The sequence below is a fragment of the Haliotis rubra genome, unplaced genomic scaffold (assembly GCF_003918875.1).
Source record: "Haliotis rubra isolate DU_JTF1 unplaced genomic scaffold, ASM391887v1 Scf1320, whole genome shotgun sequence".
Taxonomy (NCBI): domain Eukaryota; kingdom Metazoa; phylum Mollusca; class Gastropoda; order Lepetellida; family Haliotidae; genus Haliotis; species Haliotis rubra.
Genome location: NW_025765249.1, coordinates 1 through 52,500, shown reverse-complemented (window position 1 = coordinate 52,500; position 52,500 = coordinate 1). Strand labels below are relative to the sequence as shown.

The window sequence follows — 52,500 nt, the reverse complement described above, 5'->3', positions numbered from 1 at the left end:
ATCTTCAAGGAAAGGCCTGAGAAGGTCATCGCAGAAGGAGAGGTCACTGATGATGGTGGGTGATAATACCCTTCGGTCATAATCTGGTGTTATTCAACGTATTTCAGAGATTATTCTTGTCAGTAGGTGAGAATAACAAGAAAAATCATCAACTGAAAAGCTAGTCCAGAGTTTAGAGAGTGAGTTTAGTTTTACGCCGCTTTTAGCAATATTCCAGCAATATCACGGCGGGGGACACCAGAAATGGGATTCACACAATGCACCCATGTGGGGAATCAAACCCGGGTCTTCAGCGTGACGAGCGAACTCTTTAACCACTAGGCTACCCTACCGCCCCAAGAGTTTAGAAACTGATAATACGGGCATGTCCTTTCGTTTCTGTTGTTTCAGGAGTAGATGCAGGAGGAGTCATAACTCTGAGGTTCAGTGGGGACCGTATCGCCAGTATTGTGTATCATACTAAGACCCAGAGCAGCTCCAACTCACTGCTAATATGTGGAACCAAAGGTTGTATCAAAGTGAGATTTGTGTCTGCATCATTATTAGTGCTGTAACGATGCATCGAACTATCGATGGATTGCAATTGTTGAATCTCTGATAACAGCTAATCGATGGTAGAAATGAAAACCTATCAATGCATCTATAATATGTGTGACTATCGATAATTTATTAAATGACTTCCATTGATAAATGCACACTGCAATATACAGGAAGTACCAGATTCGTTCACTTGGTTTTGAGTTATCCGCCCCTGTTAACACAGCTTGCGACTCAGGGTCTGAAATGGTGAATAACAATGCTGGAACTAATCCAACTTGTTTTTATTTCATATGAATTATACATTCAGTTTTTAAATGACTTCAAATGAGACAATTCAAGCCTTGAAGGAGAGAAAAAAAAACTATCGCAATAGTATATTGCAACAGACTATTGCTATCGCAATAATTGTTTAATCGAGAGAGAGAGAGAGATTTATTATATTTATGTGTATAGAGAGAGTGGATAATCAATTGTCTAACTGTACTATTATTTACAGGTAGAGGACAAGTTCTGGTGCCCTACAAAGATGACAACGCCATCAGGGGGTGTTTGAGTTCCCAATTCCTGAATGTAAAGAAAAGATGAATTTCTCTAACAGTGAGGGATTTCAGTATGAGCAGAGATGTGTTAGAGAATGTCTCAAGAAAGGTTTGTTTGTGCCTTGTTTAGCACTACACCCAGCAATATACCAACTACAATGAATTTGTTGCTCCATTTTTTTCTTGAGTCATTTAATTTTGCACTCAGAATTATTTCTGTTATCTTAGGCCAGACTAATTTTATTTCTTGTTTTACGGATTTTTGTCCTCGGAAAACCTAAAGGCAGGTGGGAAAAACAATAAAAATAAAATCACCAGTCAAAGTAATATTCATTCTAAATACTCAAAGTATTTTACTTTTGGCAATTTATGAAGAAGTGTAGATGGGGCAAAAAACAATCTAAAAAAATTATTTTTGTAAGTTTACATTTTTGGCCAATAAAAACATTAGGGTTTTATTTTTTGAACGGGGAGAATAAATTTTTATATTTTTCCTTATCCTGACTCATGCTTAATTGCTTGTCTTCTTCTTCTTGAGAACTGTAGTGGAACACTTGAATCCCCTTTTAAAGCTCCCTTAAAAAAAGTGGATGTAAAACCACTCACCCCAGTTGCCTCCCTTGTGTCCCCATCTTTGGAAGATTGCTAAAAGCGAAAAGTTCACATGATCGGCCATGCTTGTTCAATCTCTCCCTTCTTCGAAACCATCTTTGGTGGGATCGGCCATGCTTGTTGTGAGTGGAGCGCCTGGGTCCCCTATACGGCATATATCCTTTGAATTTTAGGCTTTTATACTAAATTAGGCTGTATAAGGGCTTTATCAAGGATTTACCAACAGTATGGTTTGAAATTTATTCTAATTTTGTCCGTTTTTTTCACGTTGTTGACAACATTTCTCAACTTGTTTACATTTCATGAAAGCTTGCATTTCTTGCAGGTTTCGATTGTCGGCTGCTGATCCGCATTTACTATGTCCTAACTGCACTTCTATATGTTCTTCCAGCCTCCGCCGTAAACTTTGTCAGCATTTATCTCAAATTGAATTTTGTAATTATTTATATTCTGTTCATAGACGTGCCAAGGACAATTGAGACGTCAGTTACTAGTCGTGTCTCAACACCGTGGGTTGTTGTCTGTTGAGGTACATTATTCCAGTGTGCTGCCGGTGACGTCTGCAGAGCAGAGAATTGAGGGTTCCGGCCTTAGGAAAAGATCGTCTTCGACTCAAAAATCCTCATCGCAGTCTAAGAAGACCAGCACGCCGTCTGCTGCGAAGACTAAGCCGTCTTCAGAAGTCTACAGTCAAGTCGTCAGTGGGGGCAGCGAAGAAGTCGAGTTCCTTCGCCACAGATATCAACCCATTGGACGAAGCAGACGTTTATGATGAGCCGCCGATCCTCATCCGTGAAGTACCGGCGAGAAAGAAGACGAGGTTTCTTCTACACTGACGTCTGCAACTATATCAATGCAGTCAGACCTGCGGCCTATCTGCGCAGACTGCAACTACCAGAGAGGACAGGCAGTCCTTAGATGACACCTCAACATTGTCAGATGCGGCGTCATCTGTACAACAACAGCTGTTATCAGCGCAGACCTTCAACCCAGGCATCTTTATGCAGCAGTTTACCCAGCAGATGATGGACCTGATGGAACGTAGGTTCGCTCAGGAGAAGTCTGCAGAGAAGCAGACGAGTCTGAAAGGAGGACAAACATCGTCTACACCTCAGCGGGATGAAGGACGTAACCTGCGTTAAGAAAACGTTCGTGAAGGGAACGCCCAGGATGACAACAACGGCCGTGACGAATCTCGCGAAGGCATTTGCAGAAGGACCACTGGTGAAGACACTCTTGGAAACAACAACCGAGACAACACCTGCGATGGCATTCGCGAAAGAAACAACAATTATGAAAGAACTCCTGCTACAGACAATCACCAGAGGTCTACATTTACACCACGCAGAAGAGATTATACGCCTTCACGAAGGCATACAACTTACAGAGACAGGTCACCGTCGCACAGATCCTCGGCAAGATCTACATGGTCGTCACCACGCAGATACAGATCACCTAGTGCATCTCCAATTAGGCATACATGAGTGCCTGCGCGCAGGCTTACACATAGATCTCCACCTAGAGATCAGGACCAACAGCAACGACTTTCGGAACGAGACACATCGAAACCGGAAGATGATGGAGGAGTTATCTTCTCCGACACAGAGATCAAGTCATGGATGGCTAATGGTCTCGAGCTTGCAGCACCATCTAAAGAGAATAATGAAGCCTACACGTACATGATGTCTAACGCGGATTTTGACACGCTAACGCTGCCACCCATAGATCCGGTACTGGACGTCCCAGACAACCTCAGCTCAGCTTTAAGAAGGCAACGAAGTATCAGACTCAAAGCATTCCACCGTTTAATGCTAAGAGATTTTCACTACACAATATGGAACCATTCATGAAGGCCCCAGAAGTAGATGAAAACTATAAACTCATCAATGACGCTTGCATCAGGACTTATAAAGTGGAGGACAAGAAGCTGCGCAACTAGACACAACCACTAGACGTACCTTCTTCGGATTAGCCAGGTCAAGAGCCATCAACGAAACCCTAATTGCGAAGTTTGCAAACTCTACATCGGAAGAAGATCGGATGATCTACTCAGCCTTACTAACCCAAAGAAAGACCAACAGTTCATGTCAGAACATTTAGCGTCTACATCGGCGGGATGAACACTATAGACCGATCCAGTCCCGGCCGATAAGCCCCGCCCACTTCGTTTTGACGTTAGGGGACAACCACTGGCAAATCACAATGGCGTCACTGCCGGCGAAACGTTACGTGATTGCGAACGTTGTTGATGAATTCTGCTTGTGATACTTTGGTATCCGCCGTTTGTGAATGTTATTTAAAGAGGCAAGTTATACGTATGTGATTTTTGATATATTTTAGTTGGCAGATTACAACTGGCGAGTGAAAATGAGTTACATGCCCGATGAAAAAGCGTCTCGACTAGCTGCTGAGACTGTAGTAAGCGTAATTTCTTTCGAATCAATTAATCTATCTGGCAATTCACCTCCGTCACAGATATTAGCAGGGAAAGGATAACTGAATTTTGTTGTTTGGGTTTATAATTTTTAAAACTCGTGAACACAAACACATGTTCATGTTGCAGATCGTTTCGGTATCTATAAATAGATTATCAACACTGCGCGTGGCGCCTTTACTTATCCGTTGGCGTTGTTCAAATTTAGTTCAATAATCTGAAAACATGGGTTTCTATCTTTTAATGAATTAAGAGAATGGTAAATAAAAAGCAGAAAATATTTCCCGTCTACTACTTCATGCACCTTATTTGTCTGTACAATTAATGTAAACAAATCAATCACAGCATAACCTATTTGATCTTATTTGGAAATCTGGAAAAGGTAATTGGGCTTGTAAACAATATGTTTCCATGGATCTGCAGCAACTCTCAGTAAAGTGTCTCTCTTCAAAATCTGTACTCCATGATAAAATGACACTGAATATAAGGAAATCATTTTTTTTAATCATCATTTCCATTTAATTTTTCTATATGTACTTTCTTGTGGAATCCTAATTTACATACAAACTTCCACAATACTGGACTTCATGAACTACCAGCGTTTATGTACAGGTATGTCACAGCACCAGAACACAAAGAAGATCCAAGATACAGTCTGCACCTGTACACAAACTGACCCATCTTCCAGAAATAGGAAACATGTGATGCAAAACTTTGGAACAGAGAATCCACAGTTATTCGAACAATTAACTAGCATTGAAATAGAATGTTACACAAAATACAAATGTAGATCTATTGTTTTTTCATCAGATATGCCTAACTGTTAACTACTAGTGTAAATAAGGTGCAAAGAATATATCCTATGTTCAAAGCCTTCTGTCAATACAATTATTGCTTCTTAATTAAACAATGATAATCTTTGTTTTATTAGATCTGAGACCATATCCCTAGGGGACATAACACTGATTTTGATCTATTTCCTTTTCTGAGATACTTACTGGTGTCATAAAAATTGTAGTAAAGTTGATTCAAAATTTGGTAAAAGTCATAACAAAGGTTTAGGAAAACAGACATGAAAATGTCCTGAAGCGTTCACCTCCTACAAACCAGTGTGCAATTTAATATGAAGCTCATTTTGCAAATAACCATCAACAAACCTTGAACAATTTGTCCAAATCCACCATCTTAATAAACACTAGCTTTGGGTCAGTCTTCCAATAGTAGTAACCTCCTAAAAAACTTATGATTTATCAGAAGAATTACATCAAATATGGGTTAAATATATGTTTCAATCTTTATTCCGTTACATGAAAAGTCAACTGAGATTTTTGTAAGTTATTCTGTTCCAGGACTAGATAATGCCTGACCAGGGTCTGACCAAAACGTAGCCTTTGCTTTTTCAAATTTTCTGGATGTTGAAATAACTTTAATGAGTTATGATACTAGCAATCACTTTCAGAATTATCTTATTAGTAAATGTAGTATTTAAAAAAAAACATCTAAAAGCAGGAGCCAAGAAACTAAGTTAATACCAAGTGATTGTCCTGCCTTGATATGTACGGTGTTTGTTTGCCTAGTTCTGCCTTAAAATCTAAAAAATCTGATATGTCAATCAATTAAATAATTATTTATTATTGATTAGATTATTATTAATTTTATTACCCTTCCACGTTTACTAAAAAAGTAAGATTCTGAAAACATACCTTGATATCATTTCCAGTGAATTAATCAAAATTACAGTTGTAATATTACTCCTAAAATGTACCATTATATGTGAATAATTTATGTGGTAACAAAACTTCAAATAATGTTCTCATAATTAAGATATACACTTTATTTCACTCCGTCCAATACTCCAGAAAGTCACTATTCTTCTCACATAGTTTTCGTATTCGATCAACCTGGAGGAAGGTAATTCAGTTCAAAGTCCCCATGCAATTCTTTATAAAAAATCTGAAATATTTAAAGCATGGTTTTATAGGCACTCATATGAACTAATTTTGATACTTGGATATTGCATGATAGGCAACTGCTGACAATGACAATATTTCCGTTTGAATAAAAATTATTACTCCTCGAATATTTTGCTCTGTTAACAAGATACTGTAGGCCTTCAGATTGTGCTTATGAAACTTAAAACATCCAAAAATGTGTGACAAATTGAAGAATATCTAAGAGCGAAGGGGACAATATCCGCCACATTGTTCTTTCATGTAACATGTTTTGCTATTTCGGTTGACCCTAACCGAAATGAAGATTTGTTTACATTGTGTGACGGCTTTCTCGCCTGTCTCTTTTCAGCTTTGTGGCGTACCAACTCAATGCCTAGTAGTGACTAAAAACGTTAAGCAAAATCAATTTTGTAGTTACAAGAATTGTCCGTGTTTATAACACTTGCAAAGTCTTAAACTGCTATTTGTTGTCATCAATTGGTAATGATTTTGCACATGTGCAAAAGTGTGCAAATTCTCATCAGCAGGCAGACATAGGTTTCCTGAACGATGGTGCAGACATTTAACTGATCGTCAGGCCTATCGCGTTTCTTGATCCGCCTCCATTTTTGTTGTCTTGACCGTAATGGTTTTGTTAAGGTACACATCAAATCGCAGCAATATGTAATAAATATAGCGAGTGTAAATGGCATAATTTGAAGCACATCGCTTCGGATGCATCGTTTGACCCCGGAAATAAGTCTGACAAATCCACACAGCGCGCCCGGCCTGCTGATTGGCCAAAATTGACGCATGCGCCAGTTTTGATTGACAGACTGGATCGGTCTATTACGCAATTCCAGTACATCTAGAGACGACGAATTATGCATCATCACTGCACTTGTGGCGATTCTGACAACAGGCCCTTTTAACATATTATTGGAAGATTGAAGAAATAAACTTCAAGTCATGTTGCCAGAACCGGACATGTTGCTTCGCTGCCATTACGGACATGGCAAGGGTACCTACAACGTAGGATATGAGCAGATTTTTGGGAAGATGTTCATCTCACCGCAGAATCGCATTGTCGTCTCAAAGAATAGCTGGGTCTAGATACAAGCCATGGTATCTCAAGCACTACTCTCTCCGTTGCCACTACGAGAGTGGACGAGTCTGCTCGGTCTCCTCACGTCGGCGCAAGACACGCAGAGGCAGTCTGGATCCATTCGTCCTACCGAACGAACTGAAACCATACCTGTTATGGTGGACACAGAAGTCGAATGTCTGCGCAGGAACCTACTTAGTAGAGACGGGATCCAACACTCATCTCTACGCAGATGTGTCCCACCAAGGATGGGGAGCTCACTTAAATAACAAAGTGGCATCGGGAAAGTGGTCGAATCAGGAGCAAAAGCTACACATCAACATGCTAGAATTGAAAGCAGTTATAAACGCCTTACTACACTGGTCCAGCATACTAAGGAACGCTCAACTGATAATCCATACGGACAACTCCACAGTGGCGTTCTACATCAACAAACAAGGGTCAACAAGGTCAAGAAGCATGTTGGACCTCAGCTTTCAACTATTCAGCATAGTAGACAACTTGAACATCGACATAAAAGCGTCACACATTCCTGGAGCCAGAAATGTGATAGCAGATGCCCTATCCCGTCCTATGAATTCGTCACCGACGGAGTGGATGCTACACCCAGAGGCATTCAAGGACATCATTCGGACAATAGGATCCCCACTGGTAGATTTGTTCGCAACCAAGTTCAACAAACAACTACCAACATTCGTCTCTCCGGTCCCAGATCCTCAAGCATGGGCAACGGATGCCTTGAGCATATCGTGGGAAGGACTAAACGCGTAACGCGTTCCCTCCACCGGCACTAATACCAAAGGTATTACAGAAAATCAAAATGACGAACAAGTTACAACTGATTTTGGTCGCGCCTTACTGGCCAGCGAGAGAGTGGTTCCCCAACCTCATACAAGATATAGGAAATCCAATCCTACAACTTCCAAAGTGGCCAAATCTACTGATTCATCCACACACCAAGCAAGCACACAGAAACCCAACTATGTTTCAACTACATGCATAGAGTGTATCACGACGTGCTTGAGGAAAAGAGGATATTCCACCAGAGCGGCCAAAGCAGTTACTTTAGCCTTACGCAGATCAACCCGTAACTTGTATGATGACAAGTGGCAAAGTTTTGAGAAATACGCTCGGAATAAAGGCTTCACTGCAATAGAAGCAACACATCCTCAAGTGGCGGAATACCTTTGTCATCTTAGACAGACAAAACGATGGAAGGGATCTACACTCTCTACATACCTAGCGGCCTTGAGCTCAGTTATCACGATGAAGACGGGTATAAAACTGACAAAAGTACCAGAGATACTGGCTGGCACTACTACGCTCATTCAAGTTGGAAGACCAACAAAGTAAATTCAAGACGCCTGCTTGGGATCTCAACGTGGTTCTAGAACATCTTACCAGTGAAGATTACGAACCACTAGAAAGGACATCATATGCGAAATTAACTCATAAAACACTGTTCCTCGTAGCCTTAGCTACAGCGGCAAGGATATCGATGTCAGAATTTCATGCTCTAGACTTCGAACGAACAAGATTTAACACGCATCGTGACACAGTGCATCTGGGACTAAGATGGGATTTTATAGCTGCCCGGTCAACCAGACAGACAATTCCATATCCCAGCACTTTCGTCGATATTAGGACCACAGGATACGCAAGGTTGATCCTTATGTCCAGTCAGAGCATTGAAAATATATCTACAGAGGTCTAAATTGAGGAGACGAAAATTCAAGCGCGCCTTTTCATCCCTCTATCTACGGAGACACCTACAGAAGTCTCACGTACAACCATATCAATATGGATGAGAGCCGTCATATTGAGAGCCTATAAAGCAGCAGGACTTGATCCTCCATGAGCCTCCAATCCTCACGAAGTCAGAGCACTGGCATCCACGCTAGCTCTGCACGGAAACTGCTCCATATCAACAATAACGGAGGGTTGCTACTGGAGGTCGGAGACGGTGTTTGCCAACCACTACCTCTCCGACATACACCAGTTTGGGCCGCTTGTTGTAGCACAACAATTGACGGTACCTCAAAGGCGCTGAGATAAATCTCACCCTTTTGTCACGTGACTTGTAAAAGCCAACACTCAACAGAGTACGGTTTTAGAGTCCATGCGCACGTCTAGGACAGGCTAGCATGAGTGATAGACCCGGTACTTGTAAGGACTTACTTGTACACGAAGCAGGGTCACTTCTCCACTTGATGCATGCATCAAGAGATGGAGTCGTATAAAATCCACACAAAATGTCAGGAGAAGATTTCCAGGATAAATCTGACAAGCTGTGGTCCCCCCACATTCATCAGAGGAAGCTGGAAGAAAGGACAAATGCCATTAGAAGTTCCCAAGGGGGTATAAGGACGTAAATCAGCAGAGAATCCAGAGTGGCTTGACCCACCACCGTTTCCGTCGGATTCTACAAGCAATTAAGCATGAGTCAGGATAATGAAAAATATGTAATTTTCTGACTAAAATTGATATTTTATACTTATCCTGACTCATGAGTTTAGCCCTCCCAACCTCCCCTCATGGCACTCTGGATTTCCCTGCAAATCCAAGTGTCAGGGCTCGAAATAACGGAGAGAGTGAACAAGCATGGCCGATCATGTGACCTTTTCGCCAAAGGTGGTTTCAAGGGAGGCAACTGGGGTGAGTGATTTTACGTCCACGTTTTTGAAGGGAGCTTCAAAAGGGGATTCAAGTGTTCCACTACAATTCGCAAGAAGAAGAAGACAAGCAATTAAGCATGAGTCAGGATAAGTATAAAATATCAATTTTAGTCAGAAAATTACATTTTTTTTCTCATTCTTGAAAAATATGACAGGCAGATCCGTAAAACCATAAATAAAATTTGTCTAGCCTTATAATGGTTTGTAAATGATCATTATAATTAGGATTAGACAATCAAGTGGTTGATGTCATTAGCGTCTATCCACCCATTTTGAATAACGCAATAGCATGGACCAGTCGCCCCTTACAACAAGCAAGGTCACCTCGTGTGTGTCTGGGGCGGTGGGGTAGCCAAGTGGTTAAAGCGTTGGCTCGTCACGCCGAAGACCCGGGTTCGAATACCCACATGGGTACAATGTGTGAAGCCCATGTCTGGTGTCCCCCACCGTGATGTTGCTGGAATATTGCTAAAAGCGGCGTAAAACCAAACTCAGTCAGTCGTCTGTGTCTGTTTTTTGTTTAACACAACAAGTTTCCAGCCATATGACAGGGATCTGCAACTAATTATGACTGAACCAGACAATCGAGTGGTTGACATCAAGTGTATCAGTCAGTTGGGATACGATGACTTGCATAAAACAATCTGCGAGTCTAGCCACCTGATTTCATAAGTCACCTCTTAAGATAATATTTGCTCAATCCGGTCAATTCTAACCCAGATCTTCACGGATACAAACATAAATTAACATGACATGTTATCAAAGTCAACCACGGGTTGATTTTGGAGACTGGTTCTGACTTGTAGAAGGTAGGGGTGGTGGGGTAGCCTTGTGGTTACAGTGTTCGCTCATCACATCGAAGACCCGGGTTCGATTCCCCACATGGGTAAAATGTGTGAAGCCCATTTCTGGTGTCCTCTGCCGTGATATTGCTGGAGTATTGCTAAAAGCAGCGTAAAACTTAACTCACTCACTTGTAGAAAGTATGTGACATGCAGTGCTGTATTTTTGTGCAGTCAGTGCAGACTGAAATAAACATGACATGATGGTGTGGCCTGGCCGAATGTGTGTCAATGTACCCAGACAATGTCACTGTTCTAGTGCTGATGACAGTATTATGTCATGTACAAAAAGAGGCTTAATGTAAATTGTGAACAGTGCTCTTAGAGAAGAGTAACAAGGGAGATAATCCATGCTTGTGTTTCAGGTGAGCTTGAATGTCCACTGATGAACCATGCAAGTTCTGAGAACATCATCTACATCATAGAGACAGCGCTTCAGCAGATGGGAGTACAGTATTGTACTTAAGCATATGAGAGTACAGTATAGTGCTTAAGCATATGAGAGTACAGTATAGTGCTTAAGCAGAGGGGAGTTCAGTTTGGTGCTTAAGCATATGAGAGTACATTATAGTGCTTAAGCAGATGGGTTTACAGTATGGTGCTTAAGCATGTGAGAGTACAGTATAGTGCTTCAGCAGATGGGAGTACAGTATGGCGCTTAAGCAGAGGGGAGTACATTGTTGTGCTTAAGCAGATATGTGTACAGTATAGACTTAAGCAGGGGGGAGTACAGTATAGTGCTTAAGCAGAGGGGAGTACAGTATAGAGCTTAAGCAGAGGGGAGTACAGTTTGGTGCATAAGTAGAGGGGAGTACAGTTTTGTTCAACCAATAACTTTATGATTATTTAATGGATTGTTTTTAGGTTTGGATAATGGCTTCTTTGCTTAAAGTAAAGGTGCAGCGCAAACTTTGATTCAGTTTTGTCAAGAATAATCATTATTAAAAGTTGTACTAATTAGTGGTGTTCCGATGATCTAAAAAAAAATCGAAAATTGATCGAAAGAAGGATTAAAAATGATTATCGATTGTAATAAAAATATTTTTTTTTGATTAATTGGAATTTTGTTGTTTTTGTATAACACCCTTGAATAAAGTATACTTACCATTTAATTTGATGAATATTCACGAACAAACATGCGCTCAACAGCGTAAAGCTATGCGCATTGTAAAATTGTAACCACTTTTATTGTTTAATTACAAATCCAGTGACTTACTTGCATTTCATTGCATGACAGTATTAGTAATAAAAAACACATTAATTAGAAAAAACCTGGGGAAAAAACCTTAAGATTGATGATTACATTAAAAATGTATATATTTCAATTATAGTCAATAATCGTTCACCACAAGTCCTCCAATAATCGATAGTGGATTTGGTTTCCGATTCCCAGCACAAGTACTTATATAATGAAGCTGGGAGTCATGGTGGGGGTTATTGGTGAGCCTGGCTCACATATTTTGGCTTGTTGATAAATCATTATTTCCAGAATGTGGTTCATGCTTTATAAATATTTACAAAGCAATTGTAAGTTTGTTTTAATATTGAATATCCCAAGGTCACATATTTTCAAAGGCACAAGTTCATGAAATAGTAAATTAAATAGTCTTGTAAATAATGGCATTCAGCATATGTGATGCTAGCTATGTCTAAATATTCAAATGTCTATCCTCCATGTTAAAGGGGTTCATGGCTGGCTTGGTTTGGGTGTGGATGTATTGAGGATACTATATTGTGAGAGAAATGTGTGAGAATGGTTTTTCGCTGCATTTACCACTAATTCATTGATCGATGCTCATGATGTTGATTGTCTGGTCCAGACTCGATTATTTACAGACCGCCGCCATATAGCTGGAATATTTCGGAGTGCGGCAAGAACAAGTATACAAAGAAACGGTGACTGAGAACTTTCAAGTAACAACGATCTGCTCCTCGATTATGAATGCCTGTAACACGGCTCATATTTTCCGACTTAAAATACATATTGTATCTTAATTAAGATGAAAGATGATATGGAAATCAGATTTCAAAATCAACTTGTAAATACAGCTTTATATGTAAAGCTAAGGCCTCATTCAGCCCCAGTGTGTGAATCTGACAGTGTTATGCCTGTATCTAATCAGAGTTTTGCCTGGACACCGGAACGATATATAATGGTATAGGATTTGCACGGATTTGTATACACAGTTTGCACACTTTCAGCTGTAACCGTTGGGGAATGCGGTCTGGTGTACCCTCTGTGTTGCAGTGTACCCTCAGGCTACAACATATTTATCTTAACGTTATGGCTACCCTTGTGTGTTTTTTAAAATGTGGGTAATAAACGGTATAAACACAATCATGACTCTGGTAGTTTAGGATATTTGGGGTAAAGTTTGACTTCTATTTGGGGTTGGGTTAATATAACATGGGTTATTAGTGTGTTCTCGGCTATGCTGATTAGCATAGCCACAACACACCCGGTTGGTGTGGTCTGCCTGGCATGTGCAGCACGTGCTGCCTGCCTCTAGTCCTATAAAGTGAGTAGCTTCATAAAGTCTACCACTTACCGCGAGTGAGGATCGTGGCGCCAGTAGCCAGATACAGTGAGTGAGTGAGTGAGTATGGTTTTACGCCGCTTTTAGCAATATTCCAGCAATATCACGGCGGGGGACATCAGAAATGTGTAGCCAGATACAGTGGTTTGCGTAAACCTGGGACAAACCACAAGGCTTGCTGAGAGTAGACATGCATGAAGGTAGCTTTCGTAGTCTTGACACACTTCTTGTTATACCAGGTCACAAAAACTATCTCCCGGATGTAGCTTATCAAGGTGGGCAAATTGCGATGTCACTGGACAGAGAGACGAATTAAATTTTTGGAGGCCTAGGCTCACCCATGATAAGAAAACAGAAAAAGGACTCCTTGTCACCATTGTCTTTTTTTGGTCACTTCTTCAACATTTTCTGTCCATAACGGAGGCCATCTCAGAATCAGTGTTCACACGACGAATGTAGTTTTTCGTCATTCCCTCATATATTTTCGAAACGTCGCTGGAAAGGTTAGTCTGATGACAAACTGAACCTTGTCAGCCAATCCAGATGGTGTCTGAGTGTTCAAGTGCATAGACGGATACAAATTTTCTAGATCAGAACTAGAGATCACTACTTTGTGTTTCGTCTCACCCTCACAAGCAGCCTTCAGCTGGAGTATTGCCGTTTTTAAAAGACTCTTTGGCATCGTTGAATCGCGCATCCATGATTATGTCAAAGTCTCTACAATACGGCGGAGATTTCAAATATCTGTTGAGACTATATACTTAATATTCTCCGACCGCCTCCGTGGTGTAGTGGTTGGAGCGTCCGCCCGGAGAGCGGAAGGTCGCGGGTTCGATCCCCGGCCGCGTCATACCAAAAGACGTTAAAATATTGTACTTGTTGGTCCCTGCCTGGCGCTCGGCATTTATGGGTACAACAAGGACTGGTCGGCTCGGAGTCCGTATAATGTCTGAGTGGGGTATTCATGCTTCACTGCGGCATGGTATCTCAGTGGGCTAGCACTATAAAACCAGCTTCAGTGTGGGCTAGTACAAGCAGCCGCACATACACATACACACACATGCACGTCGTCATATGAGCGAAATATTCTCAATTTCACCTCACCTCACCTTAATATTCTCCTAAGTTGATGTCTTGTAATATGTATTGGTCACCTGTTTGAGTTATCCTTGTAGTCCAATCCTTGTCTTGCTCCTTGTCTGCCTGATATTCTTTAAAAAGTTTTGCTGACGTATTATTCACTTGATTGGCGTTTTCTGGGTCAGTTTAGAACGTTTGGCTGTAATACCTTCCTCAGAAAGCGGAGCGGAGTGTTTGGTGGCCATTGTTTCTAGGTCAGCTCCGCACACATACATGTTTGTTATACCTCTGAACTCATAATTGTGTGAACCTTTGTTTCTTTTGACCGATGCGAACCCTGTAAGAAGTACTTCCAGACCAGAGTTAGGCAAATATGCCGTTTTTAAAAAAAATTCCCAGTGTGTACACGGATTTTGAAAAGACTGCATTGTAAAGTCATATTACAGTGTTTTACTTAAGCACCATAATCAACAATTGATTTACAGAAATTTATAATACTATATGTTTTGGCTGTCCTGAAAAAGAAGGGACTGTTCCAGTTTAATGTCGTCGTTATTTTGGAAACACACACGCAAGCGCATAAAAACTACATATATGCCAATGTCGATCAAGGTAAGTTGTCTACGTCACACCATGAGTGAATGTTGTTTTTCACTTCAGGCAGCTTTGTCATAATTTGTGTTGTAAAGTTGTAGAAAGCTTTTAGAACTTAAAATATATATAAAAGAATCCCCGTAATACAATTCGAAATCAATAAAATCGCAAATTTCACCACAAATGAAAAAAATGAGGGTGGGGCGAGGTCATGGGTGACAACCTTTCTCTCCTTTTTTTAAACACATGTAACGTAACTGAGAAATATTTATATCGTCTTTAATGTTGTCTACAGAACTGAAGTCCAAGAGCAGTCTTCACTTGTGGGGCAACCTTGTTGTGTAAGTAATGTGTCTTTTAGGTCACGCCAAATCTCTGACCTATAACCTTGTGCCATTGTCTCAGAAGTTAGTGAGTTTGGTTTAATTCCGCTTTGAACAGCATTTCAGTTATATCTTGGTGTGTCTGTTTGATTTGGGAGGAAAACCCGAAGTGTTGCTATTCTTCAGTTAAGGTCGTCATCATATAGCTGACAAATCTGGAAATATCATAATACAATGTATTGTGATTATATACCAGCAATACACCGGAACACGTTGTATGAAGGATGTTGTATGGGAGGAGAGCGGTTTTCAAAAAGTGGATCCTTAAACGGCTAAGGGACACAACTCCGTCTCCTTGGTAGCATACTCTATAATCTCCTGTTTCAGGTGTTGCGGGTGTAACGTGAATGTGGAAACATATGGAGGGTCTTCTCTCAGACGGACATATTTCAAAGGAAAATCAGAATTCTACGACACATGGCCGATGAAGGAGCTTCACCCAGATGCCGAGGGGCTGAGTCAGACAGCTATACAACCCAAAATGCTGTGGTGCGATGTGACGGGGATGTCTGGTCCTGAGTGGAGGGGTCCCCCATGACCCACAGGATACACCCTTGATGGCATCTGTCCCCTGGTGGGGCTGTGGTAAAATGTGACAGTGGATGTCTGGTCCTGAGGGGAGGGGGGCCCTATGACCCACTGTACAGGATAGCCATCTTGATGGCGTCTGTCTGTCCCAGGGGTTTGCTGCTATGTGACGGGGTTGCCTGGTCCTGAGGGAGGGGGGGCCTATGACCCACTGTACAGGATAGCCATCTAGATGGCGTCTGTCCCCTGGGGGCTGTGGTATAATGTGACAGTGGATGTCTTGTCCTGAGGGAAGGGGGGCCCTATGACCCACTGTACAAGATAGCCCCTTGATGGCGTCTGTCCCCTGGGGTTGCTGCTATGTGACAGTGGATGCCTGGTCCCGAGGGGAGGGGGGCCCTATGACACACTGTACAGGATAGCCCCTTGATGGCGTGTGTCCCCTAGGGGGCTGTGGTATAATGTGACAGTGGATGTCTGGTCCTGAGGGGAGGGGGGCCCTATGACCCACTGTACAGGATACACCCTTGATGGCGTCTGTTCCCTGGGGGGCTGTGGTATAATGTGTAAGTGGATGTCGGGTCCTGAGGAGAGGGGGGCCCTATGACACACTGTACAGGATACACCCTTGATGGCGTGTGTCCCCTGGGGGGCTGTGGTATAATGTGACAGTGGATGTCTGGTCCTGAGGGTATCGGTTCCCTATAATCCACTGTACAGGATACACACACACCCCACCATCATCTCCGTGAACATTTACTTACACTTTGTGGTAAAAATATAGTGTGTTTACATCGTATTCATTTCGTTTGTGATACTTATTAATACAAAACATATTTACTTTCTTACCGTATTTTGGTCCTTTTTTTGAATATTTTAATTTTATTTATTTATGTAACAGGGATGAGAAGTTTCCGCGGATCCGTAGAATTCCGGGAATTTCATAAGGCCAAGGGTAATTTTTGTGAATCGTCTAAATCCGTTAACAATTGTATGAATGTTCTTCAGCAGAGTTTTAAGTTTTTTAGTGGTTGCTGTATTCATGATATTGTCATTTCTGAGGCAGTTTTAAAGGTCTAAAATGCATAAATATCAGGAGCTTCGGCTAGTTTTCAGAGTTTTCCTCAAAAGTTCATTCTCATCCCATCTCATATATATATTAAACGTAACTATAGCAAGTTGGTTTTAACCCACTTTGGACTGAGGTGAGTTTAACCCACTTTTGGCTGAGTTGGTTGTAACCCACCTAGGGCTGAGTTGGTTGTAACCCACTTTGGGCTGAGTTGGTTGTAACCCACTTTGGGCTGAGTTGGTTTTAACCAACTTTGAGCTGAGTTGGGTTTAACCCACTTTAAGCTGTGTTGGGTTTAACCCACTTTGAACTGTAGCGAGTTGGTTTTAACCTACTTTGAGCTGTTGGTTTTAACCCACTTTTGGCTGAATTGGTTTTAACGCACATTGAGCTGAGTTGGTTTTAACGCACCTTGGGCTGAGTTGGTTTTATCCCTCTTTGAGCTGAGTTGGTGTTATCCCTCTTTGAGCTAAGTTGGTTTTATCCCTCTTTGAGCTAAGTTGGTTTTATCCCTCTTTGAGCTAGGTTGGTTTTATCCCTCTTTGAGCTAAGTTGGTTTTATCCCTCTTTGAGCTAAGTTGGTTTTATCCCTCTTTGAGCTAGGTTGGTTTTATCCCTCTTTGAGCTAGGTTGGTTTTATCCCTCTTTGAGCTAAGTTGGTTTTATCCCTCTTTGAGCTAAGTTGGTTTTATCCCTCTTTGAGCTAAGTTGGTTTTATCCCTCTTTGAGCTAAGTTGGTTTTATCCCTCTTGAGCTAAGGTTGGTTTTATCCCTCTTTGAGCTAAGTTGGTTTTATCCCTCTTTGAGCTAAGTTGGTTTTATCCCTCTTTGAGCTAAGTTGGTTTTATCCCTCTTTGAGCTAAGTTGGTTTTATCCCTCTTTGAGCTAAGTTGGTTTTATCCCTCTTGAGCTAAGTTGGTTTTATCCCTCTTTGAGCTAAGTTGGTTTTATCCCTCTTTGAGCTAAGTTGGTTTTATCCCTCTTTGAGCTAAGTTGGTTTTATCCCTCCTTGAGCTAAGTTGGTTTTATCCCTCTTTGAGCTAAGTTGGTTTTATCCCTCTTTGAGCTAAGTTGGTTTTATCCCTCTTTGAGCTAAGTTGGTTTTATCCCTCTTTGAGCTAAGTTGGTTTTATCCCTCTTGAGCTAAGTTGGTTTTATCCCTCTTTGAGCTAAGTTGGTTTTATCCCTCTTTGAGCTAAGTTGGTTTTATCCCTCTTTGAGCTAAGTTGGTTTTATCCCTCTTTGAGCTAAGTTGGTTTTATCCCTCCTTGAGCTAAGTTGGTTTTATCCCTCTTTGAGCTGAGTTGGTTTTAACCCTCTATGAATTATACATTCAGAGATGAATAGAATATGTGTACATTAATCTTGACCAGGAACCCTACTTCTCAAAACTATGGTCCATATTGCACATGCTATTCAGAACCGTTGAGTAAGTAAATTATCTCGTTGCACATGTAACAGTGTTATTGACTCACTACAATTATACTGAAGTATTATCAACCAACACATATGTACTGAACTGTATACTTTTACACATGTCAACCTATATGTATACCTGGCAGAAATACAAAAACACCCCCAAAAAAAAAAAAAAAAAACACACACCCCAACCCCCAAAATCAAACAACAAAAAAACAACAACAAACAAACAAAAAAACACAAGAAAACAAAAACCAAAACCAAAACAAAAACAAAAAACCACAACCAAAAAAAACAAACAAAAAAAACCCTATACATCCAGAGATGAATCAATGAGTAAGCGTTAGCCCAATCTAACGATATATCCAGGGCTGAGAGTGTCTACTCCTACATTATACAAGACGTTTAAGTGTAGAAAAGGCAACGTGACCCACGGCACTAATGGTAAATAAGGAGTTAAAAAGCACCCAAAAAAGTCACAACCAAACATATACAAAATACGTGGATCATGTGGCCTTTTTCTGCAAATACACATCATTTAACTTGTAGTATCCATTCTCTACAGTCATTGGAGTAAATAAGTCTCGATTCCCGCTAATATGTTTCATGTTTGACAAGGATAACATACACACATATATATTTAACATATGTAAAAACGATTTATTAACATCAAGAGTATCAAAAATACGCCACACTATTGGATATTAACACATAGTATATATATTCTGCACACAATACGTTTTGATTTACAAGCTAATCGGAAAGATTTTGTCAAAGTATAAATGCTTAGTTAAACGTGGCGTAATGTTACAGGGCACAGATGAAGAACAAACAATAACTTCTTTGACCATCGACGTTTACAGATATACATCGGTAGTAAATGTGTTTAGATTTACGCTACTTTTAGCAATATTTCCGCAATATCAGGTGCCACATGGTGTCCATATGAGGATTCGAACCCGGGCCTTCGGCATTGCAAACGAACGCTTTAACCACTAGGCTACCCCACCCCTATACATAGATACAATGTTACCTGTAGCTGAGTGGACCCGACATAAGGCCATGTGTAATTTCACTGATTTTCATCCCTTGATTTTACACTACAAAAAAAGTGAAAGTCAGCCGATTCTCCAAACATCGGGTCATTCAAGAAGTGATCAGAATATATAACAAACAAGTCATTCACGAATACAGGGTCCCGTTTCACAAAACTATCGTAGTGCTACGACTGTCGTACTTCCTATACTGCAATACAGACAGTCGTAGCGCTAAGATGATTGTAACTCCCATACTTTAACATAGACTTACGACAGTCGTAGCGCTACGATGATCGTAACTCCCATACTTTAACATAGACTTACGACATTCGAAGCGCTAAGATGATCGTAACTCCCATTCTTTAACATAGACTTACGACATTCGAAGCGCTACGATAGCTTTGTGAAACGGAGCCCAGGGCTTAGATTTTCAAAGGTCTCTCAGCGCTAAGATAGTCGTAAGTTAATTTTAATGTATGACGCTTACGACTATCTTAGCACTAAGAGAGCTTCGAAAATCTAGGCTCAGGTGTATAAACACGCAATGTTATAGGAATAGTGTTTGGGTAAAGTGAAACAAATTGTAGCAAAATTAAAAAACATTCAATTTCATGTTGTAACATTCAGGTCACATACACCGTCACACATGCAGTTTACATATAGGTCAGAAAATAATCCTGACAAGTAAACAAAACAAATAACAACTATGTCAATGAAAAACCACGACGGGGAATATATGCATCGAATCTTCTCGATTCTCATTAACATAATCCCAAGACAGTTACATCAGTGCTTCAGCGAGCAAACATTTACCTCAGTATATATGCTGGTGGTTTTAGTGGGATTGTTTCTACAGGCGTTGAACATGTTGATCCACCTTGAAAGATGCCAATATATCGTACAAGTTTAGTTGAATAAAGAACCTACCCTTGAAGATCCGGGTTAGAATTGGTCTTCACCAACCCATGCTTGTCGAAGGAGGCAACTAACGGGATCGTGTGGTCCGACTCGCTGACACACGCAATTGTATCCCAATTGCTTAGATCGATGCTCATGCTGTTGATCATTGGATTGTCCGGTCCAGATTCGATTATTTACAGAGTCACTGAGTGAGTGAGTATATTTTCTACGTCGCTTTAAGCAATATTCCAACAATATCACGGCGGGGTCACCAGAATTGTAATGATGTGGAGAATCGAACCCGGGTCTTCGGCGTGACAAGCCAACGCTTTAACCACTAGGCTACCCCACCGCCCCAGAGTGAGAATTGACCCATTTCAATAGAAGAGTGAATTCTCTTAAATGCATTCACATATGGCAAAATATGGTAATTATGTGAAATCAGAGTGACTCATTCATTTAGTTAAACATCCACAACGTGTTGGCTTTTTGTCTGCTTATCTGCTGTTATGCGCACTGGTAGACGATGAGTCCAAGACACGTGACCCAAATGCCAGGTTCAGATTGGCTGAAGCCCCTCGCAGCTGCAGGTGTCTCTGAAACAGAGCGCGTGAGGAATGTCACATCGAGGTTACTATTTGTCAATAATATTTTACCCAAGAAGATGACTCCCCACACTTACTGCATCAGGTGATAAGATTACTAGGTCCTATGGCCCCGCAAACGGCTCTAACCGTCAGTGAGTGAGTTTAGTTTTACGCCACTTTTAACATTACTCCAGCAATATCACGGTGGGGGCACCTGGAATGGGCTTCACATATTGTACCCATGTGGGGAATCGAACCCGGGTCTTCTGTGTCATGAGCGAACGATTTAACCACTAGGCTACCCTATCCTACCGCCCATGTTTTAGAAAGGGGTCAGATGTAACATATGTTATAACTGGCATCACAGGTTCTCTTTAGAGTGACGGAATTTAGTTTTACGCCGCTTCTAGCAGTATTCCAGCAACGTCAGCAGAAATGGGCTTCACACATTGTACCCATATGGGGAATCGAACCGGGTCTTCGCGTGATGGGCGAACGCTTAAACACTAGGCTACATTCTCTTTATATTACAGATTCTAGTACTGGCTTGGGTTGGGTCCATGATGAATTCGAAACCACATTCTCATAGGATTCTTCTGACATACCTAGCATCACGATCAATCAAGATTGCAATTAGCGTATTCTGTTAGCGACAAGGGACGCAACTGCTGAGAATAGCCTGACGTGAACCCAGCCACAAGATAATTACAAACGACCGTGCTGTAGACCTGTAAGTATGTGAGTATCATCACCTGTGCTTGATGTTATAAAAGCTTTCTCGTCAGTACTGGAGTCTCCAGTGAGGTTTGTGGTCGCTTCTGTAACTAGAAAGTGTTTGTACTCGTAAAAACAGATGTCTCCCCTATCCCCCAATTCAACGTTGATTCCTTCAATTTCAAAATCTCTAAGTATGAAAAAACATATTATTGATAGTATGTTATTATGTTTGTAAAGTCTTCACTGAATTTTTTATATTCAATTGAACTTAATTGCTTATCAACAAATCAACAACTCCACAGTTATACTTTACGAAACATTCAGAATTCTAAATGATTCTATTTCGAAATGCATGAATGAATCTGTTGTTTTTCAGTCACAGAGTTGTCTCTAGTCAATAAAAAAATCAACAAATGCTGAAATCAAAATATAATTTTATCACATTCAGTTACGGATGTAACTTATCACTGGAATCTAATCAAGAACAAGATAGGTGATATCATGGAAACTGTAGTAGCATGGAACAACACCAGATCTTCGGTATGTTGTATCTCTCTCATAAATATGATCAATAAGTGAAACAGAAAAAAACAGTTCAAACCCCCAAAATGCACATCTACATGATATGGAGAGGCAGTATAGCAACTTTGGTGAAGATGGGTCAAATAGTTTCAGAATCATGCTGCGGAAACGAACTTTACCCTTCAAAATGACAAAGTCCAACTTGTTGCCATGAAAACAGAATTTTTTTGAAAAAACCCCTCAAACCCCCACATCTACATAATATGGAGAGGCAGTATACCAAATTTGGTGAAGATTGTTCAAGTATTTTTAGAGTTATGTTCCGGAAACAATGGGAACGCCGACGCCGACTGAAACTCAACCAAAAACAATATATCTCCCGATTCTTCGGGGGAGACATAATTACTAACATGTAATAAAGATTTAACATTCATCTTGTGAAGTTAGTAGCTAGAAAATCACCTCACCGTGTTCTGCCGTTGAAGGCGTATCTAGACCGACTGCAGTGCTGGGGTCGCGGGGGGGCGTCGTCGTGTCTGAAATAGTTATACAGAGTTATTTCGGTAGTAGATACAGTTCTCTTGTTCATTTCTTGATTACCACTGATTAACACACCTAAAACAACATTATCTGTAAACTTTTAATACTATGATTTGCATCTTCTATACAAGTATTTGAAATGAAAAAAGCTAAACCTTTAGAAGCATACTGTTGTTTGTAACAGCACAGGACATGCTTGGTAACAGTGTCGAAATTACTAAAATAATCTAAAATAATCAGAATTATGATCATGTCCATGGTAACGCTGAAATCTCTTTGCTCTATCCTAACTTTTCATAGCAATCCGACCAAACACAGTAACATCCTCCCTTGTCAACCAACTAAATAATAATACAATACATATTTAAGTCCCAAATCTAATTAAGCTATCTCCACGTATGTCAAAAGCGGGTCAACTCCAATAGGAATGTAATGTAGGAAAGGTTTCATAGGAAAGGTTACCTAGGCCAGGTTATTGCTACCCTATGGCTAAAAGGGAACTACAAACTTCATTTACTATCACTTTTAATAGTAATAACTCTGAAAACATATTTGAGATTTATGCTCCAGAGAAGCAACAAATGGCTACAAATATTTCAGGAATTTGGTTCTTGTATCGGAATCCCATCAAATGGCGAAAAAACAAGTTTCTGGTATGAAGCCGTAGATACAAATATTAAGGATCCCCAAAAGAAACACTATGGCAACACCTCGACCAGCTTATATGTCTGCGTAAGGCCTGTTCTCTGAATTGATACCATACTGTAAGGGTGTTTGAAAACTTTTGTTGAAGTCTTGTAAGGGTTTAATGATTGGCAGTTAAAAATCGCTCTCAGTTCTTTTCCTAACTTAATATCACTCCAAGGTGATTAATTTGGTGGTTTTGATGAAATCTTTTTCATGATATTGTCAAATGCACAGATCCAAAAGTTTCCTTTCCCACTCATTGCAGCGGTCACTCTACTTAAATAGGCTTTTGCAGAGACACCAACACCAACACACACACACACACACACACACACACACACACACACACAAACACACACACACACACACACACACACACACCACCCCTCTTGACGGAAAAGTCTGATTCACTCTCTCTCCTATTTCAATATGGGCCGCTTCCTCGGCGCGTCAAGGGCTCCGGGGGACTGGTAGGAAATGAAACGCATTTTCTCTTCCGTCTGCCTTCTTAAACAGGACTTAAAACCTTCTGTACGTTTAAGGGCACAACACACGTGTTTAAGGCTTACACAATGTAAATGCTTTCAGTATAGGAATTCACGTTGCCGTACAAATGATAATTATGAACATTATGTAATTGTTACATGATATTCCAGCTTGCACTTGTTAGATTAAATATCACAGTGTGAGTGAGTGAGTGAGTTTAGTTTTACGCCACTCTCAGCAATATTCCAGCAATATGGCGTCGGTCTGTAAATAGTCGAGTCTGGACCAGACAATCCAGTGATCAACAGCATGAGCATCGATCTGCGCAATTGGGAACCGATTTTTTTATCACTTTATTTCTTTTTGAAAGGTACAGGGTATTACATGATTATAGACGCAATCAAGTGAATAGTTTGAGATACATGTTCATATAATATAGTAGTGTATATGATATATTTTCATTTGTACATTGGCGAACATCGAATGAAAAGAAACATTAAGTATTTTCTTTAATGTTAAGGGGATTTCACATGGCAACCAAGGATTGATGAGTAGTTCAAATTTATCATATGAAGAGGTTATGACATGAAGATAAAAAAGACCAAAAACTCGTGTATTGGCATCCTGAGTATGCTGCACATTTATTTCCCTGATATAAGGTACTGTATGTAGATGGCGCTTTAGTCCGTTATGGTAGGGATAGATTTTAAATATCTGTTTGCATAGATGAATTGATTTGTGGACATTAAAATTAGATTTAAGACGTCGTTTCTTCTTTTTTCATATAAAAAATATGTGTTTTACGTTCAATTCTAATTGTGTGCCAGTTTCAATGTCTATCCAATCTGTTAATTGCTTCCACAACGTTTTAATATGTTTGCACTCATATAACATATGAATAATGGTGTCTGATTCCTTATCACAGAAAGAACACAATGAATGTGATATAATATTATAGTTCAATAGGTCTTTATTTGTTGTCAGAATTCTCTGGATAATTTTAATTTGTAGCCATCTAAGTTGTGTATTAAGCAGGAGTGCGTATTCTAAAGGGTTTGTCTTTACGTTGTATTCAGTTGTAAACTCATCAAACTTTTAAAAAACATCGTCACTCTTGAGTAAACCATCGATGAATTTAACATTTGCTTTTAAATAGTGTCTATATATTATAGATTTCTTAGCAGTAGTTATATTGTCATTTGCCCATATAAATTGTTTTGGTGTATATGCCATATCGTGTCCTTGTAGTGATTGTAATTTTGCCCATGCTTCATAGAAATCACGCCAAAAAGGATTGGGTATTTTGGGAAGAATAAAATTGCGCAGATAGTTATTTCCCATCTCGGTTGGAAACAAAGTTTCTGTTTGAATGTTAATATCTATGAGTGTTTTTATTTTTGTATGGATTGTATATGTTCTTCTTAACCAAGAGATCTTTTGAGACTGTATTGTTTCCAAAATGAGGCGTACATTAAGTCTACCATTTTCATATGTCTGTTTTACAGTAGTACGTTTTTTTATCAGGTTTATCCTTCCTCACAAACCTAAAACATCTTTTTTGTAGATCATTTATTATATTCATTTTTTGATTAGGAAGCATGGTGAAAAGATGGTTTAGGGAAGGTAAAATTAAACTCTTGAGGACTGTTATTCTGCCGAATGGTGTCATGTGCCGTCGGGACCACATTGTCATTGTTTGGGTTAAGATCTTTAATTTATCTTTATAGTTTCGTTCAGCCATTTCTGCCTTGTCGTTTTGGAAGGTAATTCCAAGTAAAGTAAATGGTCTTTGCGACCAGTCTAAGTTCATGGATTTACCGTATTGTGTACTAGATAAGTAACATATGTTATATTTGGGATTCCATGGCATTGTGTATTTCATACTAGATAAGTGTTTAGAACCTATCCATATTATTTTTGTTTTTGCTATGTTTATTTTGAGTCAAGAAAAGGAAGCATATTTTTTAAGTATATCAATTGTTGCCTGAAAGACCTTTTCTGATCCACCAAGTATTATTGTTGTGTCATCTGCAAATTTGTATTTTCCCTTAACATGTGAGCTAGAATTTCTGCACATATAAAAATAAGTAAGGCGAACGTGGATCACCCTGTCTACATCCTTTTGTTGAGTTAAAGAAGTCTGAGGAGAAACCGTTAACAAGAATGCTTGATTTGATATCGTTATAGAAACTCTTTACCCATTTTGTAATTGAAGGTTCAAAGTTAAAAAATTCTAAACATGTCTCGATAAATTTCCATTCAACAGAGTCGAAAGCTTTTTAAAATCAATGAGTATCAAAATGCCTGGTATATTCAAAAGTTCAATGTAGTCCATTATATCGGATACTAGTCTGGTGCAATCACCATTATATCTACGCTTCATAAATCCTTTTTGATCTTCGCTTATGATATTTGGAAGGACTTTTTTAATTCGAGAGGCGATTACTGCCGATGCTATGTTGTAAGATATATTCAAAAGGGAGATAGGTCGATAGTTTTTAATGTATTCTCGGGCTTTATCTTTGTTTGGTATAGATGACTGGTGGAGACATCTCCCTGTAAATAGGCTTGGTTTAGTGAGTTGATAAGGAAAATATGGATATTGTTGGAATATTGTTGAGTGCGAACTTCAAGTTAAACAAGCAACAAACAACCATCTATTACCATAAGAGGAAGGATAATTGCCGATGATCAGTTTTTAATGACTGACTCGCTTTTAGCAATATTCCAGCAATATCACGGCGGGGGACACCAGAAAGTTTTTAATAAAAGCAAGACTGCACATTCTACAAGTCTATGGAGGTTTCCCACGTACCTGTTGGTTCCTGCACAGTGACCCAACCTGAAGCAATGGCGCCATGGTCCTCGTTGTAAATGCATGAGTACAGACCACTATTCTCTGGTGTGAAGATTATGGATAACGTTGTATTCCGTTGCCCATAAAAGACGCTATCATTTCGATCATTTAATATACATTTTGATGGAAATCGGCAGGTGGTCCTCGTTCCATTGTTTGGGGGTTGCACTATTCTTATCTTGTCATCTGGTTGAAATCCTTTGTTCAAGGAGCAGTCTATCCGCATCAAGTATGGTGATAGTCGTGTCGTATTGAGTTCCCAAACTTCACCTGTAGAGTGAAACAATAGCTATTCATAACGTGTGATGTATATAATAGAACACTATCTTGGTCTACTCGAATCACTGAGATATAAGGTATTGACCGTTCACAGGATACTTAGGGACCGTTCATAATTTATGGCTGGTATGTGTGTGTGTGTGTGTGTGTGTGTGTGTGTGTGTGTGTGTGTGTGTGTGTGTGTGTGTGTGTGTGTGTGTGTGTGTGTGTGTGTGTGTGTGTGTGTGCACGCACGCGCGCATGCGAGCTGATGATTTTATGGCGGAGCATATACAATATAAATGCCCCCCCCCAAAAAAAACCCCAAACCCACAACAACTTTAAGTACAAAGTAAGTGGCCACTTCATTTACAATATCACCAGTGTGCAAACATATTTGAAGACAATCCCCCCCCAACCTCCTCTAAAACTTTCAACAATGTACCGAAATGGCCTACCGGTGGTCTAAGGCCCCGCAATTCGTCCTACAGAGGAGCCGCCTAATCCTCCCTTGTGAGCCTCGGTCATGTAACGTAGTTTTTGCCACTGAGGTGCGGTGGGGTAGCCTAGCGGTTAAAGCGTTCACTTGTCTCGCCGCAGATCTGGGTTCGTCTCCCCACATGGGTACAATGTGTGAATCCCATATCTGATGCACCTTACCATGGAATAATGCTCAAAGCGGCATAAAACAATTCACTCACCCATTTATGTCACAGAGGTGAACGAGCTTACTAGTAAAAGAGAATCGGTAGATTTATTGGTCTAATATTTACGTATCCGGCACTAATTCAGCAACAGGACGGCGGTCTGTAAATAAGCGAGTCCCAACAAGCCGATGGTCGATGTTTTGAGCAACGATGTGTCTGTGAGTGTGTGGTTTGCGCAGGTGGTTTGAGAAACTAAGAATGGTTTGTGAGTTCTGCTTTTGAAACTATCCCCACGCCCTTGTGTAATCTGTGGCCTTGCACCCAATGATCTATTAATGACATTTGATAGTGTCGTAATACAGGCAATATTCGTGACGAATTTATCGTTCCCGTCTGGCTATTTCATCATGTGCAGTGCGACATCTTAACAGAACCGTCATACACAGGCCCTCGTGTCTTTGTGAGGATTAATTATTTAAAATATTTTGTTTTTGAGATGACCCCCGACTCAAAATGCTTCACAGTACAATACACCGTGACAAGGCCGGACACTTCGGTGCACCCCACCCGACTGCTTTGCCGATCGCTATGCTACCATCGCAAGCAATCAAATAAAACTGAATGGAAACATAATCATGGATGATTGGCCTATCGAGCACCACTCATGACACCTACCAATTCTTTATTGGTATTTCTGCAAGTCGATTGAAACCCGATTTTGACTCTCAACTAAACGATCTTGACACAAATGGATGACGATATATCCGCACGAAACGGGGGTGTGGTCGTAGCATGCCCTCTGGTTGGTCAACGCTGCTAAATATATTCACATTATTTATAAATTCTCGGGAATTTTTACTTTCATCGACTGCTTGACTTGGAAGAAATGTAAGATTTTTTTTCCAGCAATGGCTTCTCAAAAGAAAGCATCATTTGTAAATGTCTCCTTAACAAACATCAACCAACCAGAGGGAAATCGCACGGTGCCCGTAGACAATGTGAACACAAATGTCCTAGCCCGCGGTCACCCACGATGCCTAAAATAATCGCATGGAAAACCGTTGACTACTTTATCGTACGGCGCCCGTGGCAAATGTTATCCAGATCTTACTAAATTTATTTTAATTTGGAAACTAGTCTGAATAATGAGAACACGAAGCTCAGCTTCAATTGTGCTCAAATCCGGGGTAGAATAGGTCTTCAGCAACCCATGTGCTTGCCATAAAAAGCGACTATCTTGTCGTAAGAGGCGACTAACGGGATCGGGTGGTCAGTTTCGCTGACTTGGTTGACACATGTCATCGGTTCCCAATTGCGCAGATCGATGCTCATGCTGTTGATCACTGGATTGTCTGGTCCAGACTCGATTATCTACAGACCGCCGCCATATAGCTGGAATATTGCTGAGTGCGGCGTAAAACTAAACTCACTCACTCACTCACTCAATTGTGCTCAAAGTCCATAGAGCAAATCAAGGAACACAATTAAAACATCGCTAAAGAAAGACGGAACATATAAACTGAGTCCCAATACTACTTGCTAACGTTTCCATGAACCAAATGTTCCTACATTTACAAAAGTAACACGTTTTTATGCCATAAGTTTATGTCACGGATAAGTGTTTAATATAAATGATAAGTATTGTTATCACCTACAAAAAGAAATCCTAAAATAGATATTGAGAAAAAAGAATAAGAGTAAGTGAGTGAGTATGGTTTTACGCCGCTTTTGGCAATATTCCAGCAATATCACGGGGGATACCAGGAATGGGCTTCACACAATGTACCCATGTGGGGAATCGAACCTGAATCTTCGGCGTGACGAGCGGACGCTTTAACCACTAGGCTACCCTACCGCCCAAAAAGAATGAGAATAACTTTCAATGAAACCGTGACATAAAATAGTGAGAATCGCTGTGAGAATCGGCAGAGAGGGCCAGTTCATGTAGGAAATGCACGACCTGCACAGATAAAAGTCACGCTGACATTTTAAACCAAGGACAGTCACAAAAGATCTAATCACAACACAATACCTGTAGGGTTGAAACACATGTCACGCTGACACGACCTGCACAGATAAAAGTCACGCTGACATTTTAAACCAAGGACAATCACAAAAGATCTAATGCCAACACAATACCTGTAGGGTTGAAACACATGTCACGCTGACACGACCCGCACAGATAAAAGTCACGCTGACATTTTAAACCAAGGACAATCACAAAAGATCTAATCCCAACACAATACCTGTACGGTTGAAACACATGTCACGCTGACACGCAATGTGTGTCAGGGGCGTAGCTACCATTATAATAAAAAGCCGGGCTTACACATGTATAAAACATAAAATAAATATATGTATATAAATAGTAAATAAATAAATAAATCATCGTCACCCCAACCCCATCCAGTAGATTCACTGAACCAGCACTGAGCTGTTTGTTTTCAGTTTGAAATTGTTTCACTTACCTGCGACCACGCGCAGGCCGACAGTCATCAACATTATCAACGTGACAGTCCTTGGGCCCATCCATCCCGACATGGCCCGCCCTAGAGCGTGGTTCGTGCGCTCTCCAGGTCTCGCTAGGTGGAGGAGAGATCCGATCTACACGTCCATCACAAGGGGAAAGACACGGGCTATATGTGACATACAACCAGGTCTTGGCTGCTATACAGGGGACCCCGACACTTGCTTAGTTTCTTTAGAAACAGGTGACCCCGACACTTGCCTAGTTTCTTTAGAAACTGTCTATGGAACGAAACATTACGCTGTTCACAGCTGAATAATATATATATATGATTTAGCGCTATAAATAGCTGGGAAAATACACGTCATGCACGTTGAACTGGGTTATAATAGGTCGTACATCCTGAATACACGCGTGTCGTAGCACTATATTATTCAAGCACTTAGGCGAAATTTGAATAATCGATTCTTGAAAGATAGTGAGTGAGTGAGTTATTATTTAACGTCACATCGGCAATATTGCAGCCATATCGTGACGAGAACATTTGACTTGAAAGATAGTGGTTCCGCAGATCAAAACTGCGACTGGTTTGTGAGTTCTGCTCTTCAAACGAACCCTATTCTCATCCTACACCCAACACAGATGTTCATGATGTTGATCCCTGGTTTGGTTGGTTCAGACTGGATTAAATACAGACCGCCGCTATATAGCTGTAATATTGCTGAGTGTGGCGTTTAGCAACAAAAAGAAAAGAAAAGAAAAAAGAAAGAAACACACAACAACAACCAATAACGAACAAAAGTATAACCAATCAAGGATTATATCGTAAACAGCTAGGTTACACATTGCAGCCGTCCAATTCTTCTTGATCGGAAGTGGTGACTTGCATGGACTAGTGAACTCAGTTCCGACCGGAATCTCACAAGGGGCGTTTTACACCACAATGGACCTAGATTAATGTGCTGAACGAGATCCAGGGTTGTTTACTTAGCAACTGGTCTATTTTAACGTAGGGAATCCCAATACTGCGCAATGGCGATCTATATTTAACACGACGTCAGTGAGGACGGGAAGACAAACCCGCCCATCCCAGCCCCAGATGTATATGACGTGGTCTGTAAAAATATCGAAAGGCGAAAACATGAAATTTATATGTTTAGCGTGTTGAATACAACGTTGTCAAGTTATATGATGCGGCCTGCGATTGTGACAATCCAGTGATGACATAATGAGCATCAGAGAGGGAGACTGGATACGATCGCATCCTTGAACTCTGCCCAAGACTAACGTTGAATGCAACGTTTCAATGGTGTCAGATATGCATCGCGACAAATTATACCGCCCCAAACCAAGCCAGGATTTACCTTTCTTTCGTGTTGTATCAAAGTGCAAACACTCCAACTGAATGCACCTGGTGACGATAGGAATTCTATTCAAGTAACAGAGCGCGAATGCAAATATGTGGTTTTGAACGGTATGAATGCACGTTGTGATGTCACCGGTCGCCAATGTCATCACCCTGAACGACATGCTTGGTTCGTTCTATCATTCAGACGTGAAATAAGAAACATATTTCTTTCAACTGTTCCCGTTGCTATGCATAGTATGACCAGAAATTATTGAAAATTTTAGGAATATTCTAATTGGATTTCTAGTATATACAACCTTGATCATGCTAGCAGACGACATTTTCAGTGATCCTCAGTATGGATGATTTAGAGAAGGGGAAGTAGAGTATTTTAACAAGGACATCAAATCAACTAAAGTGATTTCAAATAGAACAGGCATCCCTTTATCCACTGTTTATCGTGTTTTGAAAAATATTGCAAATGGATATAGCATTGAGCACCAGGGAGGCGCAGGTAGGCCCAGAAAATTGACTGTCAGTGACAGGAGGCGGCTTGGTATTCTTGTTTCTAAAAACAAACGAAGGAGTTTCGAAAACTTAAGGCTGGATATGATTGATAGAGGAACTGTGGCTGTCTGTAAGGAGACAATTAGAACTGTGCTGCATGCAATTGGCTGGCAGAAAAGTCGAGGAATTCCATCACCGATCATGAAACCTCAGCAAAAAGGAGCGAAGGTTGAACTGGTGCTTACAGCATAGAAATTTTAACTGGGACAATGTGATTTTCTCAGATGAAAGTTCTGTGTGGCTGTTTCCTAATACACTGGAATTCTGGACCAAACAAACTGAAAAACCTTTGTATCAGCGCCCAAAGTACAGTCCGAAATTTAACGTGTGGGGTGGCATATCTGTGTTAGGGGCAACGCCCCTCTGTGTATTTGAAGGGAATAAGAACAGTGAACGGTACACAGATATTCTCGAGGGACATTTACTTCCATCTTACCCAAAACATCGTTCAAAGCATTCACAGGCCTGGTTTCGGACCCAACATATGACATTATTAGATTGGCCAAGCTATAGCCCTGACCTAAATCCAATAGAAAATGTTTGGGGATTTATGAAGGAAAGTGTCAATAAGAAAAATCTGACAAATATTGCTGAAATGAAAGAAGAGGTGGTCCGATATTGGGACAGCATGGACCACGACTTTCTAACTTCTTTGATCAGTAGTATGCCCCGCCGCATTGAAGCCTGCATTGCTGCCCATTGTGACTTGACAAAATACTAACTGTTCACCTGTCTTTGAATCTGGAGTTATGTTCTGCTAATATTCACATTCCATACGTGAGTAATGAGTGAAAAAAAAATAATACAATCTTAAATTCTCAGTAATTTCTGGTTGTACTGTAATCCTAAAAGGGACATTGTCGCGTTCTCGAGTTCTTGGCCTTCGATAAATTTTGCCACTTTTTGCTTGTTTTTGTGAGGGCGACAACACGACAATGCGACTACGTGGCAATGTCCCTTCTAGGATTAGATACGTTGCTGTTGAAATATATGCATTTTTTATCGATTTTGTTTACCTTGAACACTCCCCCCACACCCCACCCCCCCACGCACATTGTTTTCTAAGCATAGATACGGAGGGCATAACCCGCTACCGTACATTTATCACGTTCATTCAACACGCGAGTTCATCATGCATTAAACACGCTACCCAGAGTTCATCACTACTCACTCACTCATTCATCACGCACTAAGGGACCGTTCATAATTAATGGCTTTGGGGTGGTGTGTGTGCATGTGCGTGCGTGTGAGTGCGCGCGAGTGCGTGTGCGTGTGCGTGTGTGATGTGACTTCAAGAGAGGTTAGGTTCACCCTTTTTGTTCTGGGTTGGTAGTGGTCATCAATTTTGAACACATTAGATTTGTAAGCTCAACATTCAGTTATTCATTCCTATATTGCCATGAACCCACATTTCATGTACGCGTTTATACTGATAGAACTATTTATGTGTGACACTCAAGGGAGTGTCGGAAACATGGCTTGATGAATGGCTCGATCTAGCAGTGAGTCAGTGGATGTGTAAGAGACGTGGCACTGAGGATAATCGCTGTTGTGAGAACCAGGATGTGTGTTTCATGTTGGTATGTATCATACCACACGTCTATAAATGTTGCGCAATGATCGGATCCGAGTGGGTGGGGACTTATTCTGTGGCGTGTCAATATTTATAGACACACTGTACTGCCCGTTGAATAACGTATCCAAATTTGCTGTCACCGTATCCTAGACTCCAGCTCACAGATCACAGGGATTATCAAGATTGAATTTATTTCTGAATAGGCCAGAGGCCAGTATACAAGTTACAATTCATATTGCAATAATGATAATAATGCACATGCAATAGGCACATCTCCAATGGTACTGGGTACTGAGAACTAAATGAACAGTATTGTCTGGTGACAGAATGTTAACAACAAGTAAGGATATAAGGTTAGCAGCTTGGTCCTTATGCAAATACTATTTTACACTTACGTTTACGAACTATAGTCCTACAAATGTATTTGTGATCGGATGTTGGTACATATTGCAAGTCATCACAATGGCAGCGAATGGAATAATATTATAGGCGTAGTCTTATAGGTGTTTCTCACAGTGTTCTAGTTTTTCTTAGCATACATCAAGGGCTTGTACATATTTCTCATGTATGTACGTACTGCGTTCACACCTAAACTTGCTAGACCGCCTCCGTGGTGTAGTGGTTAGAGCGTCCGCCCGGAGAGCGGAAGATCGCGGGTTCGATCCCCGCCTGCGTCATACCAAAAGACTTTAAAATATGGTATTTGTTGGTCCCCTCCCTGTCGGCTTGGGGTCAGTATAATGTGTCTGAGTGGGGTATTCATGCATCACTGCGGCATGGTATCTCAGTGGGCTAGCACTATAAAACCAGCTTAAGTAGTAGTCTAGCAGCCGCACATACACATGCATGCACGTCGCGAAATATTCTCAAGCACGACGTTAAACCCAATTTCACCTCACCTAAACTTGCTTGAACTGAGACGCTAAATACACTTGTTAGACAGAGTAACGACGCTATTATGGCACTGTACAGATATAAAAAGAAATATAACCTCTCAAAATTTATATCATATATTTAATGATAGTTATAAGATGGTATGGTGCAGACGTTTGGAACAATGTATTTTGTAAAATTATTAAAGATGCACGGCATAAAATATATCAAAGGTTGTTGTTTTTTTAAATGGATAAAAGAAAACAACAATGCTATGGTTTGGGGAGAGTGTGGTGGAGTGACTTCTGTATACAAGAATACCACAAATGCTGTCAAATATTATATCAAATACGGAATTTGGATGATCACAGATTGCCTGATCAACATTGTCATTTAATGCTCAAATCACTGGACCACACTTGTCGCATGGGCAACTCATATAAAAAATGTTTGAACTTGGATTTGGATATGAATGGTTAAACACACTGATGGCAATGTGAAGATATTTATTCATCTTTTTATATAAATGACTTTTTTGGGCAAACTTCATCCCTCATGGTTTAGTCTGACCCGCGAAGATTCGGGGTTAGAATTGATCTTCAGTAACCCATGCTTGTTGTAAAAGGCGACTAACGGGATCGGGTGGTCAGACTCGCTGACTTGGTTGACACATGCTGTTGATCACTGGGTTGTCTGGTCCAGACTCGATTATTTACAGACCACCGCCATATAGCTGGAATATTGCTGAGTGCGGCGTAAAACTTAACTCACTCACTCATGGTGTAGTTCTATATAACAGTATATATGATTAATTTTACTATAAGCATTTTAAATCCCTGTTGAATATAAAAAAACAATATTTTACACTCTCCATCACTCTACATCTGAGGCCATGCATGACTCGCTTCAGATGAAGTAGATGTAAACTTGCAGTTCATTGTGGGGGATACACTGAACGACAATGTAAATATTGTATGGAAAGTGGAAGATCATGCATTACTATTGGAGTTCATGCATTACTATTGGAGTTCATGCATTACTATTGGTGTTCATGCATTACTATTGGAGTTCATGCATTACTATTGGAGTTCATGCATTAATATTGGTGTTCATGCATTACTATTGGAGTTCATGCATTACTATTGGAGTTCATGTATTACTATTGGAGTTCATGCATTACTATTAGTGTTCATGCATTACTATTGGAGTTCATGCATTACTTTGTGTGTGAACGTTAGTCATCCCGAGGAAGTGTCTATCTTAAACAGTACATCAAGTCTCATCCCGAGGAAGTGTCTATCTTAAACAGTACATCAAGTCTCATCCCGAGGAAGTGTCTATCTTAAACAGAAAATCATGTCTCATCCCGAGGAAGTGTCTATCTTAAACAGTACATCAAGTCTCATCCCGAGGAAGTGTCTATCTTAAACAGTACATCAAGTTTCATCCCGAGGAAGTGTCTATCTTAAACAGTAGATCAAGTCTCATCCCGAGGAAGTGTCTATCTTAATCAGTTTATCAAGTCTCATCCCGAGGAAGTGTCTATCTTAAACAGTACATCAAGTCTCATCCCGAGGAAGTGTCTATCTTAAACAGTACATCAAGTCTAAGTGATACTGTTCTGAATGGCATTATTTTCTAAAACTATAACTCAAGAGTCCTATTTCGTTTCCTTCCATCGAATCAATTTCCACTCTTGAGTTATAGTTTCAAATTCTTTCAGTTCCTAGTTTTACACGTAACCCTCAGGCCTTCGTGTCCCATTCGTGACCAACTCGTGTTATTCCGGGACAAGCCGAATAGCGGTTACGGAAAGGGTCGAGTGGTGACGAATGCTTCGTGTCCTTGCCAAGAGTAAATATTTTTCTTTTGGAGATGACCCCCGACACGAAAAGCTACACAGTACAATACATCATGACAAGGCCGGACACTTCGGTGTACCCTACCCGCCTGCTTTGCCGATCTCTACTCTACAATCGCATATAATCGATTAAAACATTAATAAACATAACCATGGATGATTGGCCTATCGATCACCACTCATGACACCTACCAATTCTTTATTGTTATTTCTGCAAGTCGATTGAAACCGATTTTGACACTCAACTAAACGATCTTGACACAAATGGATGACGATATGTCCGGACAAAACGGGGGTGTGGTCGAAGCAAGCCCTCTGATTGGTCAACGCTTGCACATCTGCACCTTCTTTATAAATTCTCGGGAACTTTTACTGTCATCGACTGCTTAATGTCAGAATATTTTTCGAGCAATGGCTCAGTTGTAAAGTATCAGTTGTAAAATTTCATTCAAGAGTGGTCTATGTCCATTAGTACTTCTAGATATTTGGAATAGTATGCCTCTCATAAGTCGTAGCTAGAACCAGATTCGTATATCTTAAATTTTCATGATAAATCTTTGATAAGAGCTTTATGTAAATTAAGAATTGGTTTTTATGATTTCTGTGTAAATAGGGCACGTAAACATTGTAATTCTTCAGAATGGAAAAATGATTTGATATGTTCTAATTGTACTACAGGCTCTATAGAGGATGAGTTCCATGTCATGTTTGTATGCACCAAGTATCTAAGTTTGCGAAAAAAGTATATGCCATTTCTTTCAAACACTGTATTAGACAAACATTCACTGTCAAATTTGTTAAATTCTAAGAATATTATGATTGTTAAGTCTGTAGCAATTTATCTCAAACATGTTTTCACTGTGCGTAGCCATAAATGTAACCATGAATGTAACCATAAGTTCACGTGACTTGCATAATATTTTGTAACATCAACAATTGTAATGTAGGCCTTAAGGCCAGAATTACTGAATAAACTTAATCCTAAATCTGAATCAGTTGTAAATGTCACCTTAACAAGCATCAACCAACCAGTGTACCCACTCTGAAACATTACCAGAAGATTGAGTAAGAATTAACTCTTCAGTAACCCGTGCTTGGCGAAAGATCAGTGTTTGGACACGTAACCTTGTCTTCAGTTACCTTATGACCGACGTTATTTCATCTACAAAACTGATGCTTCACACAGCATGTCTATATTTATGTATACATGACTAGCATATAAGAAAAACCTACCCGTGAAGATCCGGGATAGAATAGGTCTTCAGCAACCCATGCTTGCCACAAAAGGCGACTATGCTTGTCGTAAGAGGCGACTGACGAGATCGGGTGGTCAGGCTGGCTGACCTGGTTCACACATGTCATCGGTTCCCAGGGAACATATCTGCCTAGCACTTGGGACTTATTAATTTAATTTACCATCACTGCTGGTCTCTTTGTATTTATTACTATTAGGCCTGGCTTTCATTTGTTTTCTTACCACCCTGTTTTATTCCACTATTGTTACCTCATCAACTATGCCTGGATTATCAATCCCTGGCTTCCTTTTGTCCATCCACCCAGTTAGTGCTAATGATTCCCCCCTGGCTTCTATTTGGCTTTCTTATCAATCATGCCTGGATTAACAATCCCTGGCTTCCACTTGTCCATGCACCCAGTTAGTGCTAGTTATTCCCCCCTGGCTTCTATTTGGATTTCTTATCAATCATGCCTGAATTAACAATCCCTGGCTTCCACTTGTCCACCCACCCAGTTAGTGCTATGAATTTGGTTTTACGCCGCTTTTAGCAATATTCAAGCAAGATCACGGGGGATACCAGGAATGGGCTTCTCGCAATGTACCCATGTGGGGAATCGAACCTGGATCTTCGGCGTGACGAGCGGACGCTTTAACCACTAGGCTACCTACCGCCCAAAAAGAATGAGATTAACTTTCAATGAAACCGTGACATAAAATAGTGAGAATCGCTGTGAAAATCGGCAGAGAGGGCCAGTTCATGTAAAAAATGCACGACCGTCACAGATAAAAGTCACGCTGACATTTTAAACCAAGGACAGTCACAAAAGATCTAATCACAACACAATACCTGTAGGGTTGAAACACATGACACGCTGACACGCAATGTGTGTCAGGGGCGTAGCTACCATTATAATAAAAAAAACGGGCATACACATGTGTAAAACATAAAATAAATATATGTATATAAATAAATAATAAATAAATAAATCATCGTCACCCCAACCCCATCCAGTAGATTCACTGAACCAGCACTGAGCTGTTCGTTTTCAGTTTGAAGTTGTTTCACTTACCTGCGACCACGCGCAGGCCGACAGTCATCAACATTATCAACGTGACAGTCCTTGGGCCCATCCATCCCGGCATGGCCCGTCCTAGGGCGTGGTTCGTGCGCTCTCCAGGTCTCTCTAGGTGGAGGAGAGATCCGATCTACACGTCCATCACAAGGGGAAAGACATGGGCTATATGTGACATACAACCAGGTATTGGCCGCTATACAGTTGACCCCGACACTTGCCTAGTTTCTTTAGAAACACATTCATGTCATTGCAGCCGTCCAATTCTTCTTGATCGAAAGTGGTGACTTGCATGGACTAATGAACTCAGTTCCGACCGGAATCTCACAAGGGGGGCCTAGATTAATGTACTGAACGGGATCCATGATTGTTTACTTAGCAACTGGTCTATTTTAACCTGGGGAATCCCAATACTGCGCAATGGCGATCTTTATTTAACACGACGTCAGTGAGGACGGGAAGACAAACCCGCCTATCCCAGCCCCAGATATATATGACGCGGTCTGTAAAAATATCGAAAGGTGAATACATGAATTTTATATGTTTAGCGTGTTGAATACAACGTTGTCAAGTTATATGATGCGGCCTGCGATTGTGACAATCCAGTGATGACATAATGAGCATCAGAGAGGGAGACTGGATACGATCGCATCCATGAACTCTGCCCAAGACTAACGTTGAATGCAACGTTTCAATGGTGTCAGATAAGCATCGCGACAAATTATACCGCCCCAAACCAAGCCAGGATTTATCTTTCTTTCGTGTTGTATCAAAGTGCAAACACTCCAACTGAATGCACCTGGTGACGATAGGAATTCTATTCAAGTAACCGAGCGCGTATGCAAATATGTGGTTTTGAACGGTATGAATGCACGCTGTGATGTCACCGGTCGCCAATGTCATCACCCCGAACGACATGCTTGGTTCGTTCTAACTATCATTCAGACGTGAAATAAGAAACATATTTCTTTCAACTGTTCCCGTTGCTATGTATAGTATGACCAGAAATTATTGAGAAGTTTAGGAATATGTTTAATTGGATTTCTAGTATAAACAACCTTGACCATGCTAGCAGACGACATTTTCAGTGATCCTCAGTATGGATGATTTAGAGAAGGGGAAGTTGATTTTAGAGTATTATAACAAGGACATCAGATCAACTAAAGTGATTTCAAGTAGAACAGGCATCCCTTTATCCACTGTTTATCGTGTTTTGAAAAATATTGCAAATGGATATGGCATTGAGCACCAGGGAGGCGCAGGTAGGCCCAGAATATTGACTGCCGGTGACAGGATGCGGCTTGGTATTCTTGTTTCTAAAACCAAACGAAGGAGTTTAGAAAACTTAAGGCTGGATATCATTGATAGAGGAACTGTGGCTGTCTGTAAAGAGACAATTAGAACTGAGCTGCATGCAATGGGTTGGCAGAAAAGTCGAGGAATTCCATCACCAATCATGAAACCTGAACAAAAAGGAGCGAAGGTTGAACTGGTGCTTACAGCATAGACAATTTAACTGGGACAATGTGATTTTCTCAGATGAAAGTTCTGTGTTGCTGTTTCCTATTACACTGAAATTCTGGACCCAAAATACTGAAAAACCTTTGTATCAGCGCCCAAAGTACAGTCCGAAATTTAACGTGTGGGGTGGCATATCTGTGTTAAGGGCAACACCCCTCTGTGTATTTGAATGGAATATGAACAGTGAGCGGTACACAGATATTCTCGAGGGACATTTACTTCCGTCTGACCCAAAACATCGTTCAAAGCATTAACAGGCCTGGTTTCGGACCCAAAATATGACATTATTAGATTGGCCAGGCTATAGCCCTGACCTAAATCCAATAGAAAATGTTTGGGGATTTATGAAGGAAAGTGTCAATAAGAAAAATCTGACAAATATTGCTGAAATGAAAGAAGAGGTGGTCCGATATTGGGACATCCGATATTGGGACAGCATGGACCACGACTTTTTAACTTCTTTGATCAGTAGTATGCCCCGCCGCAATGAAGCCTGCATTGCTACCCATTGTGACTTGACAAAATACTAACTGTTCACCTGTCTTTGAATCTGGAGTTATGTTCTGCTAATATACACTTTCATACGCGAGTAATGAGTGACAGAAAATAAAAAAATACAATCTTGAATTCTCAGTAATTTCTGGTTGTACTGTAATTCTAAAAGGGACATTGTCGCGTTCTCGAGTTCTTGCCCTTTGGTAAATTTTGCCACTTTTTGCGAGGGCGACAACACGACAATGCGACTACGTGACAATGTCCCTTCTAGGATTCCATACGTTGCTGTTAAAATATATGCATTTTTATCGATTTTTTTTACCTTGAACACTCTTGGAAAATCAGGTCAGCGTGACCTCCCCCAACACATTGTTTTCTAAGCATAGATACGGAGGGCATAACCCGCTACCGTACATTTATCACGTTCATTAAACACGCGAGTTCATCATGCATTAAACACGTTACCCAGAGTTCATCACTACTCACTCACTCACTCACTCACTCACTCATCACGCACTAAGGGACCTTTCATAATTAATGGCTTTGGCCTGGTGTGTGTGTGTGTGTGTGTGTGTGTGTGTGTGTGTGTGTGTGTGTGTGTGTGTGTGTGTGTGTGTGTGTGTGTGTGTGTGTGTGTGTGTGTGTGTGTGTGTGTGTGTGTGTGTGTGTGTGATGTACTTTTAAGGGAGGTTAGGTTCACCCTTTTTGTTCTGGGTTGGTAGTGGTCATCAATTTTGAACACATTAGATTTGTAAGCTCAACATTCAGTTATTCATTCCTATATTGCCATGAACCCACATTTCATGTACGCGTTTATACTGACAGAACTATTTATGTGTGACACTCAAGGGAATGTCGGAAACATGGCTTGATGAATGGCTCGATCTAGCAGTGAGTCAGTGGATGTGTAAGAGACGTGACACAGAGGATAAATCGCTGTTGTGAGAACCAGGATGTGTGTTTCATGTTGGTATGTATCATCCCACACGTCTATAAATGTTGAGCAATGATCGGATCCGAGTGGGTGGGGACTTATTCTGTGGCGTGTCAATATTTATAGACACACAGTACTGCCCGTTGAATAACGTATCCAAATTTGCTGTCACCGTATCCTAGACTCCAGCTCACAGATCACAGGGATTATCAAGATTGAATTTATTTCTGAATAGGCCAGTATACAAGTTACAATTCATGTTGCAATAATGATAATAATGCACATGCAACAGGCACATCTCCAATGGTACTGGGTACTGAAAACTAAATGAACAGTATTGTCTGGTGACAGAATGTTAACAACAAATAAGGATATAAGGTTAGCAGCTTGGTTATTTTGCAAATACTATTTTACACTTACGTTTACGAACTATAGTCCTACAAATGTATTTGTGATCGGATGTTGGTACATATTGCAAGTCAACACAATGGCAGCGAATGGAATACTATTATAGGCGTAGTCTTATAGGTGTTTCTCACAGTTTTCTAGTTTTTCTTAGCATACATCAAGGGCTTGTACATATTTCTCATGTATGTACGTACTGCGTTCACACCTAAACTTGCTAGACCGCCTCCGTGGTGTAGTGGTTAGAGCGTCCGCCCGGAGAGCGGAAGATCGCGGGTTCGATCCCCGCCTGCGTCATACCAAAAGACTTTAAAATATGGTATTTGTTGGTCCCCTGCCTGGCGCTCGGCATTAATTGGTACAACAAGGACTGGTCGGCTTGGGGTCAGTATAATGTGTCTGAGTGGGGTATTCATGCATCACTGCGGCATGGTATCTCAGTGGGCTAGCACTATAAAACCAGCTTAAGTAGTAGTCTAGCAGCCGCACATACACATGCATGCACGTCGCGAAATATTCTCAAGCACGACGTTAAACCCAATTTCACCTCACCTAAACTTGCTTGAACTGAGACGCTAAATACACTTGTTACACAGAGTAACGACGCTATTATGGCACTGTACAGATATAAAAAGAAATATAACCTCTCAAAATTTATATCATATATTTAATGATAGTTATAAGATGGTATGGTGCAGACGTTTGGAACAATGTATTTTGTAAAATTATTAAAGATGCACGGCATAAAATATATCAAAGGTTGTTGTTTTTTTAAATGGATAAAAGAAAACAACAATGCTATGGTTTGGGGAGAGTGTGGTGGAGTGACTTCTGTATACGAGAATACCACAAATGCTGTCAAATATTATATCAAATACGGAATTTGGATGATCACAGATTGCCTGATCAACATTGTCATTTAATGCTCAAATCACTGGACCACACTTGTCGCATGGGCAACTCATATAAAAAATGTTTGAACTTGGATTTGGATATGAATGGTTAAACACACTGATGGCAATGTGAAGATATTTATTCATCTTTTTATATAAATGACTTTTTTGGGCAAACTTCATCCCTCATGGTTTAGTCTGACCCGCGAAGATTCGGGGTTAGAATTGATCTTCAGTAACCCATGCTTGTTGTAAAAGGCGACTAACGGGATCGGGTGGTCAGACTCGCTGAATTGGTTCACACATGCTGTTGATCACTGGGTTGTCTGTTCCAGACTCGATTATTTACAGACCACCGCCATATAGCTGGAATATTGCTGAGTGAGGCGTAAAACTTAACTCACTCACTCATGGTGTAGTTCTATATAACAGTATATATGATTAATTTTACTATAAGCATTTTAAATCCCTGTTGAATATAAAAAAACAATATTTTACACCCTCCATCACTCTACATCTGAGGCCATGCATGACTCGCTTCAGATGAAGTAGATGTAAACTTGCAGTTCATTGTGGGGGATACACTGAACGACAATGTAAATATTGTATGGAAAGTGGAAGATCATGCATTACTATTGGAGTTCATGCATTACTATTGGAGTTCATGCATTACTATTGGAGTTCATGCATTACTATTGGTGTTCATGCATTACTATTGGAGTTCATGCATTACTATTGGAGTTCATGCATTACTATTGGAGTTCATGCATTAATATTGGTGTTCATGCATTACTATTGGAGTTCATGCATTACTATTGGAGTTCATGTATTACTATTGGAGTTCATGCATTACTATTAGTGTTCATGCATTACTATTGGAGTTCATGCATTCTTTGTGTGTGAACGTTAGTCATCCCGAGGAAGTGTCTATCTTAAACAGTACATCAAGTCTCATCCCGAGGAAGTGTCTATCTTAAACAGAAAATCATGTCTCATCCCGAGGAAGTGTCTATCTTAAACAGTACATCAAGTCTCATCCCGAGGAAGTGTCTATCTTAAACAGTACATCAAGTTTCATCCCGAGGAAGTGTCTATCTTAAACAGTAGATCAAGTCTCATCCCGAGGAAGTGTCTATCTTAATCAGTACATCAAGTCTCATCCCGAGGAAGTGTCTATCTTAAACAGTACATCAAGTCTCATCCCGAGGAAGTGTCTATCTTAAACAGTACATCAAGTCTAAGTGATACTGTTCTGAATGGCATTATTTTCTAAAACTATAACTCAAGAGTCCTATTTCGTTTCCTTCCATCGAATCAATTTCCACTCTTGAGTTATAGTTTCAAATTCTTTCAGTTCCTAGTTTTACACGTAACCCTCAGGCCTTCGTGTCCCATTCGTGACCAACTCGTGTTATTCCGGGACAAGCCGAATAGCGGTTACGGAAAGGGTCGAGTGGTGACGAATGCTTCGTGTCCTTGCCAAGAGTAAAGATTTTTTCTTTTGGAGATGACCCCCGACACGAAAAGCTACACAGTACAATACATCATGACAAGGCCGGACACTTCGGTGTACCCTACCCGCCTGCTTTGCCGATCTCTACTCTACAATCGCATATAATCGATTAAAACATTAATAAACATAACCATGGATGATTGGCCTATCGATCACCACTCATGACACCTACCAATTCTTTATTGTTATTTCTGCAAGTCGATTGAAACCGATTTTGACACTCAACTAAACGATCTTGACACAAATGGATGACGATATGTCCGGACAAAACGGGGGTGTGGTCGAAGCAAGCCCTCTGATTGGTCAACGCTTGCACATCTGCACCTTCTTTATAAATTCTCGGGAACTTTTACTGTCATCGACTGCCTAATGTCAGAATATTTTTCGAGCAATGGCTCAGTTGTAAAGTATCAGTTGTAAAATTTCATTCAAGAGTGGTCTATGTCCATTAGTACTTCTAGATATTTGGAATAGTATGCCTCTCATAAGTCGTAGCTAGAACCAGAATCGTATATCTTAAATTTTCATGATAAATCTTTGATAAGAGCTTTATGTAAATTAAGAATTGGTTTTTATGATTTCTGTGTAAATAGGGCACGTAAACATTGTAATTCTTCAGAATGGAAAAATGATTTGATATGTTCTAATTGTACTACAGGCTCTATAGAGGATGAGTTCCATGTCATGTTTGTATGCACCAAGTATCTAAGTTTGCGAAAAAAGTATATGCCATTTCTTTCAAACACTGTATTAGACAAACATTCACTGTCAAATTTGTTAAATTCTAAGAATATTATGATTGTTAAGTCTGTAGCAATTTATCTCAAACATGTTTTCACTGTGCGTAGCCATAAATGTAACCATGAATGTAACCATAAGTTCACGTGACTTGCATAATATTTTGTAACATCAACAATTGTAATGTAGGCCTTAAGGCCAGAATTACTGAATAAACTTAATCCTAAATCTGAATCAGTTGTAAATGTCACCTTAACAAGCATCAACCAACCAGTGTACCCACTCTGAAACATTACCAGAAGATTGAGTAAGAATTAACTCTTCAGTAACCCGTGCTTGGCGAAAGATCAGTGTTTGGACACGTAACCTTGTCTTCAGTTACCTTATGACCGACGTTATTTCATCTACAAAACTGATGCTTCACACAGCATGTCTATATTTATGTATACATGACTAGCATATAAGAAAAACCTACCCGTGAAGATCCGGGGTAGAATAGGTCTTCAGCAACCCATGCTTGCCACAAAAGGCGACTATGCTTGTCGTAAGAGGCGACTAACGAGATCGGGTGGTCAGGCTGGCTGACTTGGTTCACACATGTCATCGGTTCCCAGGGAACATATCTGCCTAGCACTTGGGACTTATTAATTTAATTTACCATCACTGCTGGTCTATTTGTCCTTGTATTTATTACTATTAGGCCTGGCTTCCATTTGTTTTCTTACCACCCTGTTGTATTCCACTATTGTTACCTCATCAACTAAGCCTGGATTATCAATCCCTGGCTTCCTTTTGTCCATCCACCCAGTTAGTGCTAATGATTCCCCCCTGGCTTCTATTTGGCTTTCTTATCAATCATGCCTGGATTTACAATCCCTGGCTTCCACTTGTCCATCCACCCAGTTAGTGCTAATTATTCCCCCTGGCTTCTATTTGGCTTTCTTATCAATCATGTCTGGATTTACAATCCCTGGCTTCCTCTTGTCCATCCACCCAGTTAGTGCTAGGTTTTACGCCGCTTTTAGCAATATTGAAGCAAGATCACGGGGATACCAGGAATGGGCTTCTCGCAATGTACCCATGTGGGGAATCGAACCTGGATCTTCGGCGTGACGAGCGGACGCTTTAACCACTAGGCTACCTACCGCCCAAAAGAATGAGATTAACTTTCAATGAAACCGTGACATAAAATAGTGAGAATCGCTGTGAAAATCGGCAGAGAGGGCCAGTTCATGTAAAAATGCACGACCGTCACAGATAAAAAGTCACGCTGACATTTTAAACCAAGGACAGTCACAAAGATCTAATCACAACACAATACCTGTAGGGTTGAAACACATGACACGCTGACACGCAATGTGTGTCAGGGCGTAGCTACCATTATAATAAAAACGGGCATACACATGTGTAAAACATAAAATAAATATATGTATATAAATAAATAATAAATAAATAAATCATCGTCACCCCAACCCCATCCAGTAGATTCACTGAACCAGCACTGAGCTGTTCGTTTTCAGTTTGAAGTTGTTTCACTTACCTGCGACCACGCGCAGGCCGACAGTCATCAGCATTATCAACGTGACAGTCCTTGGGCCCATCCATCCCGGCATGGCCCGTCCTAGGGCGTGGTTCGTGCGCTCTCCAGGTCTCTCTAGGTGGAGGAGAGATCCGATCTACACGTCCATCACAAGGAAAGACATGGGCTATATGTGACATACAACCAGGTATTGGTACCGGGACCGCTATTCCTTCCAGAAACAGTTGACCCACTGACACTTTAGAAACAGGTGACCCATTTACTGCTAGTTTCTTTTCTTTAGAAACACATTCATGTCATTGCAGCCGTCCAATTCTTCTTGATCGAAAGTGGTGACTTGCATGGACTAATGAACTCAGTTCCGACCGGAATCTCACAAGGGGCCTAGATTAATGTACTGAACGGGATCCATGATTGTTTACTTAGCAACTGGTCTATTTTAACCTGGGGAATCCCAATACTGCGCAATGGCGATCTTTATTTAACACGACGTCAGTGAGGACGGGAAGACAAACCCGCCTATCCCAGCCCCAGATATATATGACGCGGTCTGTAAAAATATCGAAAGGTGAATACATGAATTTTATATGTTTAGCGTGTTGAATACAACGTTGTCAAGTTATATGATGCGGCCTGCGATTGTGACAATCCAGTGATGACATAATGAGCATCAGAGAGGGAGACTGGATACGATCGCATCCATGAACTCTGCCCAAGACTAACGTTGAATGCAACGTTTCAATGGTGTCAGATAAGCATCGCGACAAATTATACCGCCCCAAACCAAGCCAGGATTTATCTTTCTTTCGTGTTGTATCAAAGTGCAAACACTCCAACTGAATGCACCTGGTGACGATAGGAATTCTATTCAAGTAACCGAGCGCGAATGCAAATATGTGGTTTTGAACGGTATGAATGCACGCTGTGATGTCACCGGTCGCCAATGTCATCACCCCGAACGACATGCTTGGTTCGTTCTAACTATCATTCAGACGTGAAATAAGAAACATATTTCTTTCAACTGTTCCCGTTGCTATGTATAGTATGACCAGAAATTATTGAGAAGTTTAGGAATATGTTTAATTGGATTTCTAGTATAAACAACCTTGACCATGCTAGCAGACGACATTTTCAGTGATCCTCAGTATGGATGATTTAGAGAAGGGGAAGTTGATTTTAGAGTATTATAACAAGGACATCAGATCAACTAAAGTGATTTCAAGTAGAACAGGCATCCCTTTATCCACTGTTTATCGTGTTTTGAAAAATGTTGCAAATGGATATGGCATTGAGCACCAGGGAGGCGCAGGTAGGCCCAGAATATTGACTGCTGGTGACAGGAGGCGGCTTGGTATTCTTGTTTCTAAAACCAAACGAAGGAGTTTAGAAAACTTAAGGCTGGATATCATTGATAGAGGAACTGTGGCTGTCTGTAAAGAGACAATTAGAACTGAGCTGCATGCAATGGGTTGGCAGAAAAGTCGAGGAATTCCATCACCGATCATGAAACCTGAACAAAAAGGAGCGAAGGTTGAACTGGTGCTTACAGCATAGACAATTTAACTGGGACAATGTGATTTTCTCAGATGAAAGTTCTGTGTGGCTGTTTCCTAATACACTGAAATTCTGAACCAAAAATACTGAAAAACCTTTGTATCAGCGCCCAAAGTACAGTCCGAAATTTAACGTGTGGGGTGGCATATCTGTGTTAAGGGCAACACCCCTCTGTGTATTTGAATGGAATATGAACAGTGAGCGGTACACAGATATTCTCGAGGGACATTTACTTCCGTCTGACCCAAAACATCGTTCAAAGCATTAACAGGCCTGGTTTCGGACCCAAAATATGACATTATTAGATTGGCCAGGCTATAGCCCTGGCCTAAATCCAATAGAAAATGTTTGGGGATTTATGAAGGAAAGTGTCAATAAGAAAAATCTGACAAATATTGCTGAAATGAAAGAAGAGGTGGTCCGATATTGGGACATCCGATATTGGGACAGCATGGACCACGACTTTTTAACTTCTTTGATCAGTAGTATGCCCCGCCGCAATGAAGCCTGCATTGCTACCCATTGTGACTTGACAAAATACTAACTGTTCACCTGTCTTTGAATCTGGAGTTATGTTCTGCTAATATACACTTTCATACGCGAGTAATGAGTGACAGAAAATAAAAAAATACAATCTTGAATTCTCAGTAATTTCTGGTTGTACTGTAATTCTAAAAGGGACATTGTCGCGTTCTCGAGTTCTTGCCCTTTGGTAAATTTTGCCACTTTTTGCGAGGGCGACAACACGACAATGCGACTACGTGACAATGTCCCTTCTAGGATTCCATACGTTGCTGTTAAAATATATGCATTTTTATCGATTTTTTTACCTTGAACACTCTTGGAAAATCAGGTCAGCGTGACCTCCCCCAACACATTGTTTTCTAAGCATAGATACGGAGGGCATAACCCGCTACCGTACATTTATCACGTTCATTCAACACGCGAGTTCATCATGCATTAAACACGTTACCCAGAGTTCATCACTACTCACTCACTCACTCACTCACTCATCACGCACTAAGGGACCTTTCATAATTAATGGCTTTGGCCTGGTGTGTGTGTGTGTGTGTGTGTGTGTGTGTGTGTGTGTGTGTGTGTGTGTGTGTGTGTGTGTGTGTGTGTGTGTGTGTGTGTGTGTGTGTGTGTGTGTGTGTGTGTGTGTGTGTGTGTGTGTGTGTGAGGATGTACTTTTAAGGAGGTTAGGTTCACCCTTTTGTTCTGGGTTGGTAGTGGTCATCAATTTTGAACACATTAGATTTGTAAGCTCAACATTCAGTTATTCATTCCTATATTGCTATGAACCCACATTTCATGTACGCGTTTATACTGATAGAACTATTTATGTGTGACACCTCAAGGGAATGTCGGAAACATGGCTTGATGAATGGCTCGATCTAGCAGTGAGTCAGTGGATGTGTAAGAGACGTGACACAGAGGATAAATCGCTGTTGTTAGAACCAGGATGTGTGTTTCATGTTGGTATGTATCATCCCACACGTCTATAAATGTTGAGCGCGTAATGATCGGATCCGAGTGGGTGGGGACTTATTCTGTGGCGTGTCAATATTTATAGACACACAGTACTGCCCGTTGAATAACGTATCCAAATTTGCTGTCACCGTATCCTAGACTCCAGCTCACAGATCACAGGGATTATCAAGATTGAATTTATTTCTGAATAGGCCAGTATACAAGTTACAATTCATATTGCAATAATGATAATAATGCACATGCAATAGGCACATCTCCAATGGTACTGGGTACTGAGAACTAAATGAACAGTATTGTCTGGTGACAGAATGTTAACAACAAATAAGGATATAAGGTTAGCAGCTTGGATCCTTATGCAAATACTATTTTACACTTACGTTTACGAACTATAGTCCTACAAATGTATTTGTGATCGGATGTTGGTACATATTGCAAGTCAACACAATGGCAGCGAATGGAATAATATTATAGGCGTAGTCTTATAGGTGTTTCTCACAGTTTTCTAGTTTTTCTTAGCATACATCAAGGGCTTGTACATATTTCTCATGTATGTACGTACTGCGTTCACACCTAAACTTGCTAGACCGCCTCCGTGGTGTAGTGGTTAGAGCGTCCGCCCGGAGAGCGGAAGTTCGCGGGTTCGATCCCCGCCTGCGTCATACCAAAAGACTTTAAAATATGGTACTTGTTGGTCCCCTGCCTGGCGCTCGGCATTAATTGGTACAACAAGGACTGGTCGGCTTGGGGTCAGTATAATGTGTCTGAGTGGGGTATTCATGCATCACTGCGGCATGGTATCTCAGTGGGCTAGCACTATAAACCAGCTTAAGTAGTAGTACAAGCAGCCGCACATACACATGCATGCACGTTGTCATATGAGCGAAATATTCTCAAGCACGACGTTAAACCCAATTTCACCTCACCTAAACTTGCTTGAACTGAGACGCTAAATACACTTGTTAGACAGAGTAACGACGTTATGGCACTGTACAGATATAAAAAGAAATATAACCTCTCAAAATTTATATAATATATAATTAGTTATAAGATGGTATATAGACGTTGGTATGGTAAAATTATTAAAGATGCACGACGGTTTGGAACAATGCTATTTTGAATACCACACAAGAATGCTGCTCAAATATTATATCAAATACGGAATTTGGATGATCACAGATTGCCTGATCAACATTGTCATTTAATGCTCAAATCACTGGACCACACTTGTCGCATGGGCAACTCATATAAAAAATGTTTGAACTTGGATTTGGATATGAATGGTTAAACACACTGATGGCAATGTGAAGATATGTATTCATCTTTTTATATAAATGACTTTTTTGGGCAAACTTCATCCCTCATGGTTTAGTCTGACCCGCGAAGATTCGGGGTTAGAATTGATCTTCAGTAACCCATGCTTGTTGTAAAAGGCGACTAACGGGATCGGGTGGTCAGACTCGCTGAATTGGTTCACACATGCTGTTGATCACTGGGTTGTCTGTTCCAGACTCGATTATTTACAGACCACCGCCATATAGCTGGAATATTGCTGAGTGAGGCGTAAAACTTAACTCACTCACTCATGGTGTAGTTCTATATAACAGTATATATGATTAATTTTACTATAAGCATTTTAAATCTCTGTTGAATATAAAAACAATATTTTACACCTCCATCACTCTACATCTGAGGCCATGCATGACTCGCTTCAGATGAAGTAGATGTAAACTTGCAGTTCATTGTGGGGATACACTGAACGACAATGTAAATATTGTATGGAAAGTGGAAGATCATGCATTACTATTGGAGTTCATGCATTACTATTGAGTTCATGCATTACTATTGGAGTTCATGCATTACTATTGGTGTTCATGCATTACTATTGGTGTTCATGCATTACTATTGGAGTTCTTGCATTACTATTGGAGTTCATGCATTAATATTGGTGTTCATGCATTACTATTGGAGTTCATGCATTACTATTAGAGTTCATGTATTACTATTGGAGTTCATGCATTGCTATTAGTGTTCATAAACATTACTATTGGAGTTCATGCATTCTTTGTGTGTGAACGTTAGTCATCCTGAGGAAGTGTCTATCTTAAACAGTACATCAAGTCTCATCCTGAGGAAGTGTCTATCTTAAACAGAAAATCATGTCTCATCCTGAGGAAGTGTCTATCTTAAACAGTACATCAAGTCTCATCCTGAGGAAGTGTCTATCTTAAACAGTACATCAAGTTTCATCCATCCTGAGGAAGTGTCTATCTTAAACAGTAGATCAAGTCTCATCCCGAGGAAGTGTCTATCTTAATCAGTACATCAAGTCTCATCCTGAGGAAGTGTCTATCTTAAACAGTACATCAAGTCTCATCCTGAGGAAGAGTCTATCTTAAACAGTACATCAAGTCTAAGTGATACTGTTCTGAATGGCATTATTTTTCTAAAACTATAACTCAAGAGTCCTATTTCGTTTTTCCTTCCATCAAATCAATTTCCACTCTTTGAGTTATAGTTTCAAATTCTTTCAGTTCCTAGTTTTACACGTAACTCTCAGGCCTTCTGCGTGTCCCATTATCCTCCTCCGTGACCAACTCGTGTTATTCCGGGACAAGCCGAATAGCGGTTACGGAAAGGGTCGAGTGTGACGAATGCTTCGAGTCCTTGCCAAGAGTAAAGATTTTTTTTTGGGGGAGATGACCCCGACACGAAAAAGCTACACAGTACAATACATCATGACAAGGCCGGACACTCTGGTGTACCCTACCCGCCTGCTTTGCTGATCTCTACTCTACAATCGCATATAATCGATTAAAACATTAATAAAACATAACCATGTGGATGATTGGCCATTCATCGATCACCACTCATGACACCTACCA

The 52,500-nt window shown here is 40.5% G+C and overlaps 2 protein-coding genes and 1 long non-coding RNA gene across 9 annotated transcripts in view; 2 read left to right on the top strand and 1 right to left on the bottom strand.

The window, feature by feature from the left end:
* LOC124267593 (trans-1,2-dihydrobenzene-1,2-diol dehydrogenase-like) overlaps positions 1 to 11,734 on the top strand; it is a 35,692-nt gene extending 23,958 nt beyond the window's left edge. For all 3 annotated transcript variants that reach the window (XM_046702552.1, XM_046702551.1, XM_046702550.1), the window contains exons 5-8: positions 1 to 55; positions 391 to 518; positions 1,037 to 1,188; positions 11,044 to 11,734. The exon at positions 1 to 55 is cut by the window's left edge and continues 195 nt beyond it. In XM_046702552.1, coding sequence (XP_046558508.1) covers positions 1 to 55; positions 391 to 518; positions 1,037 to 1,093 — 240 coding nt within the window. In that variant the 3' untranslated portion in view covers positions 1,094 to 1,188; positions 11,044 to 11,734. The remainder of the gene's footprint in view (positions 56 to 390; positions 519 to 1,036; positions 1,189 to 11,043) is intronic.
* Positions 11,735 to 20,480: 8,746 nt separating this feature from the next.
* Positions 20,481 to 46,719, bottom strand: LOC124267591. 4 transcript variants are annotated; one of them, XM_046702547.1, is made up of 5 exons: positions 46,571 to 46,719; positions 26,583 to 26,894; positions 22,522 to 22,590; positions 21,568 to 21,639; positions 20,481 to 20,824 (listed from the first exon to the last, which is right to left on the bottom strand). In XM_046702547.1, the coding sequence occupies exons 1-5, from the start codon at positions 46,641 to 46,643 to the stop codon at positions 20,736 to 20,738; spliced, it is 615 nt and encodes a 204-aa protein (XP_046558503.1). In that variant the 5' UTR covers positions 46,644 to 46,719; the 3' UTR covers positions 20,481 to 20,735. The 4 variants fall into 4 exon arrangements, with proteins under 4 accessions (XP_046558503.1, XP_046558505.1, XP_046558504.1 ...); XM_046702548.1 differs by lacking the exon at positions 46,571 to 46,719 and adding an exon at positions 29,998 to 30,435 and having other exon boundaries at positions 20,482 to 20,824; positions 21,568 to 21,633; XM_046702546.1 differs by lacking the exon at positions 46,571 to 46,719 and adding an exon at positions 29,998 to 30,434 and having other exon boundaries at positions 20,484 to 20,824.
* On the top strand, positions 43,696 to 51,849 carry LOC124267592. Of its 2 annotated transcripts, none has more exons than XR_006896067.1 (2): positions 43,696 to 44,014; positions 51,790 to 51,849. It is a non-coding gene; the product is annotated as an uncharacterized LOC124267592 (long non-coding RNA). The 2 variants fall into 2 exon arrangements; XR_006896066.1 differs by having other exon boundaries at positions 51,708 to 51,849.
* The last annotated feature ends 651 nt before the right edge of the window (positions 51,850 to 52,500 follow it).

Excerpts from the sequence above, each read along its gene's own strand:
- LOC124267591 (XM_046702547.1), bottom strand. The coding sequence starts at position 46,643 with ATGCCGGGATGGATGGGCCCAAGGACTGTCACGTTGATAATGCTGATG. Across the intron at positions 22,591-26,582 it reads CACTGTGCAGGAACCAACAG|ACACGACGACGCCCCCCCGC; the intron begins GTACGTGGGAAA and ends TAACTATTTCAG. Across the intron at positions 20,825-21,567 it reads TTTTATAACATCAAGCACAG|AGACACCTGCAGCTGCGAGG; the intron begins GTGATGATACTC and ends GCTCTGTTTCAG.